Here is a 68,019-nt window from a genome sequence, read left to right on the forward strand (position 1 = left end):
GCACCCACCAAAAATTAGGAAGCACCACAACTACAAATTATATATTAACTAGGGCCGGGACTCGATTAAAAAAATTAATCTAATTAATTAGAGGCTTTCTAATTAATTAATCGAAATTAATCGCATTTTAATTGCATATAAATTAGGGCTGTCAATCAATTAAAAATAATTGTGTTGAACATGTTATTGAAATAATGTTCAAATGTTCAAAGGGTGAGCATTGAAATAATTGTGCCTAGCAAATAATCAATACAATACTATTGAACATTATTAAATTATTGAACATTATTAAATTATACATTTGATATTAAACATTAAATTATAAACATTATTTACACTTGCTTTACAGGTTTTTAACATTACTTCGAAAATGCTGAAATTTAAAGTTTGAGATGTTTTTCATCTGTTTTAGAAAGCATTTTTAGACTTTTGTTTTTCAGAATAAAACTTGTTTTACAATCTTGAGCATGTGTTATATTTTTATTAAATGTGTTTAATTAAGCCATTGCTGCAAGTAAAGTAAGTGTACAGTTAATCACAAATTCAGTCAGCATTGTCATGACTCATTATCCCATGATGAAAGGTAATACGGTGAAACAACGTCACGATATCAACGTTGATTCAATTTGCAAAACCGAAGCAAATCGTCATTGGTTCAACAACGTCGTCATACAATCTTTATTCACCCATATTGAAAGAAGAGACGGTGAAACAACGTCACGAAATCAACAATGAAACAACGTCACGATTTCAACGTTGATTCGTTTTGCACAATCGAAACATAATCCAACATTGATTCGACCTTGGTCCCTTACGTTCACCGGTGACTCAACGTTGAAATGCCGGCTGTTTTTTATAAGTAAATGTTCCAATCAATGATCCTGGCAGCGCCAGCGCGTTCTCGTCTCCCTCCTTCATTTTACAGTCGAATTGTGGCTAGAACGGCTTCAGGTTCAAAGGTCAATACGGAATGGATTAATCTGCGTTATTTTTTTTAACGCGTTAATTTCGATGAATTAATCGGAGAAAAAATAACGCGTTAAAAAAAATAACGCAGATTAATCCATTAAAGTTAATGTCACGGCCCTAATATTAACACATTTAATTTATTTAAAAACAACACCAGCAATCACTGGGGGTTTACACATCTGTGGCCAGGATTTGAAATTTGGTCTTCTGGCTCTATATCATATCACCCGATGATATTGGCACATGATTTGTCATTTGCATACGTCATGTTAATCGCAACTCCGTTCTTTTTCCATGAGCTGCAACATAGGTTTAAATTTAGTGAAGGCAAGCTCTTCTTCAGCAATGGTGTGTATGCGGTGTTAAATTTGACGTATAATTAGCTCTGCCAGTAGAGCACAACGACCAGCAGCATCCTGCTGATTAAAAGCCTTAATAATCGAACCTGATGAACCTGATTTGTTTGCCACTTGTCCCTGCATTTTTTGCTTGGCACTTGGGCCTTGGCACTCTATTGCTATTAATATGCTGTATTAATCTTAGTTAATAAAAATACAGCTGTTCATTGTTTGTTCATGTCACTTGGGACACAGCTAAGATGTGTCTTGTTTTTGTTTAAAAAAGCAGCCATATCTGTCGGTTTCATTCCTTCCCTCAGTTCCCTGTTGATGATGAAGTTCGACGGAAATGGATTCAGGCAATCCGGCGGGATGTTACTGATCTTGTGATAATCTTTTCTCCTTCTCATGTCACCATTCACTAACGCGCCATTGTGTGTGTGTGACGCTCCAAATGTTAATTTTATTTTCTTTAGCCTTTTTTGCCTTTGATTTATGTATTATGAAGTAGCTCCCCCTCTTTGTTTTTGTTTTGTTGGTGTTGTTGTTTTCTGCTTGGTTAATACTTTTTTGTATATTGACAACATGTATGTATACACATATATATATTTTCCCCTACGAGAGTTTTGTATGTTGCTTTTCTTTTTTTTCTTTTTTTATAAAAATAAATAAATTCACTAACGCGCCAGTTCAAGTTCAACTTTATTAAGATCCTTTGCGGGCAATTTGTATGCAACGTAGTAGAAATATAAAATATATACCACAATATAAAACAAAATAAATAAGAACACACAACAGTAGGCTACATATACATTTAAAATACTAATATATACCATTCTGAGTATTTTACAATCTGATTGCACAAGGGACAAAATAATATTTGTATCAATTGTTTTTCATCTTTTGTAGTCTAGCGAGAGCAGAATAGAGAACTTTGAGTGCAAAAAAAGGTCACTACCTAAGAGCATGATTAAGGACATAACTGTTGAATAAAACTGACAGACTTCTTTTTTCGTATTCACACCAAAACGCAGTTTATTGTCAATAATAGTCCTAAATATTTATAACTTTCCACACACTCCACCTTCTCACCTTTAATGAACGTATACTGGGAAGAATGGGCTTCAGTTCTGAAATCAATAGTCATATCTTTGGTCTTAGATACATTCAGCTGCAGACAAGCATCACCACACCATTTTACAAAGTCATCAACAACTGGACCATGAAAAAGTTTTTTTTTTTTTTTTAAGTTGTAAAGACTCTGATCCATTTTCTCTTGTCCGGGTATGTTTTTCTGATATGTTGATGCTTGACAGGAACTTCCACAACGATTACATATTTCCGGTTATTGTGAGAAAGGTCTATAGGTTGACAGACAAGACATAGCAGGATACTTTCGATATGAAACAAAGTCTCAGCCTTCAAATTTTGTATGTTTTATTACGAAAAAAATGCATATTGTGCATGCAATTGTGTACAAATCAATTATTAATTAACCTTTAATAATAATGTACCAGCTGACAGAGTTCACTGTGCAGTTTACCACATTAGATTTTTCTCCATGAGAGAAAAATTACATTTTTATCCAAATGAATAGATATCGAATCGAAATCGATTCGCAAACTCGATGCTCACTCCAAGCTGAACTTGAAGATGGTGATGCAAGTTTTCCTACCGGCTTAAAAAAAAAACACATAAAAAAATGGCAGAAATAGGAAGAGTAGTATGCTAGTATGATGTTCTGAAGTCAGCAACTGCTACCATCCATGTAATCCAAAGCGGCTTTACAGAGATAAAAATCCAGTCCAGTCTGTCTTCAGAAACTCCACCCTCAGTCATTATTTCTGCCTTTCAGTTTTACTGAAAGCTAAAACGAGTCAGTGTCGTGAAGAACAGAGGAGGGTACTTTATATTATAGCATTTTTGTTTATTTCTGAATGAAACCAGATGAGATTTTGATTGTAATGGTTAATTAAACCAAAGTTCAGAAAGTGAAAGTAAATTGTAGATCATTGGATCTTTTACAAGACGAGGAAATGGATTCAAAATCTGTGGAAGAGCTTTCTTGTCCTGTTTGCTGTGACATCTTCAAGACTCCTGTTATTCTGTCCTGTAGTCACAGTTTTTGTAAAGAGTGTCTACAACAGTTCTGGAAAACTAAGAAAACTCAGGAGTGTCCTCTCTGCAGGGGAAGATCCTCTAAAGGTAATCCGCCAGTTAATCTAGCGTTAAAAAACTTGTGTGATTCATTGATAAAGGAGAGAAATGAGAAACCTTCATCAGGATCTGAGGAGATCTGCAGTTTACACAGTGAGAAACTCAAACTCTTCTGTCTGGAGGACAAACAGCCTGTGTGTTTCGTGTGCAGAGACTCAGAGAAACACACCAATCACACATTCAGACCCATCAGTGAAGTGGTTTCATCTTACAAGGTAAGACAAATATCTCTAATTTCATATGCTGAATACAGTGCTAAACAGAGAGTATTGTTTGTGTTTACAATAGACCAGAATTTGTTTTTACTCAGACTAAATCTCTGTAACGACAAACTGATAGGAAACAAGTGCGAGTGCACAATAAGTTTATTTCGTAATAAACACTCAAGGTTGATGACAGATAACATATTCTTCTTGACGCGATCGTCAGAGACACAGCAAACGGGAGATCGCCAGGAACACAGCAAACAGGAGAGCGTGACACCGGGGCTGAGACAGGCGATCCTCAGTGAGAGTGCTGGTGAAGAATCCGTGGTGAGATCGGCGGTGAAGAATCCGTGGTGAGATCGGCGGTGAAGAATCCGTGGTGAGATCGGCGATGAATAATCCAGTCCGGTACAGTGCAGTGCAGTGCAGGCAAAACACGAGGGAACAAGACAGGAGCAGGCACGCAGACGGGGAATCATCAAACAACAATCTGACAAACATGAGACGAAAGACAGGGCATTAAATAGGCTGTGATAATAACAATCAGCTGTCGCTGATCAGGATGATAGGGAGATCAGTGACAACGCCCACATGAAACAATGAATGAACTAAGACACACCCACACCCTACACACACACACACACGTAAACACACAGACTAGAATGAGACAGCGGATCTACCAACCGTGACAGTACCCTCCCCCTAGGAACGCCTCCTGGCGTTCCCAGACAACCCTACCTGTCGATTGAAATCATCGATGAGGGAGTGATCCAGGATGTCTCGAGCAGCTACCCAACTCCTCTCCTCCGGACCGTAACCCTCCCAGTCCACCAAGTACTGGAACCCGCGTCCCCTCCGTCTCGAGTCCAGGATACGATGTACCGAATAAGTAGGTTCCCCATCTACGAGTCGCGGCGGGGGAGGAACCGGGGCAGGCGGATTAAGATGAGAACGAAAAACGGGTTTTATTTTGGATACATGAAAGGCGGGATGAATTCTCCTGTACGCTGGAGGAAGTTTGAGGCGGACTGTCACGGAGATTAGACACGGAGCGGAGAGGAATGTTCTTAGTAGAAAGCCACACTTTTTGACCAGCGACGTATACGGGTGGCCTAGACCGGTGGCGATCGGCTTTAGCCTTGGTGCGCGCCCCCACCTGGAGCAGAGTCTCACGGGCTCTAGTCCATGTGTGGTGACACCTCTGGACGTAGGCGTGAGCGGAGGGGACCGCGACTTCGGGTTTCAGACTCGGAAAGATAGGTGGCTGGTATCCTAAGCTACATTTAAACGGAGAGAGGCCCGTGAATGACACTGGCAACGAGTTATGTGCGTACTCAACCATAGAGAGTTGTTGACTCCAGGACGAAGGATTCTTATAGACCAAACATCGCAACATTCTCTCCAGGTCTTGGTTGGCTCGCTCAGATTGACCATTGCTCTGGGGATGATAACCCGAAGACAGACTGACTGTGGCCCCTAATAATCTACAAAACTATCGCCAGAATTTGGACACAAACTGGGAATCTCTGTCAGAAACCACGTCCATCGGGAGGCCATGTAACCGAAAGACGTGATCAATGACCGTGACCGCTGTCTCCTTGGCTGAGGGTAGTTTGGGCAAGGGAATGAAATGTGCCGCCTTCGAGAACCGGTCCACTACGGTTAAAACAACCGTCATGCCATTAGAGGGCGGGAGGGCGGTGACAAAATCTAGCGCAATGTGGGACCAGGGTCTAGAAGGGACAGACAGCGGTCGAAGTAACCCATCAGGAGGTCAGTTAGACGTCTTAGCAGTGGCACAAACTGAGCAAGCCAAAACAAAATCGTGAATGTCACGAGCCATTAATGGCCACCAGAATCGTTGCTTTATTAAGTAGCTAGTGCGACTTACTCCTGGATGACAAGCCACGTTGGAGCAATGACCCCATCGAATAACGTAGGACCGTGACTCCTCCGGCACAAACAAACGATTCGGTGGGCAACCGGGCGGAGGCGTTACCCCTTCTAAGGCCGTCTTGACCTTTGACTCGACCTCCCATACGAGTGTGGAGATAACTACTTTCTTGGGTAAAATACACTCGGGAGTAACCGGGCGTTCGGATGGATCAAAAATACAAGATAATGAATCGGGTTTGATGTTCTTGGAACCCGGGCGGTACGAGAGAGTAAAATCAAAACGTCCGAAAAAAAGTGCCCACCGAGCCTGTCTGGAGTTGAGTCTTTTGGCAGATCTAATATATTCCAGGTTCTTGTGATCGGTCCAAACGATAAAAGGTACCCCCGACCCTTCTAACCAATGACGCCACTCCTCCAACGCTAACTTGACGGCCAACAACTCCCTGTTACCAATGTCATAGTTACGTTCGGCAGGTGATAACCGATGGGAGAAAAACGCGCAAGGATGCATCTTGTCATCTGAGGACGCGCGCTGGGATAGAACTGCTCCTACCCCCACCTCTGATGCGTCGACCTCCACCACGAACTGACGTGTGGAATCAGGGGCGACAAGGATGGGAGCCGAAACGAAGCGACTCTAGAGGTTGGAGAACACAGCCTCGGCTGTGTCCGACCACCTGAACGTCGTTCTGGGGGAGGTCAAGGCAGTCAGAGGTGCGGCTAGCTGGCTGAAATTGCGAATGAAACGCTGATAGAAATTGGCAAACCCCAGAAACCGCTGTAGGGCCTTACGGGAATCTGGACTTGGCCAATCCATCACAGCCTTAACCTTGTCAGGATCCATGCGCATTCCCTCAGAAGAGACGATGTATCCTAAAAAAGAGACAGACTGTGCATGAAATTCGCATTTCTCCGCCTTGACAAAAAGCCCATTCTCTAGCAGCCTCTGAAGCACTCGTCTGACGTGCTGAACGTGTTCCTGGAGAGACGAAGAAAAAATCTATATGTCATCCAGGTAGACATATATGAACTGATCAACCATGTCTCTCAACACGTCATTGACGAGTGCCTGAAAAACCGCTGGGAAACAAGACAAGACTCGTGACAGGACACGCTCCACATGGAAATAGTGTTGGAGCCCCAATCCACATGAGGATTGTGTTTGACGAGCCAAGGGTGAGCCAACACCACCGGGGCGGCAGGGGAGTCCATAAGGAGGAAGGGAATAGTCTCAACGTGGTTGCCAGAGGTGATGAGGGTTATGGGACCAGTGGAGAGAGAGATGTTGGGGAGCTGTTGGCCATTTAGAGCACTGACCGAGATCTGATGAGGAAGAGACGAGATGGGAAGGTGAAGTTTGTCTGCTAAGTGAATGTCCATGAAATTCCCCTCGGCCCCGGAGTCCACAAGTGCCTGGCAGGTGTGCGTGCTGTTGGCCCATCTCAGCCTAACCGGAAGGAGAGTGGATGGTGAGGACTTCCCGGTGGAGATCCCACCCGATAGTAGCCTCAACTTTACTACCGGGCTTGCTCTTTTACCGGGCACGAGTGTAAGAAGTGTCCGCGGCCGCCGCAGTAAAGGCAGAGTCCTTGGGACCTCCGCCTTTCTCTCTCCTCCTGGGTAAGCCGGGCTCTCCCTACCTGCATGGGCTCGGGATCGTTGGTGGGTCCGACCGTGCTTTCCTCCAGGCTGCCCCTCGGCCCAACACTGCCATGGATGCGGATGGGATGGAGGTGTTGGTCCAGCTGGTTGATGCGGGCATCCACCCGCAGAGCCAGGTCGATGAGCCCGTTGAGCTGAACATATCCCACTGTGCCTCCTCGTTCCACTTGCACTCCGCCGCCTGGGTCCGAAACTCAATCGAGTAATCCGCCACCGAAGAGCTTCCCTGTTTCAGGTCGGCTAATTTTCTGGCCGCCTCCCGGCCGGCCACCACGCAGTCGAAGACCCTCCTCATCTCCGTGGAGAGTGTGTGGAACGAGGCGCAGCATAGGTCTTGGTTCTCCCACACCGCTGTTCCCCACAACGCTGCTCTCCCCTTCAGCAACGTAAGGACGAAAGCCACCTTGGAATTCTCAGTCTCAAACGTCTTCGGCTGTAGAGCAAAATGCATAGAACACTTTTTGAGAAACGCTCTGCAAAAGTTCGGCTCACCAGCATAACTTTCAGGAACAGGTAGTCGTGGTTCTGGACGATCTCTGACGTCTGGCACGACGAGGGGAACAGGCGGTGTGGGCGGCACAGTGGGAGGGCTCAGCAGTTGGATTTGCTGAGTGAGCCCGGACACCTGTGTCACGAGCGCTGGAACTGCGCGTGCGGTGTTAGAGATACTCTCCTGTTGCTGATCCATCCTGGCGATACTGTGGTCCACAAAATCCTTGAAGGACTCCGCGCTCGCTGCTTCCATGCTGGGTCAGATCGTTCTGTAACGACAAACTGATAGGAAACAAGTGCGAGTGCACAATAAGTTTATTTCGTAATAAACACTCAAGGTTGATGACAGATAACGTATTCTTCTTGACGCGATCGTCAGAGACACAGCAAACGGGAGATCGCCAGGAACACAGCAAACAGGAGAGCGTGACACAGGGGCTGAGACAGGCGATCCTCAGTGAGAGTGCTGGTGAAGAATCCGTGGTGAGATCGGCGGTGAAGAATCCGTGGTGAGATCGGCGATGAATAATCCAGTCCGGTACAGTGCAGTGCAGGCAAAACACGAGGGAACAAGACAGGAGCAGGCACGCAGACGGGGAATCATCAAACAACGATCTGACAAACATGAGATGAAAGACAGGGCATTAAATAGGCTGTGATAATAACAATCAGCTGTCGCTGATCAGGATGATAGGGAGATCAGTGACAACGCCCACATGAAACAATGAATGAACTAAGACACACCCACACCCTACACACACACACACGTAAACGCACAGACTAGAATGAGACAGCGGATCTACCAACCGTGACAATCTCTGACTTTCTACTGATATAAAATTCTACACAAAACTTCAACCTTCTGATGTTCAAATCTTGAATGTAATTGCATTGGCACAAAACATAGAAAATAGAAATGTCATGTTTTATTAATATTTTTTCATTAATAATATGCGATTTATTACAAGACACACCAAAAAGTGATTAATACTAGCATTATTTCACCCTCAGTATTTGTATTTGCACAACCACTAATTTATAAATGCATGGATATAATAATTAAGAATTGGCCATTGCAAAAAACATATTTGTTTAATGAAAACAATGATTTCTTGATGTTCATCCTTTCCAAATTAAATAATTAAAAAATATATCTCCTGCCATTTTCAGACACAAATGCTTCCATGAGAATGACCCATTCAACATATAATATAACAATAAAAACATCCAAACATACAATGTTTAAACCTCTTAGAGCTGCATAAGTTTCACAGATATTCATCTTAACCTGTAGGAGGAATTTAATACAGCACTGACGTCCTTACAAGACAAGCTCAAACATGGAGAAGAAATGAAGAAAAAGTGTGATAAAACAATTAAACACATCAAGGTGAGGATATAAAGAGTTCAATACTCAACATTCACACACAGAGTTTATTATTGACATTAGTGGAGTGTGTGTTCATACAGCGCTGACTGAAGTGAATGTGATTTGATTTCAGTCTCAAGCTGAGCACACAGAGCGTCAGATTAAAGAAGAGTTTGAGAAGCTTCATCAGTTTCTCAGAGACGAAGAAGAAGCTACAATCACTGCACTGAGAGAGGAAGAGGAGCAGAAGAAGCAGAGGATGAAGGAGAAGCTGGAGGAGATGAACACACACATCTCAGCTCTTTCACACACTATCAGAGACATGGAGGAGATGATGAAAGACAATGACGTCTCATTTATAAAGGTGACAAATCAATCTGGCTTCATTCTTTGTGCATAAAACAACTTGTATAGAGAGACTCATTGACACTGAGAGTGTTTGATAAGATATTAAAATGTTTTCAAACTCTATATTTTCCAGAACTATAAAGTCACGATGGAAAGGTGAGTGAGCTGCTCGTATCTCTTCTCTCAGTGGATCTGAACTCAAATTCACTGCAGTTCTGACTCCTGAATGTTCCTCAGAGTCCAGATCTCACAGCCGGATCCACGGATGAGTTCTGGAGCTTTGATTCATGTGTCGCGTTATCTGGGTAACCTGCCGTTCAGAGTCTGGAAGAAGATGCTGGAAACTGTCCAACACAGTGAGTCTCAGCAGATTTGATGTTTTATATTGATTATCTTTGAACTGATTATGTAATTGGCATGATACCCTGACATAATAAATTGTAAACATTTGATTTTATTCTAACTGACTCTGACATTATTTTCTCAAAATAGTCAAACATTCGCTCACATCTAATGATGCACAGATATCATTAAAACCTTTTCATTTATGGAGTCAGATGAAATAACGAGAAAATACATTTGAGAAAATGTATTTCATTCAATCAAAATACGTTGCCATGAGAAAAGACAGAGACCTTCAGCCGCTGATTGGATGCCTCCATCGGGCCGATTGAGTGCGGGCTTACAATAATCACTTGAATTTCTAACTGAATTTCAGAAAATCATCAGATCATACAGCGAACTCATAATGAAAAGTCTATTCCTCATGGTTTATGTTTATGTATTAGGATACAATAGTGTTGATTGAATACTGATATTAAACATAAAGCCTCAATCCATTCTGACAGTAACTGAGAGACCATTGTTATGAGTTATGATCTCTTTCAACAAAATCTTTATATGTGTTTTACATTTACATTTCTAATACATAATATTTCATCCTGTAATCTGATGTTATTCTCTTTGCAGCTCCGTTGACTCTGGATCCAAACACAGCAGGTCCTTCTCTCACACTCTCTGCTGATCTGACCAGTGTGTCGTACAGTGTTGGAGATAAAACACTTCCTGATAATCCAGAGAGGTTTGTCAGGTATCCAATTGTCCTGGGATCTGAGGGCTTTAACTCAGGAACACACTGCTGGGATGTGGAGGTTGGAGACAATACATACTGGAATCTTGGAATAACCACAGCATCAAACCAAAGGAAGGGAAAGGATTTCTTTGACTCTAATGTCTGGCGTGTGCGATACATGGACAGCGAATACATGTCAGAATCCCCAGAGAAACCCGCCACTTCCTTAACTGTTAAACAGAAGCTTCAGCGTGTGAGAGTTCAGCTGGACTATGACAGAGGAACAGTGTCATTCTCTGATCCTGTAACTAACACACGTTTACTCACATTCACATCCACCTTCAACGACACAGTCTTTCCATTCTTATGTAATTTCTGCACAACTCCTCTGAGGATCTTACCAGTTAAACTCTTTATTACAGCAGAAAATCACAGTTAAATCTGATTCTGCTTCTAGATTAATTCAGTTTTGCAAATTATGCTTCAATAAGAACACTGTAATAAAAGCATCTTATTCATCAATCACACTTAAATGTAAAATAACACAAAATATTTACACTCAGGACCTTAAGGACAAAAAATATCCCCATTGAAAACTACATTTCTTTTTTTTAATCCCAGGGCCATTTAACAAACAAACATTTTACATTTTTATTCTGTTGGTAAAGATGCAAAATTTAAATTTGGACTTTTTCACAAGATGGCGGCATTTTCTCAGGTTTGGCCTATAAAGCAAATACTCGCTTTATTCATGTTTTCTTCTTCTGCGTATTTGCGTATCAATTGTATAAATGTTGCAGTTTTAATTCATGTGGATGTCAGTGTGGTTTGTATGCATGTACTTGAAAAATGGTCTGTGTGTGTGTGTGTGTGTGTGTGTGTGTGTGTGTGTGTGTTGCAAGGAAAGATTCCTTGAGTTCTGGAGCTTATAATGCACTAACAAACACACATCCATTTCCTGACTTATATTCAAGAACACATTCCAATAGGTTCCCACGATGGATGGGCAGAAAAGGAAGGAAGAATGTTAACATGAATGCACACTTGTGGTAAAACACAATTCCCATGAGTTAATACAATGTAGTATTGAAAGTACATTGTTTTATGATTTATGCCTGTCACAATTTTTACATTGTTACATGATTTACGTATGCTTTACATTGTCAAATGATTTGTTAGTCACATGGTTTTACTTCCTCTGGGAAAAACCCTAGCACACAGGAACTGATGTAACCAACGTTCCTATATGAGTGCTTTTTGTATAAATCTATATGATTTTGATGTCATTGCAGCCCTGAACAGAATATAGTTCATCTTCAGTATACTTTTTACTAGAATCCTTTGACTGATATAGCTCTGCTGTATTTCTTAACTTGACAAACTCGGACGAGAACAAGTTAACCATATATACCGCTTGAACAGCATATAAGGTAATTAGCCATTGTAAATCCTTTTTCAGGACTGCCCTGAAAAGGATAGAGCTGAAAGTATTATAATCTGTAACCTTTTGTTTTGTTTGATACAAACCTTTTATTGTTTTATTGTATAACCAGTATTTTAATCTTTTGTATAAATACATTTTATTTTTTAAAGACAAGTAGGCCTACTGTTTCTTCATACTTCAGCTCATAGAAGGCAATTCTATAAATATATTACCAGAGCATTGTAAGTGTAGCTTATACTACAACTATTCTTCAAAGAATCCTTGGACAAGATTCTGCCGGAGGTAAGGATAAATTTTGATCCATATGCATAACTTATTGATTTGTCATTTGCATACGTCATGTTAATCGCAACTCCGTTCTTTTTCCATGAGCTGCAACATAGGTTTAAATTTAGTGAAGGCAAGCTCTTCTTCGGCAATGGTGTGTATGCGGTGTTAAATTTGACGTATAATTAGCTCTGCCAGTAGAGCACAACGACCAGCAGCATCCTGCCGATTAAAAGCCTTAATAATCGAACCTGATGAACCTGATTTGTTTGCCACACACTTGTCCCTGCATTTTTTGCTTGGCACTTGGGCCTTGGCACACTATTGCTATTAATATGCTGTATTAATTTTAGTTAATAAAAATACAGCTGTTACTGGTCTTGTGACGATCTTTTCTCTTTCTCATGTCACCATTCACTAACGCGCCATTGTGTGTGTGTGACGCTCCAAATGTTAATTTTATTTTCTTTAGCCTTTTTGCCTTTGATTTATGTATTATGAAGTAGCTCCCCCTCTTTGGTTTTGTTTTGTTTTTGTTGTTGTTTTCTGCTTGGTTAATACTTTTTTGTATATTGACAACATTTGTATCCCTACACATATATATTTCCTTTCCCCTACGAGAGTTTTGTATTTTGCTTTTTTTTATTTTTTATAAATAAATTCACTAACGCGCCAGTTCAAGTTCAACTTTATTAAGATTAAGATTAATTTGTATGCAGCGTAGTAGAAATATAAAATATATACCACAATATAAAACAAAATAAATAAGAACACACAACAGTAGGCTACATATACATTTAAAATACCATTCTGAGTATTTAACAATCTGATTGCACAAGGGACAAAATAATATTTGTATCAATTGTTTTTCATCTTTTGTAGTCTAGCGAGAGCAGAATAGAGAACTTTGAGTGCAAAAAAAGGTCACTACCTAAGAGCATGATTAAGGACATAACTGTTGAATAAAACTGACAGACTTCTTTTTTTGGTATTCACACCAAAACGCAGTTTATTGTCAATAATAGTCCTAAATATTTATAACTTTCCACACACTCCACCTTCTCACCTTTAATGAACGTATACTGGGAAGAATGGGCTTCAGTTCTGAAATCAATAGTCATATCTTTGGTCTTAGATACATTCAGCTGCAGACAAGCATCACCACACCATTTTACAAAGTCATCAACAACTGGACCATGACAAGTTTTTTTTTTTTTTTCAAGTTGTAAAGACTCTCTGATCCATTTTCTCTTGCCCGGGTATGTTTTTCTGATATGTTGATGCTTGATAGGAACTTCCACAACGATTACATATTTCCGGTTATTGTGAGAAAGGTCTATAGGTTGACAGACAAGACATAGCAGGATACTTTCAATATGAAACAAAGTCTCAGCCTTCAAATTTTGTATGTTTTATTACGAAAAAAATGCATATTGTGCATGCAATTGTGTACAAATCAATTATTAATTAACCTTTAATAATAATGTACCAGCTGACAGAGTTCACTGTGCAGTTTACCACATTAGATTTTTCTCCATGAGAAAAATGTACATATTTATCCAAATGAATAGATATTGAATCGAAATCGATTCGCAAACTCGATGCTCACTCCAAGCTGAACTTGAAGATGGTGATGCAAGTTTTCCTACCGGCCTAAAAAAAAAAAAAAAAAACATAAAAAAATGGCAGAAATAGGAAGAGAAGTATGCTAGTATGATGTTCTGAAGTCAGCAACTGCTACCATCCATGTCCCCCCCACCCACACACACACACACACACACACACACACACAATGACAGTCTATCTCTAAATATATATATAAACTTATTTTGTTTTATAGTATTAAATTCTTTTATAATGTTTTTTTTTATGCTACAGACTCTCACTTGATTCAGATACAGAATATGCTTGAAAGCACGCATAAAATAAAGATAAAACTATACATGTCAAGTCATCTTCATTTATATAGCGCTCAATGTAGATTGTTCCAAAGCGGCTTTACAGTGATAAAAATCCAGTCTATACGTCCAGTCTGTCTTTCTGAAACTCCACCCTCTTACAAAACCTAAAAGGAAGTGAGTCATTATTTCTGCCTTTCAGCTTTACTGAAAGCTAAAACGAGTCAGTGTTGTGAAGAACAGAGGAGCACACTTTATAGCATTTTTGTTTATTTCTGAATGAAACCAGATGAGATTTTGATTGTAATGGTTAATTAAACCAAAGTTCAGAAAGTGAAAGTAAATTGTAGATCATTGGATCTTTTACAAGACGAGGAAATGTATTCAAAATCTGTGGAAGAGCTTTCTTGTCCTGTTTGCTGTGACATCTTCAAGACTCCTGTTCTTCTGTCCTGTAGTCACAGTATTTGTAAAGAGTGTCTACAACAGTTCTGGAAAACTAAGAAAACTCAGGAGTGTCCTCTCTGCAGGAGAAGATCCTCTAGAAGTGAACCTCCAGTTAATCTAGCGTTAAAAAACTTGTGTGATTCATTGATAAAGGAGAGAAATGAGAAACGTTCATCAGGATCTGAGGAGATCTGCAGTTTACACAGTGAGAAACTCAAACTCTTCTGTCAGGAGGACAAACAGCCTGTGTGTTTAGTGTGTATAGACTCAGAGAAACACGACAATCACACATTCAGACCCATCAGTGAAGTGCTTTCATCTTACAAGGTAAGACACATATCTCTAATTTCATATGCTGAATACAGTGCTAAACATAGAGTATTATTTGTGTTTACAATAGACCAGTATTTATTTTTACTCACACTAAATCTCTGACTTTCTACTGATATAAAATCGACCTTTTATATTTATTTAGGGCCTAAACTTATTCACCATAAATTTGTTTCCTCGCCACAGCCAAACCGTTCGAGATATCAAAAATCCGTCCGCAATTTAGCATCCTCAATGTCTTGACTTCATGCTGACCAAGTTTGGTGGGGATTGGATGAATTCCCTAGGGCATCAAATTCCACAGCATGCGTTTCCAAACAACCCATAATAGCAGACTTCCTGTTGGGCTGGCATAAAACTTAGAGCACAAAAGTTATTACTTGAATCCCTCACTATAGCAAAACCGTTTGAGATGTTTAATATCCGTTCTCAATTTAGCATCTTTAACACACACACACACACACACACACACACACAAATGTTTCCAACAATATATAATATAATGAACACCAGGTTTGTTGTGCCTTGTAAGCAGTAGGCTATGCACAGTGCATTTCAAACGCGATCGCTCTCCAAATATGATACATTCAAACGCGATCGCGCTCCAAATATGATATATTCAAACGCGATCGCGCTCCAAAATATGAAACATTATGGTTACCATATTATACATATCTACGTTTGAGCAGATATCCACAAACACAGTAACAGTAAACACGGGTCTAAATATTATAATATTCACCATATATCTAGCAACAGTTTAACTGCAATGTGAAATTTATGCAACAATAACAAACTATGTAATAATTGCTTACCTTACATCTTTCTTGTCTTCAAATCGCGTTCTTCTTCTTCTGAGGTAAATCCAATGTAAGCTCACGGCGCGACTTTCAAACTCGACGAAAAGCAGAAACTTGTGAAGTTTGTTGGTGCTTTGTTTTTGAGGTAATGAGCGCGTTCGCGTTCCATGTGGAGATTTGCATGTGAATGTCTTTTGCGCTCGTAGGCGTGGTCAAATTAAAAAATAATTAGGAAGCGTTTGAGAAGCTGGACATCTTGTTGGTTTTATACAAATTACTTAAACATAGAATATTTGTTTTCAGTTTGAATCCGATCATTTAAAAGTACACACTTAAATGTTTATAAAGGTATATGGCTCATAAATGTGTGACAAGTATTTGCTGAGTTTGGTTTCAGTTTATAGACATGCTCAAGAAAAAAAAACAAAATGTTTTGATTTGATTGTAAGTGGACACATACAAAAGTAGAAATATCACAGATTATTTTTTTATATTTCTTTTTTTCTGTATGTTTACCATAAATGACGAAGTAATTTAAGTTTATAGTGCTACAATGTGAAGAAAATCCAGCAAAACGCGCGGGCGCGTTTGTCGACCTCAGAGGGTTAAAGGGCACCTATTATGCAAAATTCACTTTTACATGGTGTTTGAACATAAATGTGTGTTGGCAGTGTGTGAGCAAAACCACCCTAGAATGATAAAAATCCACCCAGTGTTTTTTTTACAATCTCAATAAATCATAAGCACTGTCTCAGAATGAGCTGTTCTCAAATTCGGTGCAATGTGAGGTAGAATTGCGCAAGCCCCTCCCACGACTCCTTAGCCCCTTTCACACAGAGATTCCGGAAAATACACGGATAAAGTGACCCGGGATTTGACCCGGGTTCATTTGATTTTGGTTCATTCACACTGCCAGTGATTTTCCGGAATCAGAGAGCGCGTTCACACACAACCCGTGTATGTCCCGGAAAGACACGTGACATCGATGTGACTTGTAATGTCTCAGCAGCGTCTTCAGTTTGCTTATGAGCTGCGATTTCTCTCTCGAGAAACCACGCTTATGCATTTATTTCTCTGATTCGATCATAAAATTGCGCATTTCGTACCGTTTCACAGCTGGCAATCGATCCCGGCTTCAGCGTCATCACTACGACACGGCATTATTACGGCTTTTGTTCACACAGCGCGCGTCCCGGGACTGAACACGGCAATGTTACTAGGTCTCCAACCCGGCATCGATCCCGGCATTAAACCCGGGTCGTGTTTGCGTTCACACAGAAGGCGTTCCGGCAATTTCCCGGGTTCAATGCGCTGTGTGAAAGGGGCTTTTGATTGACACTGCTGTTTGAGCCTAGACCCACCCTGAGTGAGCTGGACACAGAGTCCACCATTGTTCGAAGCTGGAGCAGCTGTAGACAAGAATGTCTCCTAAGCGATTGAGGTGTGCTGTTGTTGGATGTAAGAATGAACATAGCAGTCTTCATTTACTCTTGTTGTTACTCGAGGATGGATCTGTACTGTTTGTGATCCAGCTTACGGTCTCCGGAGCGACAGGACTAACGTTACTGATCACGGCAGAAATGAAAGTGAGAGCGCGCACTTTATGACAGCTCATCGAGTCATTTTACGGATATAAGGTTTACCAGTTTATTTAGCACCCACTGAAAAGGTGTGTATATACTGTATTTGTTTACTGTTAGTTGTAACAAGTGTTTTGTGTACTTCGCTGTGTATGTTGTTGATAATGAAAGGGAGAGAGAGCGAGAGTTTATGGATAAGACTTTAATACGCACTTCTTATACTGTGTTTATTCAGGTCTTACAGTGATTCTCTGGAGTAAAACTAACGCTCATCTTTTGTGTGATGTACAATAAACTTCACTGAACTCATCAGTATAACGTTATTTTGGTCATCATTCGGACGGGGTTTGCTACAGCAGGCTTGTATTAATAGTGGATAAAAGCAGATGACAAATAAGTTATAACCATAATTAAACTACACTATACCTGTTCTATCTCATACAGCATATATTCTCTGGGCATTATTGTCAGACTCTGAGTCTAAATGAACACCGCAACTGAGAGTTTCTGTTCTGATATTATCAGATGAGATTGTCCTGACTGAAGCGCGAGCTCGTGAGGCTCCGCCCCCTGGGCCTTGCAGCAGCAGTTAATTTGCATTTAAAGGGCACACACTAAAACAGCGCGTTTTTCTGAGCCCCCAAAAAATGACAATTTAAACTGTAAAAACAATTTATGCTGTAAAAAATGATCTGTTGGGTATTTTGAGCTAAAACTTCACATACATACTCTGGGGACATCAGAGACTTATTTTACATCTTGTGAAAAGAGTCATAATAGGTGCCCTTTAATGTATTTTCATCATGTTGAAAAAGTTTGGTGTGAATAAAATAAACCAGTTAGGAGGAGTAGCTAAAAACGCTCTCGGTTACTAATGTAACCTCGGTTCTCTCTAGATGAGGGAACGAGTGTTGTTCCCTCATCTGTGATAGTGATTTTCTACGGGAAAATCCCTTTTCTCGAGAATACTGAAGCCAAAAAATTATCCTTAATTTTTGCATTAGTTTAAAACGCATTGCTGCATAAGCAGACCTAGGCGAGGCAGCTTGCGCGCCTATTGGTTGCTCTGCAGCAACTGCTGCAACCTATCGAGGGACTGCCCGTGACGTAAGCACCAATGAGGGCGCGGGCGCCCGTGCACGTCACGTCCCGCCAGAAGGGCCGTGGCTTAAGACTATATAAGCAGAGTCCAGATAGGTTGTTCTTTGGTTTTTCATACTAAAGCGAAACCAGAAAGTAGCACAAGCACGGCAGGGTTACGCAACACTCGTTCCCTCATCTAGAGAGAACCGAGATTACGTTAGTAACCGAGAGCGTTCTCTTACGAGAGTACTCTTCGTGTTGCGTAAGCTAGCTTACGCTACGGGAACCCAATGTAAAACGCTGTGCACGCTAGTGATGTCCACATATATATTCCCAAGGGCATGTGCCCGGGATACACATAATAGTGGTTATATCTGGGCCGACCGGGGTGGGCCTATGAATATAATTAACCATTCCTGAGTAGGGGGAATGGGTGCTTAGTATGGTAGAACAGCCGGGATAGACATCCGTGGGCTGAATCTCTTAAGAATGATTAATAACTGCTTGTCAGTCAGAAGACATCTGAGCCCGAGGGACAGATGTGAGTGTATAACTACAGTCAGGGGGAACAATCAGCCTGATTTGTCGATTTAGTTTCCGTGCCGGCAGCACGTACATAATACACAGTCTGCGCAGATCTGAGTCGAGCAGAACAGTACGTGTTATGTTAGACTGGCAACAGTTTAGCCTGTAAGGCGGGAACTTCCAGGTTATAAAACCTCATAAATGTAGACGGAGAGGCCCAGCCTGCCGCCATACAAATATCCTGGAGTGAAACTCCGCTGGACCATGCCCACTAAGAGGCCATGCCTCTGGTGGAATGAGCTCTGATGCCCAGAGGACATCGAAGGCCCTTAGACCTATAAGCTAGAGCGATAGCGTCAACTATCCACCTGGATTGGCTCTGTTTCGACGTGGCTAGCCCTTAAGTACGGCCACCAAAAGAAACAAAGAGCTGTTCTGACTGCCAGAAAGCAGCAGACCGTTCAACGTATATTTTTAATGCCCTGACAGGGCAGAGAAAATTCACATCGCCCTCACCATCAGGTCTTGGGAGAGCTGACAGTGAAATGACTTGTGATCTGAACAAGTGTAAAGCACTTTGGGGACATAACCGTGTCTTGGTTTGAGGATGACTTTGGAGTCATTAGGCCCAAACTCAATGCACGTAGCACTCACAGAGAGCGCGTGGAGGTCACCCACTCACTCGCTTAACTGAGGCGAGAGCCACGAGGAAAGCGGTCTTAAACGAAAGATACCGCAGATCCACGGACTGAAGTGGTTCGAAGGGTTCGCCCTTCATGGCATCCAGGACCATGGAGAGGTCCCAGACCAGAACCAGAGGGGGCCGGGGAGGGTTTAATCTCCTAGCTCCTCTCAAGAAGCGGATGATGAGATCATTCCTTCCCAGTGACTGGCCATGCATAGGTTTTGTAAACGCTGCTATGGCCGCCACGTATACTTTGAGCGTGGAGGGGGACCTGCCCTCGTCCAAAAGCTCCTGAAGAAAGAAGAGAATCTCCGTAACGCTACAGCGTGCCAAATCGCACCTCTGGCCTGGGAGAGGAGATCCTTCCTCACCGGAATCGGCCATGGGGTCGTACTCGCTAGCTGCATCAGCTCTGGGAACCAAACTTGGTTCCTCCAGAGCGGCGCCAAAAGGAGCACAGAGCATTCGTTCTCCCTGATTCGCTTGATCACCTGTGGTAATAGCGCAATCGGAGGAAACGCATAGAGCGAGCGGCTGGGTCAGTCGCGGGCCAGCGCGTCCCTGTGTTTCATGAAAAATATTGGGCAGTGCGCGTTCTCTGATGATGCAAAGAGATCGATTTCCGCTCTGCCGAAGGTGTCCCATAGTAACTGGACTACCTGAGAGTGCAGGGACCATTCCCCGGGGAGAACATTGTCTCTGGACAGCATGTCCGGGCCCACATTTTGGCAGCCTGGTACATGCGCTGCTCTTAGCAAGCGCAGATTGTGCTGGGCCCACACGAGGAGGCGTTCTGCCAGCATGTGGAGGCTCCGTGACCTGAGACCACCCTGACGGTTTATGTAGGACACCACCGCCATGTTGTCCGTACGGACTAAGACATTGTGGCCCTTTAGGAAGGGGAGAAAATGTCCCAAGGCGTTCTCGACCGCTTTCATCTCCAGACAGTTTATGTGTAGGCGCCCTTCCTGGGCTGCCCACAGGCCAAACACCGGGTTGGAGGCGTCTGTCGAGATTACTTTTTGTTTCAAGACCATTCCCAGATCCACGCCTGACTGATACCAGTCTGTCACCTTCCAGGGATCCAGTGCTGTAACACAGTTCTGAGTCACCCTGAGGCGAACGCGGCCGGAGGTCCATGCTCAAAGCGGGACCCGCGTTTTCAGCCAGTGCTGGAGAGGCCTCATGAAAAGCAAGCCCAGTCGAAGCACTGCCGAGGCCGAAGCCATAAGACCCAGCATCCTCTGGAAGCACTTGAGAGGAAAGATGCTGCGACCTTGAAAGACGCTACCAAGCGCTGAATTTGCAGGGCGCGCTGTGACGTCAGCCGCACTGTCATTGACACAGAGTCTAAGTCTGTCCCCAGAAAGGACATTTTCTGGCTGGGAGACAGCGAGCTCTTGGTCCAGTTGATTTGGAGACCCAAATCCTGTAAATGGTCGAGTAATAAGGCTTTGTGGGCTATCAGCTCTGCCTCTGACTGCGCTAGAATTAGCCAGTCATCCAAATAGTTCAAAATTCGCATCCCTTGATGTCTCAGGGGAGCGAGCGCTGCGTCCATGCACTTCGTGAATGTACGAGGTGCCAAAGACAGACCGAACAGCAGGACGGTGTACTGATAGCTCTGACCCTCGAAGGCGAATCGCAAGAAAGGCCTGTGATGGGGCGCTATTTGAATCTGAAAATAGGCATCCTTCAGATCCACAGAGATAAACCAGTCTCTCGGGCGAATTTGCGCGAGAATTTGTCTGGTCGTGAGCATTTTTAACGATCTCTGCATAAGGGCTTTGTTTAACCGTCTGAGATCTAGAATGGGTCTGAGACCACCATCCTTCTTTGGGACGAGGAAAATACCTGCTGTAGAAACCTGACTCGCTCTATATCAGAGGGACAGTTTCTATAGTCCCTTTTTCCAGCAGTTTCGCAATCTCGGTGCGGAGTAGGTGTGCTACTTCATCTTTCACCGTGGTTTCGACCCTGGCTCGAAAGCGTGGGGGTCTGCGAGCGAACTGCAGTGAATAGCCCCATTCTATAGTGTTCAGTACCCAATCTGACACGCCCGGGATCATTTCCCATGCCTTTATGCGTAAAGCCAGAGGGAGAATGATGTTCGGGCTTTGGTCGCTGTGTGTGTGTGGCACATAGCATACAGCGTTTGCTAGTGAGCGCGCGCTCATGGAGGCGCGCGCGCTCTGCACAAACATAACACAATTTGTGTTTATTGATGGGTTCTCTGCACACAGAACGCATTTTGTGTTTATTGACGGGGGCTCTGAGTGAGTGTGTGTCACAGAGCGACCCGTGTTTGTGTGTAGGGGTGAGCACTGTAAAGCGGGCACCTTTTCTAAATCTAAAACACACACGGCGTGAGCCGGTTTTATTGATGTGGGCCGTGAATGAGTGTGCAACACTGAATGGGCCGTGCTTATGTGTAGGAGTGAGCACTGGTAAGTGGGCACAGAACCTACATTTATAACACCATCGGCGTGAGCCGGACAAACAGACATAATGCTGTTTTTGAGATTTATTTGGGCGGCCGTGAAAACGGCCTTTGGGTACAGGCGAGCATGTTGTGTACATTTACATTTATTCATTTTAGCTGACGCTTTTATCCAAAGCGACTTACAATTGCTAGATATGTCAGAGGTCGCACGCCTCTGGAGCAACTAGGGGTTAAGTGTCTTGCTCAAGGACACATTGGTGTCTCACAGTGGATTCGAACCCGGGTCTCTCACACCAAAGGCATGTGTCTTATCCACTGCGCCACCACCACCTAGGGCTGGGACGGTATGGATTTTTTCTTACCGCGGTTGAAAAGCAAGAAATTCCCGCGGTATTGCGGTAAACCGCTTTAAACCTCATATAATTCACCTCAGATCTTGAAATGAAACAAATGGAAACAAGAACGTTCAAACTGTGAACATACAAGTGTATTCTTTGGCAAATATTGTTTTAGTAACTCAGTAGCCTATGTATTTTTAATAATGTTTAAATGGTGTAATATTTGTGAATTTAATTATGTAGCCTACTTATCCATTTTCTTGCAAGTGCCGTCAAGATTCCTCTCTGGTGCTGTGAGTGTGCACTTGCCGCGACTCCGCGAGGGTTAACAAATGCGGTCTTCACGTGAGAGAACTGTGTTAAATAAGCACGAGGTCCTGCTTTTACTTTTTTTTATTTACGGTGCGGCTTGGACGCGGCGTCCGTCGAAAATAGACTAGGCGCCTATCTTTAGCGAAGCGGCGCGGAGAGAGCTTCTGAAACGCGCCGCGTCGTGGCTGTTGTAAACACAAGCATTGACTAGAGTGGGCGCGATCAGCTCCGCGAGCCGCGTCGCAGCCGTAACGCGCCACAGGGGTTATAGTCAATAGCCTACAAATGGAATGAGACTCGACCATCTCCGTCTTCCTAGTGTGGTCAGGAAGACTTTGAGGGCTCAGGTTTCAGCGCTATCTTGGGCCTGGGTCCCCGGGAGGGAGGCGGCCTGTGGCGGCTTGAAGAGCGCGAGCGCTGCTGAAACTCTCTCGGCTGACGGCGCTGTGAAGCTGGCTGCGGAGGCGCTGATTTCCGGCTGGGCAGCTGCTTTGAGCGACCCGTAGCGGAACTAGAGTGCTTCGGTAAGAAGTGCCGCATGGCTTGTGTGGCTACCGGTTCCTCGACTGGAGGAATGCAGAGGTAGCCCTTGTCTTTCGCACCGTCAACATGAGAGAGCGTCGAAGAGACAGTAGACCGCAGCCTGGCAGAAAATGGCGCCCTCCAGCTTTTAGTCAGCTCCTCGTGGAGTTTCGGCAGGAAGGGAGCGGGCCTCGTGTGAGGCGTCGAGCGACGACCGGGCAGGAAACAGCCGACCAGCCTGCTGGGCGCGGGTTCCTCGGGCAGCGACCAATCGAGGCCGAGGTCCTCCACGGCCTTGGTGAGCAGGAGGAGAAGCTCTGAGTCGAAGCTAGCCCGCACATCGCCCGACCAGCCTTCGCACTCTGAAGTCAGAAGAGAGCAGCTGTCCTCTTCTGCGTCGTCCCCCTCAGACTCGATATGCACGGCGGGGGCGGAAGGGCGCTGGCCGGCCGTGATAGAGGTGGGGGATCCAGAGAGCGATGCACACGGGGAGATATCCGGCATGCAAGCGCTCGCAGCGGTGGCCTCCGGTGTTCTCTGTGAACGGCGCTTTTTACGGGCTTTTTGGCGGGGTCCACGTTGAAAGATGCTAGACGAGCCCGCAGGGTCGACATAGACATCTCCTCGCATTCCGGGCAGACGCCCTGGGAAAGCGCGTGGTCCGCATGACTTCGTCCCAGGCAGGAAACGCACAGGATGTGGTGGTCCCTGTCGCTGAGGGTGGCTTGGCAAGAGCCGCACTTGGTGAAGAGAGGCATTTGCAACAACGCCTCGCTCTTTTAGAAAAGCGTGTGTAACGTAACACGCCAGCAATGTAAGGATATCGGCACCGGATAGCGCAGCAGGAACGGCGGCTGAAGCGGCGAGAGATGGCGCGGCTTCTGAGAAGGCTCGTCCCACTGAAGGCTCTTCGATGGCGCAGGCTTCTCCGGAGAACAGCGAGGTGTGACCACTTCGCTGAAGAGATGAAAAATCAAAGAACAACCTATCTGGACTCTGCTTATATAGACTTAAGCCACGCCCCTTCTGGCGGGACGTGACGTGCACGGGCGCCCGCGCCCTCATTGGTGCTTACGTCACGGGCAGTCCCTCGATAGGTTGCAGCAGTTGCTGCAGAGCAACCAATAGGCGCGCGAGCTGCCTCGCCTAGGTCTGCTTATGCAGCAATGCGTTTTAAACTAATGCAAAAATTAAGAATAATTTTTTTGGCTTCAGTATTCTCGAGAAAAGGGATTTTCCCGTAGCGTAAGCTAGCTTACGCAACACGAGAGTACTCTCGTAAGAGAACTCTGAGTCTGAAATATCCAAAAAATCCACATTCAAACCAAAATATCTGACTTTCCTGTTGCTCGGAGCTAATGACTGTAAATTAGAATTGAAGGCCCAAACTTTGACCTTCTGATGTTCAAATCTTCTTGAATGTAACAGCATTGGCACGAAACATTGAAAATAGAAATGTCATGGGTTATTAATATTTTTTCATTAATAATATGTGATTAATTACAAGACACACCAAAAAGTGATTGATACTAACATACTTTCTCTTTCTGTATTTGTATTTGCACAACCACAAAATTACAACTACATGGATACAATAATTAAGAATTGGCCATTGCAAAAAAAAAAAAAAAAAAAATGTTTAAACCTCTTAGAGCTGCATAAGTTTCACATATTTTCATCTTAACCTGTAGGAGGAATTTAATACAGCACTGACGTCCTTACAAAACAAGCTCAAACATGGAGAAGAAATGAAGAAAAAGTGTGATAAAACTATTAAACACATCAAGGTGAGGATATAAAGAGTTAAATACTCAACATTCACACACAGAGTTTATTATTGACATTAGTGGAGTGTGTGTTCATACAGCGCTGACTGAAGTGAATGTGATTTGATTTCAGTCTCAAGCTGAGCACACAGAGCGTCAGATTAAAGAAGAGTTTGAGAAGCTTCATCAGTTTCTCAGAGACGAAGAAGAAGCTACAATCACTGCACTGAGAGAGGAAGAGGAGCAGAAGAAGCAGAGGATGAAGGAGAAGCTGGAGGAGATGAACACACACATCTCAGCTCTTTCACACACAATCAGAAACATGGAGGAGATGATGAAAGACAATGACGTCTCGTTTCTAAAGGTGACAAATCTTTGTGCATAAAACAACTTGTATAGAGAGACTCATTGATAATAAGAGTGTTTGATAAGATATTAAAATGTTTTCAAACTCTATTTTTTCCAGAACTTTAAAGTCACGATGGAAAGGTAAGTGAGCTGCTCGTATCTCTTCTCTCAGTGGATCTGAACTCAAATTCACTGCAGTTCTGACTCCTGAATGTTCCTCAGAGTCCAGATCTCACAGCCGGATCCACGGATGAGTTCTGGAGCTTTGATTCATGTGTCGCGTTATCTGGGTAACCTGCCGTTCAGAGTCTGGAAGAAGATGCTGGAAACTGTCCAACACAGTGAGTCTCAGCAGATTTGACACCAGTGCAGAAGATAGTTCAGTTATAAACACACACAACATCAACATTTGATAGAAATATATTTAACAATTACTTGAATTTCTAAGTGAATCTGAACTGTATTTCAGAAAATCATCAGATCATACAGCGAACTCATAATTAAAAGTCTATTCCTCATAATCTATATTTATGTATTACGATACAATAGTTAGGGTGACCATACGTCCTGTTTAACCAGGACATGTCTGGCCAGGATTTCGAGATCGCCCAAAATGCCCGGGATTCAGCTTTTGCTTTCTACAGTCACCATTCATTATGTTTACATTATTACATTATTTGACACTGACACATACGTGCCAGCTTTGCAGGTCACCCTAACAATAGTGTTTATTGATGATATTAAAAATGAAGCCTCAATCAATTCTGACAGTAACTGAGAGACCATTGTTAAGATAACGTCATTTATGATTTCTTTCAAAAAAGTCTTTATTTGTGTTTTACATTTATATTTCTAATACATCATATTTCATCCTGTAATCTGATGTTATTCTCTTTGCAGCTCCGTTGACTCTGGATCCAAACACAGCAAATCCTCGTCTCACACTCTCTACTGATCTGACCAGTGTGTTGTACAGTCGTGTAGGTAAAACACTTCCTGATAATCCAGAGAGGATTGATGAGTATGCATGTGTCCTGGGATCTGAGGGCTTTAACTCAGGAACACACTGCTGGGATGTGGAGGTTGGAGACAATACACTCTGGATTCTTGGAATAACCACAGCATCAAACCAAAGGAAGGGAGATTTCTTTGACTCTAATGTCTGGCGTGTGCGATACATGAACAGCAAATACACCTCACAATCCCCAGAGCAACCCGTCACTGTCTTAACTGTTAAACAGAAGCTTCAGCGTGTGAGAGTTCAGCTGGACTATGACAGAGGAACAGTGTCATTCTCTGATCCTGTAACTAACACACATTTACTCACATTCACATCCACCTTCAACGACACAGTCTTTCCATTCTTATATAATCGCTGCACAACTTCTCCTCTGAGGATCTTACCAGTTAAACTGTTAATAACAGCAGAAAATCACAGTTAAATCTGATTCTGCTTCTAGATTAATTCAGTTTTGCAAATTATGCTTCAATAGCAACACTGTAATCAAAGGGTCTCACTGATCAATCACACTTATATGTAAAATTTAGAGCCAACTTAACCCTTGTGTGTCCTTAAGGACATTTTTGCCCTGTGGTAATTCCAACTTCATCCATTTTGGCACAAGTGTTTATTTTTATTGGAATTTTCTTATTTTACTCTCATCTTTTTCTTTCATGAATCAATTGTACACTAGTAACACAACATATTTACACTCAGGACCTTATGGACAAAAATATCCCCACAGAAACCTACATTTTTTAATTTATTTTAAATTTTTATCACAGGGCCATTTAACAAACAAACATTTAACATTTTTATTCTTTTGGGAAAGGTACAAAATTTTAATTTGGACTTTTTCACAAGATGGCGCCATTTTCTCAGGTTTGGCCTATAAAGCAAATACTCGCTTTATTCATGTTCTCTTACGAGAGGTTCTCTCGTACTGCGTAATAGCTTACGCTCGTTTTCCACGAGATATTGAAGCCAAAAATTATCCTTAATTTTGTAATATTGTAAAACGCGTTGCAGCAGCATGCAGACATGGGCGAGACGGCTCGCGCACCAATTGGCTGCTCTGCGGCAACTGCCGGCAACTCTTAGGAGCAGGCCGTTGCGAGCCTCGGCCTTGAGTGGTCGATGCCCCAGGAGCCTGCACACAACCGACTGGACGGCTGTTTTCTGCAAGGGGACCATGCTTCGCCGCCTTCGAGACCAGCGCCTTTTCTTCCTGAGCTTCATGAAGAAGTCCTGGAGCGCCCCCTTTTCAGCCAGAATGCGTACTTCCATGTCAGCAGCATTCTCCGTAGTCGACGGTGCTAAAGACAAGGGGTACCATTCTCTCCCCCCGTGGAGGAAGCTGTAGCTGCCCATCTTTGCCCGCCCTCTGCTGGACGGCGTGCTAAGACGGCGCTACCATCCAAAGCTTGCCGCACGACGTCAGCCTTGCACGGTCGCGCTTACACCGCCGCCGGGCACGCTGTCTCTGCGCTACACTCCATGGCCATACTACAGATCTTCCAGGCCAACCTTCTCCGTAAGATGGACGAGGAAGGACCGGAAGCTGTTAGCCTGCCGGATTTGAGGAGCGTGAAGGATCTCGCCCTTCGCGCCACTATAAATCGCACAAATAAAATCGACTCACGTCGATTGTGCACTAGATGTAGTGAATGTGCCCACGACCCAGTGCCCACAAACACTACACACTGCATGTCTCACGGTTTCTGTAAAAACGAAACCAACGCACATACAGTCTGCCCAAGCAGACGGTGTTTTCAGCGTTATGAATGGGCCCGCTGTCCCGCGCCCTCATTCGCTCACAGACATGATAAACCCAACGGGGTTCGCCCCGCTCGCTCTCTCTCAGCGTACCGCTATATGAGAGCAGAGCACGGGCAAGCTGCCCGCTGTTAGAGCCCAGATATCATTCTACCCCTAGCTACTCACGAGAACGCATGGGCAAAGCTTCCCGGGATATCAGAGTGGGTGCTGAACATTATAAAAAGAGGCTATTCGCTACAGTTCGTTCGACACCTGCGACGTCACGCGACGCGAACCTAAACTACGGTGGAAAAGGAAGTAGCACACCTACTTCGAGCCGAAATAGCGAAACTATTGAGCAAAGGGGCTATAGAACCCTTATCACAAGCTCAAAGCGAAGGGGGCATGTACAGCAGATATTTTCTGGTACCCAAAAAAGACGGGGGTCTCAGACCCATTTTAGATCTAAGACAGCTGAACAAAGCACTTCTGAAAGACGGTTCAGAATGCTCACAACCAAGAAAATCCTCTCGCAAATTCGCCAAGGGGACTGGTTTATGTCAATAGATCTGAAAGACGCTTATTTCCAAATACAAATAGCGTCACGTCAGAGGCGATTTTTGAGATTCGCCTTCGAGGGCCAGGTATATCAATACACAGTCCTGCCGTTTGGCCTGTCCCTAGCACCTCGTACATTCACAATGTGCATGGATGCAGCACTCACACCCCTGAAACTCCGGGGCATATGAGTTCTGAATTATTTGGACGATTGGCTGGTTCTAGCTCGAGCTCATAGAACACAGGACCATATTACTCGATCACCTCGAGAATCTAGGTCTCAAAGTCAATTGGGCGAAGAGTTCGCTGTCTCCCAGTCAGACAATATCTTTTCTGGGTACAGAACTGGACTCGCTGTCTATGACAGCACAACTGTCGCCACAGTGCAGACTGAGTATTCAGCGCATGACGAAAACTTTTCGCCACGGCACTTTAGTCCCGCTCAAAAAGTTTCAGAAGATGCTGGGTCTCATGGCTTCAGCATCTCCAGTGCTTCAGCTGGGTCTGCTTTGCATGCGCCCGCTGCAGCGCGACGTGTATGGAGTTTGGGCCTAATGACTCAAGAGTCATACTCAAACCAAGGCACGGGTATGTTCCTAAATCCCTCAACACACCGTTTAGGGCACAGGTGATTTCCCTGTCGGCCCTGCCGGTCTCTGAAGAGGAAGGGGACGCGGGCTTACTTTGCCCGGTCAGGGCGTTAAGAGCCTATGTGTCTCGCTCATCTGTTTTTAGACAGACGGAGCAGCTCTTTGTTTTGTTCAGCGGACGTTCTAAGGGACTAGCTGCGTCAAAACAGAGTCTATCCAGGTGGATAGTTGATGCTATAGCGCTAGCTTATACATCTAAGGGCCTGCAATGCCCGTTAGGTGTCAAAGCGCACTCCACGAGAGGCATGGCCTCGTCGTGGGCTTGGTCTAGTGGGATTGCCTTACAAGATATCTGTATGGCGGCAGGCTGGGCCTGTCTACATTTATAAGGTTTTACAACCTAGAGGTTCCCGCTTTGCAGGCTAAGCTGCTCTCGGTTTAATAATTCAGTATTGTCTGCCCGATGCTATCGGCTCAGGATGCTGAAACTGCTAGAGCATCGATCGCTGATCGACTATATACCTCTGTGGGCAGTGTGTAAGTCCCCTAATACTTATCAGTCCAGGCCGAGTTCGCCCTGGCTGTGTGGAACACTTGATATAATCTGCTCTTAATAGAGCACTATATTCTACAGGAATGATGCTATTCTAGCCCATCTTCCCGGATTCTCTGTGAGTCCCTTATGATTATGCACTGTATGAGCCCCGGGCACCTGCCCTTGGGACCTTAGTATTGAATCTCAGTACGCACAGCGTTTTACACTGTGTTCCCCTAGCGTAAGCTATTACGCAGTACGAGAGAACCTCTCGTAAGAGAACGTACTCGGTTACTAACGTAACCTCAGTTCTCTCTAGAGAGGGAACGAGTACTGCGTATCTTGCCGTGCATGCATCACGCTCTGGTTCGCTTCGGCGATGAAAAAACAGCTAGACCAGCCTCCCGAGGCTATATTTATAGCCCAAGGCCCCGCCCGTTTCGGCGGGACGTGACGCAGTGGGCGTGAAGCGCCCTCATTGGATCTGACGTCATGAGGGGTCTCTCTCGATAGGCTGGTGCAGTTGCCGCAGACCAGCCAATGGGCGCGCGAGCCGTCTTGCCCATGTCTGCATACTGATGCAACGCGTTTTACAATATTACAAAATTAAGGATAATTTTTGGCTTCAATATCTCGTGGAAAAGAATATTTCCCCTAGCATAAGCTATTACGCAGTACTCGTTCCCTCACTAGAGAGAACCGAGGTTACGTAAGTAACCGAGTACGTTTTCTTCTTCTGCGTATTTGCGTATCAATTGGATAAATGATGCCGTTATAATTGTAATTATAAGACTGGGGGTAAAACCAGTACTGATTACCAGGGCCCCAAGGGGAGAGAAGGGCCCTTGAAAAGTCTGGAATATATTTTATTTTACCTGGATATTTTCATTTCCTAATTAAATTTCCTAATGAATGTCAGATGAAATGTAAAGTTGGTGTATTGGCTGAATAACTTGGTTGATTGACTGACTGGTCCCACCCCTTGCTAATGCGCCAAATGGTTTAGTCCATCTGCACGCATTTTGTTTATGTTTGTTAGTTGAGCATCTGGTGGAGCGCAAACTTATACTGTAGAAATGTCTTTCTCAAAGAAAGCCAAATCAGACCACCAAAAAAGAAAGGAAAGACAGGAGAAGGAAAGAAAACAAATGAGTGGAAACAATTGGTAACTGACTTCTTTTCAAAGAAAGGTGAGCACAAACTAGAACACGAAATCTATAGGCCTAATGCTAAACTGCTTGAATATCTCTGCAGAACATACACTTTCAGATGATAATTTGGTGTACATGTAATCTGAGATAAAGGCTAAATAAATAAACTGTACACTAACAATGTTGTTTGCATACACCACACCATTATAATAGCCTAAATTGAAACATGTTTAAATGAATAGGCTATAATATCTAAAATTAGCAATAATTAGCAATTTTATAGCCTACATTGGGAGTTATACAAATTGAGGAACATGGGGGCCCATCAGGACTGCCTATGCTTAGGGCCCGGGATCTTGTGCTACGCCCCTGTGTGTGTGTGTGTGTGTGTGTGTGTGTGTGTGTGCGCGTGTGTAATATTTGATAGAGAAAGTTTCTACTGCAAATCACAAATCACAGCGGAAAGTTTATACTGAACCCAAACTAAATCTCATTGAATCTCACTTTTTTTTTTTTTTTTTTTTTAACACAACTTGTTTAGATTCATGGCTTTTATTTGGTAGCAGTTTTAAGTTTAACATGTTTTATTAAATATACATTTTATAAATATATATATATATCTTAATAAATTTAAACCTGTAACTTTTTATTTTTTCACTTTTGTAACTTTTTTCAACAATAACCTTTCAAGAGTCTTCTTCTTCTTCTTGAGCGTCTTCAGAATTAAATTTGTGCTCCGAAGCTTCAAATGTTTATGACAGTTTATTTTTTGACAGACATTTTTGTCCTCTAAAGACCTCAGAGTAACTTTATACATTGTTAAAAATGTATCTGATTTCTTTGAGAAAGACGCATAAAAGTTAAAAATCTGATTTCTGTATTATTTTTTTTTTATTATTTATTATTATTATTATTAGGCTATAATAAATTTGATAATTAAGTAACCATTAAATAAGTCATAAAATAATGAAAGTATGTTTAAATCCACGTTTACAATGTAAGACAATATAAAGTGTTGACAGATTTTAGTCATAGACCCTTTTCAGATTTCCGGGTTTCTCAGAAGCAGAAGTCGTCATATTTGGGGAAACTTCTATAGCGGTGAATGAGAGACTACATTAAATATATTTTTCGTGTTTCCATTTGCTCAAATGGCAAAAGAAAAACTCCACAATAGAGTTTTCACAAGTTTCAAAAAGAGAGAAAAAATAGAGAGGGATTTATAACAGCAGTCAGAAGAGAAAGATGTCAGTTTATCCGTCACTCCCACAGTCACTGTATTAGAAAATCCTCACAGCGGTAACTCGTTTTTTTTTTGGTAATTTGATGCAAATGTAATATAATACAATGTATAGTGTTATAAATGTAAATACATTAAAAAAAAAAAGGAAATATAAAAAAAACTTTTGATTTATGATGCTGATGACCGTTAAAACAGTTTAGAGTCAATTGGATAAATTATTTATTTTACAGAAATCACTGTGAAAAGGGTTCTTCTTCTTGCCAGTGAAATCCTCACGTTCATATGTATATTATCCTATTACTTGAGCTCTGGAAATTATGAAATCACTGTGAGGCAAGCAGCTGTTTATATATTCATGCAAAATGATTGACAGAATAACAAGACTAGATGCTTTCAGACCGTTATTTAGAACATAAAAAAAAAAAAATCAAATTTGTAATATTATTAATGAAAGGTTTAATTTGGTTACAGTGTGACAGATTTTCATCATTCAAAAATGGGATGCACAAAACTGTCTAGCAGGCGTTGAAAAAATATAAAGTTATGATTAAAAACATTATAATACTAACATTATAATTTAAAAAAAGCACCATACCAGATGCAAAATGATGCACTTCAATGGATAATAAAGGGGTCCTTGATCACGTATTATCATGATGTTTTTGTGTCCATATTGCTTGGCATGATCTGTCTGGAAAGCACTGAGAATATACATTATAGATGAGGTGGTGTGGTCACAGGTCACATACGTAGCTGCTGGAAAAGGAGAGGATCCCTTATTTGGGTTTCTGACCACCAGCTCGTAGACGTAACAAGGACCTGTGCTGTGTTTACTTTTCTTCACAATGCTTCCTGTTGCATCAAGATATACTATGTCGTCTTTACATCTTTGGTGGAATATGTCAATGCTTTTCTTTGACCAAAGCATCACACCCTTAAGATGAAGGATCACTTTCTGGATAACCTCATCCGGCTCATCTCATCTGGAGACTGAGTGTTTCATTTTTATGTTTCCTGTCCTTCATTCATTGTCTCCAGGAAATGGATTTCAGAACACCTAGCGATGGAGCCTCATCTCGACAGCCAGACTCTACCACAGATTCTTTAAGGTTTTAAGATAGAGAGCCCTTGGTAGTGTTGTTTGCAATTGCTGATTTATTTCCTTTTGGTCATCGGCTCATACCGGTCGCCTTTGCAGCTCTGTTTTACTGTGAACTACCATGTCACCTCTGAACGACACCTGTGCTTTAAGTGTGTCATAGCCGGAGAGCCGACGCGTCCAGGCGACGCAGAGGATCTGGCGGGATGGCCGGCTCTGGCGACTGAGGTGGAGGCGGGGACACAGATGGGCACGGTAGAGAGGGGGGGGGGGGGGGGGGGGTGCAGTCCAGAGGTGAGGGAAGGTCGACGAGCGACCAAGGTAGACCCGAGGGGACGAGGGAGCCTGCCGGAACTGGTGACCAGATGGGCCACGGTGGAGCTGAGGGAGGTAGGAGCCAAGGGGACTTTAATGGACTGTCTGGCTGAGGTGGAGTCCTGGTTATGGAGGTTGGAGTTGGAGACCGGGGATCCACTGACCAGGCTGGAGCTGTAGGCCGGCAGACCCACGGCGACTCCACCTCCCTAAAGGTGGAAGGAGGAGCTGAGGGGCTGGCAGGCAGTGGTGGAAGAAGGGTTGAGAGGTGGTAGATGGGAGAAGGTGGGAGAGGAAGGCTGGCTGGGAATTCAGAGACAGACTCAGGGACAGAAGATTCGGGTTCGGCAGGACTGACGTGAAGCTCTGGCTCATGGCGTGAACAGTCTCTGGCTCGGCGGGCGGGACGAGCCTCTGGAAGAGCGGTCTCGGTAGGACGAGACCCTGGACGGGCGGTCTTGGGGGAATGAGACCCTGGACGGGCGGTACCGACGGGACGAGCCTCTGGAAGGGCGGTCTCGGTAGGACGAGACCCTGGACGAGCGGTCTTGGGGGAATGAGACCCTGGACGGGCAGTCTCGGCATGACGTGAAGATTCTCAGGCTCGGTAGACATGATGATAGGAAGCTCAGGCTCGGTATCAACGTCAATTAAGTCCATTTCTTCGGGACTTTGGATGAAGACAGGAACAGGGGACTCTGGACTCGGACGAAGACAGGAGGTGTGGTGATGGAGGCTGGTGACAGTGGTTGAGCGGCGATGTTCGAATCAGCCTCACCCACAGTGAAGACGATACGTGATGTGATGACAGGTAGACAAGTCCAATGAAAACAAACTAAACAGAACACAACTGTGACACTAATAGGGCAACCATTAAAACATAACATGCCTTATGCAATTGTGTATCAGTTATTAATTAACCTTTAATAATAATGTACCAGCTGACAGAATTCACTGTGCAGTTTACAACATTAGTTTTTTTTTCTTGAGATAAAATAACATAATATATCTATGTATATTGAAATTAACAGATATTGAATCGAAATCGATTCGCAAGCTCGATTCTCACTCCAAGCTGAACTCAAAAGATGGCAGCCCTGGAAGATGGTGATGTAAGTTTTCCTACCGGCATTAAAAAAAAACAACATCTGAATTCAGAAGACCATACTAGTATACTACTCATACTTCATTTACCATATTTCTACGGCAGAAATAGGAAGAGTGGATTGTTAGAATGTTGTTTTGAATTCACCAAGTGATACCATACGTGTGATTACCATTACAAGATCTACTAGGATGTGCTAGTCATTATTTCTGCCTTTCATTTTTACTGAAAGCTGAAACGAGTCAGTGTTGTGAAGAACAGAAGAGGACAGATTATATTATAGCATTTTTGTTTCTGAATTTCTGAATTAACCCAGATTAGATTTTAATTGTAATAGTTGTTTACTCTTTAAAGCTGCATTATGCAGCTTTCCGATTTCTTCGCTGTTTTGAAGCCCAAAGTTGCAAGGGTGTTTTTTCGTCTCACAGGCGCTCGAGGGGTGCGAGAAGACCACCATTCAACCCGAAAACAGTCATATAACCATTCCAATGACTCCGAAGCTGTTCGGTTAAGATAAAAACGTTTCTTAGTTCACCTTTAAACCAAATTTCAGAAAGTGAAAGTAAATTGTAGATCATTTGATCTTTTACAAGACGAGGAAATGGATTCAAAATCTGTGGAAGAGCTTTCTTGTCCTGTTTGCTGTGAAATCTTTTAAAACTACAAAACTAAAACTTAAACTAATTAAAACTAAAAACCTTCAAATTTCAAGCTTTTAATACTTCTTCAAACTTTGGTACTAACAAACCATCTTTCTTTCTTTCTTTCTTTCTTTATCTATCCATCTTTCTTTCTTTCTATTTATCTATCTATCTTTCTTTCTATCTATTTATCTATCTATCTATCTTTTGTAACTTTATCTATCTATCTATCTATCTATCTATATCTTTCTTTATCTATCTATCTATCTATCTATCTATCTATCTATCTATCTATCTATATATCTATCTATCTATCTTTCTCTTTCTTTATCTATCTATCTATCTATCTATCTATCTATCTATCTTTCTCTTTCTTTATCTATCTATCTATCTATCTATCTATCTATCTATCTATCTATCTATCTTTCTATCTATTTATCTTTCTTTCTTTCTAACTTTATCTATCTATCTATCTATATATCTTTATCTTTCTCTATCTATCTATCTATCTATCTATCTATCTATCTATCTATCTATCTATCTATCTATACACTAAACTTTAAGCTTTTAAAACTTCTTCACACTTTGGTACAAACTATCTTTCTTTCTTTCTAACTAATTAATCTTTCTTTATTTCTCTTTTTCTCTTTTCTTTCTTTTGTCTTTCTAACTCCAAACTAAATTCAAATGTTAACAGTTGGAGAGGCTCATTAGACTCCATCAGCTGCCGCTCTATGTACTATTTCTAATTCATCGAGACTCATTTTCCATTCTATCTAATATTTCTAAACTGAAAACCTTCAAAGTTCTACAAACTTTTAAAACTACTAAACTAAAACTTAAACTAATTAAAACTGAAAACATTCACACTTTTAAAACTACTAAACTAAAACTTAAACTAATTAAAACTGAAAACATTCAAACTTTTAAAACTACTAAACTAAAACTTAAACTTAAACTTAAACTAATTAAAACAAAAACCTTCAAACTTAAAGCTTTTAAAAATTATTCAAACTTTCTGGCAAGGCTTTTTCATGCCAACTTGTTTGTCTACAAACTTTTTCATCTAGTTTTTTGTTGTTGTGTCTTTTTGTTTTTGTAAAATCTTTGCACTTTTTGGTGATTTTAGGCAATTTGGTGTTGGTATTTGGGTTTAGGGTGGGATTAGGGGAGAGGGGATAGGGTGTTGGTGTTTGGGTTTAGGGTGGGATTAGGGGAGAGGGGATAGGGTGTTGGTGTTTGGGTTTAGGGTGGGATTAGGGGTGAGGGGATAGGGTGTTGGTGTTTGGGTGGGATTAGGAGAGAAGGGATAGGGTGTTGGTGTTTGGGTTTAGGGTGGGATTAGGAGAGAGGGGATAGGGTGTTGGTGTTTGGGTTTAGGGTGGGATTAGGGGAGAGGGGGTAGGGTGTTGGTGTTTGGGTTTAGGGTGGGATTAGGGGAGAGGGGATAGGGTGTTGGTGTTTGGGTTTAGGGTGGGATTAGGAGAGAGGGGATAGGGTGTTGGTGTTTGGGTTTAGGGTGGGATTAGGGGAGAGGGGATAGGGTGTTGGTGTTTGGGTTTAGGGTGGGATTAGGGGAGAGGGGATAGGGTGTTGGTGTTTGGGTTTAGGGTGGGATTAGGGGTGAGGGGATAGGGTGTTGGTGTTTGGGTTTAGGGTGGGATTAGGAGAGTGGGGATAGGGTGTTGGTGTTTAGGGTGGGATTAGGGGAGAGGGGATAGGGTGTTGGTGTTTGGGTTTAGGGTGGGATTAGGGGAGAGGGGATAGGGTGTTGGTGTTTGGGTTTAGGGTGGGATTAGTAGAGAGGGGATAGGGTGTTGGTGTTTGGGTTTAGGGTGGGATTAGGGGTGAGGGGATAGGGTGTTGGTGTTTGGGTTTAGGGTGGGATTAGGGGTGAGGGGATAGGGTGTTGGTGTTTGGGTTTAGGGTGGGATTAGGAGAGAGGGGATAGGGTGTTGGTGTTTGGGTTTAGGGTGGGATTAGGAGAGAGGGGATAGGGTGTTGGTGTTTGGGTTTAGGGTGGGATTAGGGGAGAGGGGATAGGGTGTTGGTGTTTGGGTTTAGGGTGGGATTAGGGGAGAGGGGATAGGGTGTTGGTGTTTGGGTTTAGGGTGGGATTAGGGGAGAGGGGATAGGGTGTTGGTGTTTGGGTTTAGGGTGGGATTAGGGGAGAGGGGATAGGGTGTTGGTGTTTGGGTTTAGGGTGGGATTAGGAGAGAGGGGATAGGGTGTTGGTGTTTGGGTTTAGGGTGGGATTAGGGGTGAGGGGATAGGGTGTTGGTGTTTGGGTTTAGGGTGGGATTAGGAGAGAGGGGATAGGGTGTTGGTGTTTGGGTTTAGGGTGGGATTAGGAGAGAGGGGATAGGGTGTTGGTGTTTGGGTTTAGGGTGGGATTAGGAGAGAGGGGATAGGGTGTTGGTGTTTGGGTTTAGGGTGGGATTAGGAGAGAGGGGATAGGGTGTTGGTGTTTGGGTTTAGGGTGGGATTAGGGGTGAGGGGATAGGGTGTTGGTGTTTGGGTTTAGGGTGGGATTAGGGGAGAGGGGATAGGGTGTTGGTGTTTGGGTTTAGGGTGGGATTAGGAGAGAGGGGATAGAGTGTTGGTGTTTGGGTTTAGGGTGGGATTAGGGGAGAGGGGATATGGTGTTGGTGTTTGGGTTTAGGGTGGGATTAGGGGAGAGGGGATAGGGTGTTGGTGTTTGGGTTTAGGGTGGGATTAGGGGAGAGGGGATAGGGGATAGGGTGTTGGTGTTTGGGTTTAGGGTGGGATTAGGGGAGAGGGGATAGGGTGTTGGTGTTTGGGTTTAGGGTGGGATTAGGGGAGAGGGGATAGGGTGTTCTCGACACTCTCAAAAGCTTTGAATCTTTTCCCGGAACAGTCCCTACTTCCGGTGGAGAGAACGCTGGCATGTTTGGTTGCCGCTTCTCCATTCAGAAATTTTAATTCAGAAATTTTAATTTTAATTTTTTTTTTTTTTTATTGTTTATTTATTTATTACTATACGTTATTGCTATGCTACCACATTCCTGATTGGGATCGGACACACTCACGCTGTGCCTGGATTTTTCACTCCTGTTTCACTCCTGTGTGCTCACCGTGTTCCTGTGTAACCGTGCTTCAGAAGATCTGTTTCACTCCAACGCTTTGGATTTACTCGGACATTTTAGACTCGATCAAACCGTGTCCTGTGTAGCAGTGTCTGCTTTAAGGTTCATCATAACATCTTTGACCTTATTTTGACATTACTATGTGGATTCGTCTGCTATCTGCTGTCATCGGTATTCTGTCAGTGACTGGGCTCTGTGGAGAACGGATCCTCGAACACCCGGACCACGCTATGATAAGGTACTCTCTGCCTGAACTGCTTTCACAGAAACACCAGTTAGTACTTAACCTACGTGTTCGTGAAACTTTACGATCACTCCACCTTCTACGTCGGCCTAAATATGTTCACAGGGGGTCACAGCGGAATTTTAACATCACAGGGACTGACATTAAGGTCTTGTGTTCCCGTCCCGCATGTACTGTTATTAAACAAAACATCTCTCGCGGTGTTTGCCCTACGAACTTATGCTATCCTCAACAAGTGTCTACAACATATTCTGATAAAGTACACCCTGATTCCATCAGGTTTGCCCATCTCAATGTACGTTCCTTAAACAAAAAGACTGATTTGCTCTACGACATCATCTTGGACAAAAAACTTGATGTCTTCTGTATTTCGGAAACTTGGCACCAACAGAATTACTTTTTAAATCTCAATTTATGTACTCCACCGGGATATAGATATCTTGACAAATCCAGAGCAACTGGAAAAGGCGGTGGCCTTGCTGTTGTGTACAGTTCTGATGTCTGTTACTGAAATTGTTGTTCCTTCTGTTTCATCGTTTGAGAGTATTGTTTTCAAAATTAGCGGTGCTTCTCCTGTTCTGATCTTGTTTATTTATCGGCCACCGAAGCCTAACCCTCTGTTTTTTGATGAACTTACAGAGCTAATTGCATTCGTGAATCCCTTTTGTCCATCTATGATTCTTATTGGAGATATTAACATTCATGTTGATAATCCTAGCTGTAATCATACTGCTAATTTGATGGAGATTCTTGACTGTTTTAACCTGATACAACAGGTCACATTTCCTACTCATAGAAAAGGTCATACACTGGATTTAGTGTGTACAGCTGGTGCTGATATAAATCAGCTTGAAGGTAAAGATTTGTGTATTAGTGACCATAAGCTCTTGAGTTTTAACTTAAATGTTTCTCTGCAAAAACTACAAAAGAGGGTTATTAGTTTTAGAAATCTTAAAAATATTTATCTTAATCAATTTTCTTGTATGATAAATGACAGTTCTGCAGGAAATACTGTTGATCATTATAATTCAATTTTATCATCAACTCTAGATGTGCTGGCCCCCAAGAAGGAACGTGTTGTTTCATTTTTTAAATCATCACCCTGGTTCACTTCTGAAATTTCAGAAAGTTCACCCTGGTTCACTTGTTCCTCAAAATATCAAGAACAGAATACTACTCTAAAATCATTAATGATGGTACTGCTAATCCAAATAAGATGTTTAAGGTAATTAACAAACTTCTTAAACCTTCCAACTCACTTATTTGTTCCACTGTGCAGCAGTGCAATACGTTTTTGAATTTTTTTGCTGAAAAAATTGATAATATTTATCAGTCTATTACTTGTGCCTCTCTGAGTGCACCTTCTGAGATTCAGCCTTTAAATTGTCCGTCTACTTGGTTTTCTAGTTTTACAACGGTTACCATTGACTACATTTCCAAATTAATCATGACTATGAGTTCCACTACCTGCACCTTGGATCCTATTCCAACTCATGTTCTCAAAGAGTGTCTGCCATCTATCAGTCCTCTCATTTTGAACATTGTTAATACTTCCATTACTACTGGACTTGTTCCCCAAGCCCTTAAGGTTGCTTCCATCACACCAGTTCTTAAAAAGCCTGGGTGTGATGTGTCTGATCTGTCTAATTACAGACCAATATCTAATCTTCCTTTTTTGGCGAAGGTTTTGGAACGTGTTGTTGTGTCACAACTGCATTCTCACTTGTCCACGAACAAGCTTTTAGAACCTTTTCAATCTGGGTTTCGTTCTGGACATAGTACTGAGACTGCCTTGGTCCGAGTTATGAACGATCTCCTCGTCTCTGCTGACTCTGGTGCCCTTACTATCTTGGTGCTCTTAGATTTGAGTGCAGCTTTTGACACGGTGTGTCATTCTATACTGCTTGAAAGACTTGAGACCTGGCTTGGTATTTCCGGTACGGTGCTGGAGTGGTTTAAATCTTATCTGACTGATCGTACCCAGTTTGTTATTTTAGAAAATAATAAATCTAACGTTGGACAGGTGTGTCATGGTGTCCCTCAGGGGTCTGTCCTTGGCCCGATACTTTTTAATATCTACATGCTTCCTTTAGGGCAGATTATCAGAAAGCATGGTCTCGGGTTCCACTTCTATGCTGATGATACACAGATTTATATTAGCACAAAAACTAATATCACAGGTGTATCAGCAACCCTTTCTGACTGTCTCCAGGAAATTAAATTATGGATGTACCAAAATTTTCTTAAATTGAATGGTACAAAGTCTGAGGTTCTCTTAGTTGGTAGGCCTACCCCTGCAGCTACCTGTAATGCTAAAAATTTTAATTTGGAAATTGAAAATAATGTACTGTCTGCATCACCACAAGTACGCAACCTTGGAGTAATATTGGATTCTCACTTGACACTTGAAGCACATATCAAGAGCATTTCAAAATCTGCATTTTTCCATCTGAGGAATATTGCTAGGATCAGGTCCTTTCTTTCATTACCTGACGCAGAAAGGCTTGTCCATGCACTTGTGACCTCCAGGCTTGATTATTGTAATGCCCTTCAGTGTTTCCCCTACAATGTATTAAGCAGCGGCGCAGCGCCGCCGCTGGATTTTCAGCGCCGCTGCAAAATCTTCACATGATCAATAATATCACGACATTCACTTACACACGTTGCCATAAAAGGAGCCGTTCACATGCACATATCTCAAATGTGGGCGCGTGGCAAGCGCGCTCATAATAGAAGCGACGCGGCGCGCACGTTTTCAGCATGGACAGATCAAAAGGTTTTCAGGCGCGCCTCAGTTCATGGTTGGCATAGCAACGACAGACGCCACGGGAGAGCGAGCAAGCGCTTGTGCAAAGGAGAAAGCGGTACGAACTTTTCTCCGTTGAAGTCTATGGGGTCGCTGTGTCCATTTTTTTACTGTCTATGGAAAATATGCCGTCCCGCCCCTCCGTGTTCGGCGATACGGTTTCATTCTCGCGCAGCTTGTTTTAGTAACTTTACGTGCGAGTCTTTTCCGCTCCGTGTTTGCGCCGCGCTCTCGGTTCCGAGTGTGTGTCGGCGCACTGCGCTCTCTGCTCAATGTTCAATGTTCCGCTCCGTGTTTGCGATGCGCGTTCTGCTCTGTGGTTAACGGCCCAAACGCTCCAATCATGTACCGATCACGCACTGGAAAAGCAAAGTCCCGCTCAAATAAAGTGAAATTTCTCAGTAGTATGCATGGTAAAATTACCTGCTCTGATCACATACTCTGGTAATAATAGCTTTGTATACTTTATTTTGACAATTAGTCAAAAAATAAATCTGTTAAATCTGAGTATGTTGCATAGAACTGAATGAAGAATAATATATTGATGTTTTATATTTTAATATAGGGCTATTTTCTGTCCAATTTGTGTGGACATTTTTCTTTTTTCCCCATTTTTTGTGTGTTTAATTTAATTAGTGATTCTACATTTAAATATTGATGATTACAAGTTTGGAGGAAATGCAATTAATTGCGATTAATCACAGCAAATTGTGCGATTAATTAGTTAGTTTATTTTTTTTTATCGATTCCCAGCCGTAATATATATATATATATCTATATATCTATATATATATATCCACAAAACTTGCCAGAAGTCATGGTTTAAGGGGTTATAAAAAAAAAATTAAAAAAAGACCCCCGCGAGCGGCTTGGTAACAACCTCCGGCACGTAACAGCACCGCTGCTGGAAAAATGTATAGGGGAAACACTGCCCTTTATCTTGGCCTACCAGCAAAATCTATTAAGCGTCTGCAACATATACAAAATTCAGCTGCTCGTGTACTTACACATACTCCTTTTCGTCAGCATATCTCGGGGGTGCTTAGGAACCTGCATTGGCTTCCGGTTCATGACCGTATTGATTTTAAAACTCTTATACTAACATATAAAGCTGTACATGGAATTGCACCAACATATATATGTGATTTAATTACGTTATATATGCCTTCTCGATCTCTCCGTTCTGCTAACTCTTTTCTACTTAAACAGCCTTCTTGCAGACTGAAAACTATGGGTGAAAGAGCGTTCTCTGTGTCCGCCCCCAGGTTGTGGAATGCTCTTCCTCTAACTGTTAGGAATGCACCAACACTAACAAGTTTTAAGAAACAGTTAAAAACCCATCTTTTTAAGATGTCTGTGACTTAATTGGTGACACTTGATGTATATTCTACTATACTTCTTGTTGTTTTCTTTTTTAATGTATTTTTTATGTATTTATTCTGTATTTTTGTAGCGCTTTGGGTATAAGAAAAGCGCATTATAAATAAAATGTATTATTATTATTAACAGTCAGGAGAAAGCCTCAGTGATTCATGAGGCTTCCTTTCCCCATCCCTACAGTCCAACCCACTGTTACACCTTTGCCACCAGTACAGTCCTACACGCAACACATGCCACTTCAGGGTTCTCCACCTCAAAGCTTTTTGCAAACATTGCCACCCTATGATGTCAGTGAAACTCTTTTACTTTGTTTTATTCAGATTGTTGTACTTTTCCTTAATAGTAAATGGGTTTCTCTGCTGCTGCTGCTTTGTGTTAACACAAATTTATTTTACTGTTATAAAAGTAATGTTAAATTTGCAGTGTCAAAAAAAAAGTCTGAATTTGTTCAGTTATGCTCAGGGCTTCATTGAAAAGCACTTTTATGGTTTGCACTTTATCAATAAATGTTTGACAACAATGAAATGAGTTTGTACATGCTATTTGAAACTTTGTTGTAAAACTATACACAGGTTTTATGATCTGAAGACAGTATATACAAAGCATTCATGCCTCATGCCTAAGATCAATAATAGAAGCATCAAGCACCATGTTTTTTTTTTTTTTAAGAAAGGCACTTTTCTTCTAAATAAAGAACATTACAAGGTGCATTACAGACATCTGACAGAATAAAGCAGTGTTTTCTCCACTACAAAAATAATACTCTGACATCCTTAATACTAAATGTGTTTCTCCTGCCAAGGAACACAACCTGAAGGTGAGACAAAATAGTCACACAGAAGGTTTCGTTGCATTTTTGCCACAACAGATGCATTGCATTCCCTCCCAGTCTGCAAAGGCTGGAGGTGTGTACGCCTCAGACCTGCGCTCACAGAGGAAGTGATGGATGCATAGGGAGGCTATAGTTATTTTAACCACCTTGTCTGGCTCCAAGCAAATGGTACTCCTAAAAACTCGTAACCTGTTGGCAAGAATGCCGAATGCATTCTCCACCACTCTCCGTGCTCTGGACAGACGGTAGTTCAGAACCCGTTGACTGTGGTCCATTTGCCTGAAAGGATATGGCTTCATAAGATCAGACCTTAAAGGATATGCCTCATCCCCCACAAACATGTATGGCATCATTATGTCACTGCTGGGCAATGGTTCGGGTGGAGGAAAGTTAATCGCTTGGCGCAAATCTGACTGAGCGAATAGTCCAGCATCAGAAACTCCACACTGGCATATATGAACTTGTAATTGGCATCCACAGCAGCCATCATTATCACAGAGAAGCTGGACTTGTAATTATGGTAGAGACTGCCGCTTTTTGCTGGAGGCTGTATACGGATGCGTTTACCATCAAGCGCATGTGGGAATTGCCATTTAGATTGAAACTCATGAGCTATTGCCCTCCATTCTGCCTCTGTGGATGCTGTCTGGCAAAATAAAAGAAGAACAGTTAAATTTGAACATTTATTACACTCACACAGTATGCAAATCAAACAGTTCTGAAGCACTGTAAATATGAATTCATTATTTAAGGCATCACTGACTACTACCAAATAAATATATTAAAATACAAAAAGCAGTGAGCTTTCAAAATGCAAATACTGTGGAAATTATAACAATATTGCTTAGCATACTCTCGTTTTGTGTACATTACTGGTAATCAGTGGTGGAAGATGCATTAAGATCATTTACAAAGTAAAATTATGCTTCAGTTAAGAGTAATATGTGAAAACAGGCAAAGTCGTGTTATTGGTGATTTACTGTTTTCTACATAAACATAATTTAAAGAACATTCTGTGAATTCATGGTCTTATTGAGTCAAAGATTAAAATCATAGTGAAATTAATGATTGAAATCAAACTTTGATGTTCCCAACGTCATATTTACATTATGAGACTAGCCTGGATTTCAGAGTCACATATAACTGATGCATTTATTTGTATGATGCATTTTAATGACATAGATCTTTACTTTTAAGCTAATTTTACTAAAAGTTATTAATTACTAACGTACTAAATGTGTCCTTTAAGCACAGCATTTTAGTAAATGTTGGTAATCAGAGAGTACCTTGAGGAAGTCTTTTTTCATGACCTTGTACAGAGTGGCACAGGTTTCCATAACCATCTCAGAAGTAGTGCTGACCCCAACCCTGTACTGAAAACTGAGGGAACTGAACGTTTCACCTGCAAAAGAAATAAAGTAACTACAGAATATAGAGCAATATATACACACACACACACACACACACAAAAAAAAAAAACACTTGCTGAATTAATTATTGCTCTGGCAGACCCACCTGTTGCCAAAAACCGCATGGTCACAGCTAGGCGCTCTCTTGGGGATATTGCCCGTCTCATTTGTGTGTGCCGCTTGGTTACGAAAGGCCCAACCATCCGTCATCTGTCATCCGCAGCAGCTTCCTGAACCCATTCTGATCGTCCATCTATTTGTACGCTGAGCACAATAATATAGTTTAATAGAGTTTCTAGCTTTTTAATCAGAAAAAAATCAGACAGAATGAATTAGCGTACACTACAAATAAACATTACAATTCTATCAAACAGAAACAAAGCACATTGAGAAGTTATTTATTAACCTCCGACTCTGGTTGCAGAACACACAATCCTTGTTCCTCGCGTCTCCCCAACCATTTCCTCCTCCATATTCTTCTTTTCTTTCTCTTGTTTTCGCTGCAAATCAGCGCACGTGCAATTCGTGTCGCAAGCTTCTTGCGGGCTCCCATTTTTAATAATCCCAGTCTCACGTGAGAACTCCGGTCTTGCACGCGTGATCTCGCATTGTTTCCTTGTCACATCTCGCGTGTCTTTGGTTGTGAAACGTAGTTTGCGTGCCGCCAGACAGAGTTGTCGGCGATTCTTCCTATTGTAAAGTCATGCCGTGTGAAACTTTCTGTCGCCGATCCATCGTGCAGCGTGAACACAGCGGCGACTGAATCCTGGCCAAGATCGTCATGCAGTGTGAAAAGAACAGTGACCCGACTACTTTGAAAATCGTGCAGTCTGAACTCGGCTTTTAGGTATTTGATCTGTTGAATCGGAAGGCTAAGCTGCGTGTGCTAGAAGATGGAAAGCAGCAGGTGCAAGTGGTTGGGCTTCAGGAACATGAGGTCGAATGCACTGAGGACTTCCTCAAACTCATTAAAATGGGAAACAGCTGCAGGTAAGCCAATGCCCACTCGTCCCGTAGCCACGACGTCTTTCAAATAATTCTACGAAGGAAGGGCAAGACGCATGGCAAATTGTCACTCATTGATCTGGCGGGTAACGAGCGTCGAGCGGACACGTCCAGCGCTGATCGGCAGACTCAGAGGGAGGGAGCCGAAATCAACATGAGTCTGTTGGCTCTAAAGGTCAGCGCCTTAAAAATACCACACCAGAGCAAACTCTAGAGCATGAGCAACCTTTTGGTCAAGAGGTGCCATTTTGAATTTAAGTTAATCATTGTGATCTTGCATGTCCCAAAATATTAGGAATGTATCAGAGCTCTGAGCCGTAATAAGCCTCACAGCCCATTCAGAGCGAGCACGCTAACACGGGTCCTCAGAGACTCATTTATCGGTGAGAACTCCAGGACATGCATGGTAAGTTTGATTAAGCCCTCTTTCTCAAACATTGGGATTGGGAATTGCACAGCTGTAATTGTGACTGTTGCCTGCTCAGATCGTCACCATCTCTCCTGGTATGACCTCCCGTGAGAGCACGCTGAACACTCTGAGATTTGCCAACATTTGCTGATGTCAACAGCCTCCACTGTCGGCAAATCTTCAAGTTCGACCCGAAAACTCACTCATCTTCATGAGGAACAGGTCATGTCCAACATATCTGTTTACTAACTCCTTGTATCTATTTCTTGAAACTGGTTCTAAATTCGTACAATACGGACTCTCCGCAATGGTTTCCTCCATAGACGTATTCTCCATGTTTACTTCCTGCCCTCCATCTGAAATCGCCCCGCCTTCGCGCGTCATCATAATCACATGACTGAAACCCAGCTGGCGTTAGCCCATAAGATTTCAGCGAAAGTGGAGAAGGGAGGAGTTCTCATATACGTCATAGCTGACGTAATGTTTCGTTCCCGCCTCTCAGGGAACCGAGGTTATTACGACTGTAATAACCGGAGACGTTTTAACCAACAACAAATGTGAAAAATTCAAACACAAACACTGTTTTTAGTTCCCACACGCCCGTCTATTTGACTATTCCCATCGTCCCATAAATGAGGCATGGCGGCGACCTTCGGCAAAGATCGTCGTGGGGACTTTTGTGAAGATAAAGAGCAGCGATGGTGAGTTCATATTTGGGTCGCTTGTAACCGTCCGTCAGAAATGGCATCTGGCATCTACATAGCCTGCAACATATCAGTGGGGAGCATAATTAGTTAATTCATGAATATGAATTATGTGAATTGTGGTGAAGTTATCTTTTTTACAACGTTTTTACAAACATGCAAGTTCTCTGGTCAACATTTGTAACAATTAATAATTATTAATAACAATGAATAATAATGCTGGTTACACATCTTAGTACAATAATTTACCTTGATCATGTAATGTCCCATTCCCACTGATCCCCTCTGATAGGACTTGGCATCCGATGATCCGACGTCACTGCGCAGTGCATAATATATATTACACACACACACACATACATACATACATGCATACATACACACATATACATACTTTACACTTCAGTTCCAATTGAACTCATGTGGCAAACATACTTACAAGTGTTGTAAAGAGAATTTCTCGTGCTTCAGTCACAGTGATAAAAAAACCTCTAGATCAGGCTGGGTTACACCTCGGAATATCTGAGTGGCTCAGCTGAGTGCTTTGTTTTGATCACATTCATTCAGCGCACTTTATTAGCCTAAATTAGCTCGCTCACTTTGCTGCAAAGTCGACAGAATAGTGCTAAGTTAGAAAATGCAGTATAAATTACTGTGTTGGGCGATATGCTCAATTTTCATATCGTCCTATCGTCAGCCTGTTCGATCGGCGATACACGATATTATTGTGTGACTCAGAGTTTTCCATTTATTATGTCAGTTGTGATGTAAATAATAAAGTATTCCAACATGCAAGCGGGAAACTTACGGACACATATTATCCTCTCATGCCGTTACATAGGATTTTGACAGTACTTCTGCACCAGATGAAAACACATTTCAAGAAAGATTCAGAGTTTGCGCCCGCGAAAAGCTCGCTCTGTCTGGACTTTAAATGGATTAACACGTTTACGTGACCACATGCATGGTCGGCTTATTAAGCATAATCGCATTAAGAACATGGATGTAAACGTGCTCTTATTCCCTAAAAGTGAAAGCAAAATGGTCCTAACTTTTGGCATCTGTCTCTTCATTAAAGTCCGCGTGAATCGGAAGTTGCAACCGACTTTATTTCAGTGTTGTGACGTATTTCCAAGTGAAACAGAATATTGAACAGAGGGCAGGGTTTTTGCTTTAGCGCTCCTCCTCTCCATCTCTGCTCATAGCAGACTAACGGTTGGAAGGGAGTAGGGATGGCGAAAACTACACATTTTCTTGATCGACCACCGAGCCTCATTAGCCGGTTGAAACCGGTTAACCGATTAGTTTAAAATATGCTACGCTATTTGAAATAACAGCCATTTCGAGCCGCGCCTGCAATTTCGCAACTCTATCGCATCTCTCTGCCGGTCTGCCTCCCTCTCGCTCACACAAACACTGCCACCCTTCCACTCATGTCACTTTTTTTTAAATCCCCTACAGCGCGAAACATGAGTCCCACAAACGCGGCGCCGAGGAGCTTGTATGTAATCGGAGGACAAATGGCTCCTTAGTTTCGAAATGGTTTGGGTACAAGGTGATCGTGTTGAAAATAAAGGCGTTTGTCTAGCGTTAGCTCATTTGAAACATTGCTGCGGCTCATTAAAGAAAATGACAGCTCCGAAGAGACGCCGCTTTAGTTTGAGGTAGTGCTAACAATAATAAAGAAAGATGATGATCATCATCACCTTACATCATAGATGATGTGCTACTACTGTATTTAAGCACTGTATCACACAAGTTGCGACTTACATCTGTGTCATTCTTTTTGGTGAAATGGTCCCACACACTACTTTTCTTTGCACGCTTTATCCTGTCGTCTGCCCTGGCTCTAACCTCGCGTGTTTTAGCCTGTAGCCTTTACTTTTCGCAAACCTTGTGAGCGCGTGAACCCAAACGCTATGACCTCGCGCCAGATGTTTTTATTGGTTTATTAAGTACAAACAGGAGAGTTATGAAAAATTGAGTGTGAGGGATTTGTTCACTTCACACAAAAAGATCTTGGAATGAGGTGGCTAACTGTAGTAGCGTTTAGTCCACTGTCTATAATAGCCTGATTTAGAGATCAATTTTTTTTTTTCGAACTTTGATCGGTTAACGCTGATACGGTCAACCATCGGTCAAACGGTCATCGGTTAACATCCCTAGAAGGGAGGGTTAAGGATGTTCATACAGACGTCATCAGAGAAGGGACGCCATTCCAGGGCGGAAGCAAATTTTCAGATTTTGATTAATGATTACCACGACAAACAATTTGTTTTCTGTGTATTAACTTAAACGGATTAATTGTTCACCTCAAGACAAAGTAATGTGCGCTAACAAAGTAAATAGGGTGTATTTTGATTTCATGATATACGTTTTCTTTTAAGGCGGTGTTTGAAGCTGCTTTTGATTTTCACAGATGACTTTATTTGCTTTGTTTGGATCTAAAGACTGTTAGCTATTAAGCCTATATATTTTTAGTGCTATTATTATTAATTTGTAATTGTATTGTAATTAGTCAGTCATTAAATGTTTTGTGAATATGCTATGGAAACAAAAAATGCTGGCGAACAGCAATGTCGTTTTCATCTTGGCTTAAACAACTGTGTAAGAGTGATGCGTCTCTTTTATAAAAAGCACTATTGACAATTTGTGAATAGATCACAAAATAGACTGAGGAATAGACTGATGTTGCATCATCTGAAGATTACCTTTCTGCTCGTCTCCTCAGATCTTTTAACTTTTGTGCCATGCAGACCTTGATCTCAGTGCCTCCGATGTGTCTTTTTGACATGGTCTGTAAGAAATGAGATTGATAACATTACAATTTGAAAACAAGTTTGGAATTAGCTGCCAAAATGGGCCTAAATAAACCAGTAATCCATACTGTGTAAAACAGATGTCAATGATTCATCAAAAAGTGCAAAAGCATTATTTTCATTAGAGTATGACCTCTTTAACCCTCTGAGGTCGGCGAACGCGCCCGCGCGTTTTGCTGGATTTTCTTCACATTGTAGAACTATAAACTTAAATTACTCCGTCATTTATGGTCATACAGAAAAAAGAAATATAAAAAAAGAATCTGTGATATTTCTACTTTTGTATGTGTCCACTTACAATCAAATCAAAACATTGTGCTTTTGTAAAATAAAGAAAATAAACAGGGTGTGCGTTCTGCCTCTTATGGATGCATAGGGAGGGCCATAGTTATTTTAACTACCTTGTCTGGCTCCAAGCAAATGGTACTCCTAAAACCCCGTAACCTGATGGCAAGAATGCCGAATGCGTTCTCCACCACTCTCCGTGCTCTGGACAGACGGTAGTTCAGAACCCGTTGACTGTGGTCCATTTGCCTGAAAGGATATGGCTTCATAAGATCAGACGTTAAAGGATATGCCTCATATATGGCATCATTATGTTAGTGCTGGGCAATGGTTCGGGTGGAGGAAAGTTCATCGCTTGGCACAAATCTGACTGAGCGAATAGTCCAGCATCAGAAACTCCACACTGGCATATATGAACTTGTAATTGGCATCCACAGCAGCCATCATTATCACAGAGAAGCTGGACTTGTAATTATGGTGGAGACTGCCGCTTTTTGCTGGAGGCTGTATACAGATGTGTTTACCATCAAGCGCATGTGGGAATTGCAACATTTATTACACTTATATTTGTCACACAGTATACAAATCAAACAGTTCTGAAGCACTGTAAATATGAATTCATTATTTAAGGCGTCACTGACTACTACCAAATAAATATATTAAAATACAAAAAGCAGTGAGCTTTCAAAATGCAAATACTGTGGAAATTATAACAATATTGCTTAGCATACTCTCGTTTTGTGTACATTACTGGTAATCAGTGGTGGAAGATGCATTAAGATCATTTACAAAGTAAAATTATGCTTCAGTTAAGAGTAATATGTGAAAACAGGCAAAGTCGTGTTATTGGTGATTTACTGTTTTCTACATAAACATAATGTAAAGAACATTGTGTGAATTCATGGTCTTATTGAGTCAAAGATTAAAATCATAGTGAAATTAATGATTGAAATCAAACTTTGATGTTCCCAACGTCATATTTACATTATGAGACTAGCCTGGATTTCACAGAGTCACATATGACTGATGCATTTATTTGTATGTTGCATTTTAATGACATAGATCTTTACTTTTAAGCTAATTTTACTAAAAGTTATTAATTACTAACGTACTAAATGTGTCCTTTAAGCACAGCATTTTAGTAAATGTTGGTAATCGGAGAGTACCTTGAGGAAGTCTTTTTTCATGACCTTGTACAGAGTGGCACAGGTTTCCATAACCATCTCAGAAGTAGTGCTGACCCCAACCCTGTACTGAAAACTGAGGGAACTGAACGTTTCACCTGCAAAAGAAATAAAGTAACTACAGAATATAGAGCAATATACACACACACACACACACACACAAAAAAAAAAACACTTGCTGAATTAATTATTTCTCTGGCAGACCCACCTGTTGCCAAAAACCGCATGGTCACAGCTAGGCGCTCTCTTGGGGATATTGCCCGTCTCATTTGTGTGTGCCGCTCGGTTACGAAAGGCCCAACCATCCGCAGCAGGATACTGAACTCCTCTGCTGTCATCCGCTCTATCCAACTCTGGTTGCAGAACACACAATCCTTGTTCCTCGCGTCTCCCCAACCATTTCCTCCTCCATATTCTTCTTTTCTTTCTCTTGTTTTCGCTGCAAATCAGCGCACGTGCAATTCGTGTCGCAAGCTTCTTGCGGGCTCCCATTTTTAATAATCCCAGTCTCACGTGAGAACTCCGGTCTTGCACACGTGATCTCGCATTGTTTCTTTGTCACATCTCGCGTGTCTTTGGTTGTGAAACGTAGTTTGCATGCCACCAGACAGAGTTGTCGGCGATTCTTCCTATTGTAAAGTCATGCAGTGTGAAACCTTCTGTCGCCGATCCATCGTGCAGCGTGAACACAGCGGCGACTGAATCCTGGCCAAGATCGTCATGCAGTGTGAAAAGAACAGTGACCCGACTACTTTGAAAATCGTGCAGTCTGAACTCGGCTTTTAGGTATTTGATCTGTTGAATCGGCTAAGCTGCGTGTGCTAGAAGATGGAAAGCAGCAGGTGCAAGTGGTTGGGCTTCAGGAACATGAGGTCAAATGCACTGAGGACTTCCTCAAACTCATTAAAATGGGAAACAGCTGCAGGTAAGCCAATGCCCACTCATCCCGTAGCCACGACGTCTTTCAAATAATTATACGAAGGAAGGGCAAGACGCATGGCAAATTGTCACTCATTGATCTGGCGGGTAACGAGCGTGGAGCGGACACGTCCAGTGCTGATCGGCAGACTCAGAGGGAGGGAGCCGAAATCAACATGAGTCTGTTGGCTCTAAAGGTCAGCGCCTTAAAAATACCACACCAGAGCAAACTCTAGAGCATGAGCAACCTTTTGGTCAAGAGGTGCCATTTTGAATTTAAGTTAATCATTGTGATCTTGCATGTCCCAAAATATTAGGAATGTATCAGAGCTCTGAGCCGTAATAAGCCTCACACCCCATTCAGAGCGAGCACGCTAACACGGGTCCTCAGAGACTCATTTATCGGTGAGAACTCCAGGACATGCATGGTAAGTTTGATTAAGCCCTCTTTCTCAAACATTGGGATTGGGAATTGCACAGCTGTAATTGTGACTGTTGCCTGCTCATCTCTCCTGGTATGACCTCCCGTGAGAGCACGCTGAACACTCTTGAGATTTGCCAACATTTGCTGATGTCAACAGCCTCCACTGTCGGCAAATCTTCAAGTTCGACCCGAAAACTCACTCATCTTCATGAGGAACGGGTCACGTCCAACATATCTGTTTACTAACTCCTTGTATCTATTTCTTGAAACTGGTTCTAAATTCGTACAATACGGACTCTCCGCAACGGTTTCCTCCATAGACGTATTCTCCATGTTTACTTCCTGCCCTCCATCTGAAATCGCCCCGCCTTCGCGCGTCATCATAATCACGTGACTGAAACCCAACCGGCGTTAGCCCATAAGATTTCAGCGAAAGTGGAGAAGGGAGGAGTTCCCATATACGTCATAGCTGACGTAATGTTTCGTTCCCGCCTCTCAGGGAACCGAGGTTATTATGATTGTAGTAACCGGAGACGTTTTAACCAACAACAAATGTGAAAAATTCAAACACAAACACTGTTTTTAGTTCCCACACGCCCGTCTATTTGACTATTCCCATCGTCCCATAAATGAGGCATGGCGGCGACCTTCGGCAAAGATCGTCGTGGGGACTTTTGTGAAGATAAAGAGCAGCGATGGTGAGTTCATATTTGGGTCGCTTGTAACCGTCCGTCAGAAATGGCATCTGGCATCTACATAGCCTGCAACATATCAGTGGGGAGCATAATTAGTTAATTCATGAATATGAATTATGTGAATTGTGGTGAAGTTATCTTTTTTACAAAGTTTTTACAAACATGCAAGTTCTCTGGTCAACATTTGTAACAATTAATAATTATTAATAACAATGAATAATAATGCTGGTTACACATCTTAGTACAATAATTTACCTTGATCATGTAATGTCCTATTCCCACTGATCCCCTCTGATAGGGCTTGGCATCCGACCAGGGCTCCAGACTAACTTTTTTCACCTCCGTCCTGGAACCGTCCTGAAAAACGATTTGAACCATCCTGAAGTGAATGTCAACCGTCCCAAAATAAACATGTTGTTTCTGTACTTTGTTATTATCATCTATAGCTGTTAGTCACATAATAAAAACACCATTAAAATGTTTATGATATATATTATTATATTTATTTAGCTCCATTCAAAGTAGTTATCTGTAAACAGGTAAAAAACAGATTTAATAAAAAATAACAGGAGTTAAATGCTTTTTTGTATTCATGCAGAACAAATCTTTTTTCTTTTTTTTTTCTTCTTTTTTTACATATACGAAAATTAAGATAAAAATACATACAGCTCAAAACGTTTTTGAGTTGGTTGGATTAAAAAAAATTACAAATAAATACTGGTGACTAGCCTACATATCTCAAAAATATCATCATTCTTTATTCTTTCAAGCAGCAGACATACTTATTTGTATGAACTAAATATAATGAATCATTATTAAAGCTATTAACGAGCAGTGAATGCTTTTCTCTTTTTCTTTTGTTGCTTGATCAATATTAAGAACACAGACCGCATTAGGTTTATTACCCACTGTCACTTTAAGACATCGGATCATGTCCAATGACATGCGGATCCAATTGCACTGATGCACATCCGATACACTCAAAACTGTTTAAGACATAACCAACATAGTTTACGTGAATACTCTCCAAAACGGAGATTTCGACATAGTGTTGTGTGCATTTGCCCATTCAGACACGAAAGAGAGCTCAATAGGTGTCTATGTGCATGGCGGGACGCTTCGGGTCGGGTGTGCGCGCACAGAAAACCGTACCGAATAGAGCTCTTTTTTTGCGTCGTCACTCTTATTCAGATCTATATGTCTGCTCTACTCATTCTCCCAGACGTTTACATTTTTTAACGTTATATGAGACATGCAGCGCATGTCAACCCGTGTGGCGCTGGGTAGATCAGCACGTTACAGTACAAATGTGCGCATCTACCACAAACGCAGGACATCAGTTCTGACTGGATCGCTTCCCAATTCGTCACTATCTAACATTTTTGTCTAGTTTTTATTCGTTGACGAAAATGTCAATAGATTTTTGTCATGGTTTTTGTCATTCAAAACTAGTTTTTATTTAGTTATCGTCTCGTTTTCGTCTGTGAAAATAAGCCATGTGATAGATGTACCGCGAAACAAGTCTCCGGGTGAGTAGCCGGCCAGTGATAGTAACTATAGTAACAGCGTGAGAAGACGCGCTCCGTTGTAGTCAGCGCTTGGTCAGTTAGTATTTAAATTTTCTAAATAAAATTACCCTAATAGTAATAAATGAACACACATACAAAAATGTCTTTCGTCCTGTAGGCGTCCTGGAGAATATTTCTGTTCGTCCTAAACACATTTTCTGTCGTCCCCAGGACGATAGGACGCCGTTTGTCTCGAGCCGTGCATCCGACGTCACTGCGCAGTGCATAATATATATTACACACACACACATACATACATACATGCATACATACACACACATATACATACTTTACACTTCAGTTCCAATTGAACTCATGTGGCAAACATACTTACAAGTGTTATAAAGAGAATTTCTCGTGCTTCAGTCACAGTGATAAAAAAAACCTCTAGTTCAGGCTGGGTTACACCTCGGAGTATCTGAGTGGATCAGCTGAGTGCTTTGTTTTGATCACATTCATTCAGCGCACTTTATTAGCCTTAATTAGCTTGCTCACTTTGCTGCAAAGTCGACAGAATAGTGCTAAGTTAGAAAATGCAGTATAAATCACTGTGTTGGGCGATATGCTCAATTTTCATCTCGTCCTATCGTCAGCCTGTTCGATCGGCGATACACGATATTATTGTGTGACTCAGAGTTTTCCATTTATTATGTCAGTTGTGATGTAAATAATAAAGTATTCCAACATGTAAGCGGGAAACTTACGGACACATATTATCCTCTCATGCCGTTACATAGGATTTTGACAGTACTTCTGCACCAGATGAAAACACATTTCAAGAAAGATTCAGAGTTTGCGCCCGCGAAAAGCTCGCTCTGTCTGGACTTTAAATGGATTAACACGTTTACCTGACCACATGCATGGTCGGCTTATTAAGCATAATCGCATTAAGAACATGGATGTAAACGTGCTCTTATTCCCTAAAAGTGAAAGCAAAATGGTCCTAACTTTTGGCATCTGTCTCTTCATTAAAGTCCGCGTGAATCGGAAGTTGCAACCGACTTTATTTCAGTGTTGTGACGTATTTCCAAGTGAAAGGGAATATTGAACAGAGGGCAGGGTTTTTGCTTTAGCGCTCCTCCTCTCCATCTCTGCTCATAGCAGACTAACGGTTGGAAGGGAGTAGGGATGGCGAAAACTACACATTTTCTTGATTGACCACCGAGCCTCATTAGCCGGTTGAAACCGGTTAACCGATTAGTTTAAAATATGCTACGCTATTTGAAATAACAGCCATTTCGAGCCGCGCCTGCAATTTCGCAACTCTATCGCATTTCTCTGCCGGTCTGCCTCGCTCACACACACTGCCGCCCTTCCACTCACGTCACTTTTTTTTAAATCCCCTACAGCGCGAAACAAGAGTCCCGCAAACGCGGCGCCGAGGAGCTTGTATGTAATCGGAGGACAAATGGCTCCTTAGTTTCGAAATGGTTTGGGTACAAGGTGATCGTGTTGAAAATAAAGGCGTTTGTCTAGCGTTAGAAGCTCATTTGAAACATTGCTGCGGCTCATTAAAGAAAATGACAGCTCCGAAGAGACGCCGCTTTAGTTTGAGGTAGTGCTAACAATAATAAAGAAAGATGAGGATCATCATCACTTTACATCATAGATGATGTGCTACTACTGTATTTAAGCACGGTATCACACAAGTTGCAACTTACATCTGTGTCATTCTTTTTGGTGAAATGGTCCCACACACACTACTTTTCTTTGCACGCTTCATCCTGTCGTCTGCCCTGGCTCTAACCTCGCGTGTTTTAGCCTGTAGCCTTTACTTTTCGCAAACCTTGTGAGCGCGTGAACCCAAACGCTGTGACCTCGCGCCAAATGTTTTTATTGGTTTATTAAGTACAAACAGGCGAATTATGAAAAATTGAGTGTGAGGGATTTGTTCACTTCACACAAAAAGATGTTGGAATGAGATGGCTAACTGTAGTAGCGTTTAGTCCACTGTCTATAATAGCCTGATTTAGAGATCACTTTTTTTTTTTTTTTTACCGACTACCGACAACGTTGATACGGTCAACCATCGGTCAAACGGTCATCGGTTAACATCCCTAGAAGGGAGGGTTAAGGATGTTCATACAGACGTCATCAGAGAAGGGACGCCATTCCAGGGCGGAAGCAAATTTTCAGATTTTGATTAATGATTACCACGACAAACTATTTGTTTTCTGTGTATTAACTTAAACGGATTAATTGTTCACCTCAAGACAAAGTAATGTGCGCTAACAAAGTAAATAGGGTGAATTTTGATTTCATGATATACGTTTCATATAAGGCGGTGTTTGAAGCTGCTTTTGATTTTCACAGATGACTTTATTTGCTGTGTTCGGATCTAAAGACTGTTAGCTATTAAGCCTATATATTTTTAGTGATATTATTATTAATTTGTAATTGTATTGTTATTAGTGTTATTAGTTAGTCATTAAATGTTTTGTGAATATGCTATGGAAACAAAAAATGCTGGCGAACAGCAATGTCGTTTCCATCTTGGCTTAAACAACTGTGTAAGAGTGATGCGTCTCTTTTATAAAAAGCACTATTGACAATTTGTGAATAGATCACAAAATAGACTGAGGAATAGACTGATGTTGGATCATCTGAAGATTACCTTTCTGCTCGTGTCCTCAGATCTTTTAACCTTTGTGCCATGCAGACCTTGATCTCAGTGCCTCCGATGTGTCTTTTTGACATGGTCTGTAAGAAATGAGATTGATAACATTACAATTTGAAAACAAGTTTGGAATTAGCTGCCAAAGTGGGCCTAAATAAACCAATAATCCATACTGTGTAAAACAGATGTCAATGATTCATCAAAAAGTGCAAAAGCATTATTTTCATTAGAGTATGACCTCTTTAAATTGGAGACGTGAAAAATAACATTTTTGTGTGCTAAAGGAGTCATGAAATTGATAATAAAAATATTCTTGATATTTACACAGTTAAGGTGAGATTAGAAAATGATCACATTTACAAACATTGGACATTTTTAGCGCAAAACACTTTGCAAACTTTATGAACTCCAGGAACAAAATATAAAATACTGAAACTGCATTTAAAGCGTCAATGATTTAAAGTGCCAACGATTTCGATTCTGGCACACTGCAGCAGCTGACCACTAAGGAGCGAATGTACAGTGAAGTGACAACGTGACATTAGGGGTGTCGAAATTAATCGTTTCAACGATGCATCGCGATGCAAACGAGGATGATTCGGTATTGGTATAGTAATAAACCATAACCGATTATAATGTACTGACACTTTTCTGACGTCATTTGTCGGGTACGTGCTTTGTCGTGGTAGCACTGAGGGAGGCGAGACGGGAGTGTAAACGCAGCCATAGTGTACCTTTAATTAAAGTTGTATATTATTTCCATGAGGATAAAGATGTTTATGTCAGTGAGTGGTCAGTGTGAAACAAAGCAAAGGCGATACATGTATGTAGGGCTGTAATCAACCAAAGAAAATCTTGGTGGACTGAAGTCCTGAAATTTTCGACTAAAAATCTACAAAAAATTACATTGGGGAAAAAAACGTTAAATTAATTAGCTGCACACTGTGCGCAGTACTTGGGAGACTTGTTTGTCCGCCTAAATGAATTATAAATAAACATAAAAAACTAGTAGGCTATTTGCAGTATATTAAATCATTTTTGACCTAATTATTTTGCACTGAAATCAGTCTGACACACGAGTCTGTCGGCTTTGACAGCGTTGCATCACGTGCACCTGCGCAATATCATAGCCTATGATTTCCGAAAATAGTACTATGTTGTCAACTAGTGATATCATGACAAGAACTTTTGAGGAATATGCAACATAATTTAGACAATTGTTTTTGTCATATGTATTATAATAACTGACAGACACTATCATTTCAGCCGCTCTGTGGAGCTCAGCTTCGCGGCTGAGACACGTATAGACTATTAACTTTTAAAAAAATGCTGCCACACTGCCGATGTCTTTGTTGACATGGTAGAAGAGGACTGACTGACTGACTATGAATTAAACGCTCTCACAATTAAATAAATAATATTCAGCAAACCTTCTAGTAGCCTACTTTCTTCAATCTGTCGCTCTTCTCCGGTGAGTTGGGCTAATCCAAAAGAAGTGAAAACAAGGGGGGTGTTCTGAAGACAGACTGTTACCTGTGAAACAGGGGTGCTCTGAAAACACCCCCATTAGCAATTAGTGCTTTCCACCTGATGAAATGAACGCGGCAAAACTGATGAAATGAACGCGGCAAAAAATCGACCAATCAGAATTTTGGTCGAGCCAGAACGTATCGACCAAATAATCGACTAATCGACTGGGAGATTACAGCCCTACATGTATGAATGATCAAATTAAAATTGTTCACCCAAAAATCTCAATTTTGTCATCACTTACTCACCCTCAAGCTTTTCCAAACCTCTTTTTTGTTTAACAGAAGAAAGAAACTCATACAGGTTTGAAACAACTTGAGGGTGAAATTTTGGGTGCACATTTCTTGAAATTACCACCACAAAACCAGTAGTTTTGATCACAAAACTCACTAGGAGAAAAAAATTATAATTGCAAAATGCAGTACAGGTGGAACCGTAAAATTGAAATGCTTACCCTCTTGCATTTGAAAGTTTAATTTTCGCAAACGCCTTATCTCCTTTTCCTTGGTTTTTCAGCCTCTCCCTTAAGCTCCTTTACATAATTTTTGTAGTCTCTCTATCAGTGTAGAAAGAGGAGAAGCATACAAGAGAAAGAAAATAGAGAAAGCCACTTGAAGTGCTGAAGAACTTTCTAGAATCTTGTAATTATGAAAAGATATCTGTTATCTGTTGCTCAGGTAGAGACAACTAATGAATTGTGTTTTGTTTTCTCTCACCATGTACTGCCTATTTGGTGACATATGTATGAAAAACACAATTTTGCCACATACTCCCCTCTTCAGTAACAAATTGATCGCAATGCGATTTTTGTGCGTTTTAAAAGTTGATAATATATTTGTTTCAAATGTACAGTTTGCAAAAGGGCATGTTACAGTCTCATGTTGCTTTAGATGGCTTGCAAGATGGCTAGTCTTTTCCTCACAGATGTCACTGAACTCACAAACTGAACAACTGAATGTAGAAAACTCTCTTGCTTTTTTTTTCAGAGTGAAATCTTGCCAGATGAGTCTTTAACGCACCTTTGGTTTTGAATGTACGTACACACAATGTATGTAAATGCAGTGAAGTGTTCTGGTCACGTGCCAGCGTTTCAGTAGATCTTGCTGTAGGAGAATTGACTGGCTTTTGTCAGCAAACTTGCAATGACGACAGAGCATCACTTTGGCTACACCCTGATGGAGAAATAAAAGTACAATTGATCACAAAAAATAAAAGTACAATTGATCACAAAGTAATAATAATAATAATTTTACGCTTATAAAATAAAATAAATTAACATAACTATATTAGTTAGGCCTGTTTAAATTTGTGATGAAACCGGAGTTGCAACCAATTTTACTCCATATTGTAATGTATTTATAATTGAAATATACTTAGGCTATACAATACAAAGTGTTGAAGAACTCTAATCCAAGATTATGTGATCACTAATATGAATCACTTGCCACCAGTGCACAAATTTGAGTACACAAAATAATAGTATCAGCTGATTCACGACCTAGGAAGCTTATTGAGGCACCCACTGATAACGGCCATGTGAAATGCCGTCCTCAAGAGGCCAAAATGCGGTTTCAAATTGAGCGCCATTTTATCGTACCTGGACCGTTAGATATTCAGGTTTGTCGGTCTCTTCACGGGACAATTGCAAAAGTTTACACAATCTTAACCGCATTCATCACGCTCACGTTACTCTAAAATAGCGTATCAATGTGTTTAACATTAACAGTTAACTTAGGCTACACGTTTCATAGATTTCAGTATTAACTTTACTCGCATCCATAAAAGTATTGTAGGCCCAACGTTACCTTTATATCATTCATTACGTCATATCAACTCTTCAGTCTTCACATTACGGAAATATCATATAACACACCGAAATTAAACATTACACATTATAGTAACACATTTTACAATGTTTTTTGAATTAAAAGAGGTAATATACCACGTTCCCTAAGCTAAAAGTACGTTATAAGGGGGGCTTTCCCCTCGTACGTTACGCTTGTAAATATCCACACAAAAACAACGAATATGTTTACGTTGTACGGATATGTTGTACATAACGTTAATACGTTTTTATCGATAAACTTGAACATATTCTAAAATTTAACATATTCCGTGCCGAGTGAACTTGACGTAACGTTACACTTAACTTTCTCTCGGACATAACTTATAAAACATTTCTAAATACCAATCACAAATACGTCTCAGGACGTAACAACACACAAAAACATCGATTATGTTTTACATTTTTGTCGTTATTAGGTCTAAAATTGATCATTTATTCAGTGGCACTTACCTGCAGTAAGTTAAAGTATGACTTTGACAAAATGTCTCCCGCAGTACCGCAGCCGAGCCGCTGCCTTGTAAAACCCGCGAAGTCAAATGAGCTGTATATCCTTCCCAGTGTTGCCAGATTGGACTAAACTTATGATGATAAATGCAGTTTTGATAACGAATAGAACGATTAGCCTACAACAACCCGCCAATCAAGCTTGAAGTCCGATTGGACAGGATTCCCCTGAACCTTATTGGCTAACCTGAAACATACCTAATTAAAACGTCATCCTACATTATATAATTTATTTTATAGTTCGTTTTCATGAAAATTATAAAAAAAAATACTGTTTATACTAGTTAAAAATAAAACCCCGCCCGTTGCATCAAAAAAACAAGCCCGAATTTTAAAGACCCGCCCAATGCATTTTTTTCCGGTCGGACGTGACCAAAAGGAGCCCAATCTGGCAACACTGATCCTTCCGCGAAGTCAAATGAGCCATAATCCAGATCCTTCCATGTAGCGATGCGCTTTTATTTTGTATTTATTACCAAAAATAGACGGCTTAAATTAAATATTTAAAAAATAAAGGTTTTATATATTAAAGTTGTGTGGCCATCCGCTCTCATAATGCAGAAACGAAACCTCGACAATATGATAAATGTTGTTTTGATATTATAACATTTTATTTATTAGGCTATATATTCATTTTAACAACAAAACAACAAATATGTTCTATTTTATTAAAATATTTTAATACTTAATAATTTTAGCAAATATTGGCTAGATTTGTGTTTATCAGTCCAGTCAACATTAGCCATTCTAAAGTTAACTGGATTTATTTTTTCAAATATATTTTTGCAGACTTAATATAATATGTCTTCTTAACTAATCCCAAGCATGAATATTGGTTCACCTTAAACATTTTTGCTCTTCCAACATTTTATTAATTGGCTTTTTTACATTTGTAGTGTATGTATTGCCTTTTCATTTATCTACATTGGCTTTTTATTTACATTAATCAATTTTGCGAAAAATTTGTGCTTGTCAGTAGCCTACTTAATTATCACTTTTGTATCCGGCACTAGACTGCATAGCTCAGCTTATGGGGATGAATGAAACATCAACATCGTGTAAATTGTGTTTGGGGATTTGTCCATTAACATATAACATTTTAATTATGAACGAGATTCAAAAGATCCGAGTCAGTAAAATATCTGAACTTCCCATTACAAAGAAGCTGAAAATGGACAGTATTTGTGACGTGGTAACATGATTCACAAGTTAAAAATTATTTTACAACATGTGCAAATATATTTCACATGAGCTCCACATTATAACCTATAGTAACATGTTTTCCACATGTGCCACATGCTCCATTATGTTCACATGTGGTGAAACGTTGTTCACATGTGGTGACATGTTGTTCACATGAGAACACGTGATCACATGAGGTCACATGTAATCAAATGTGGAAAACATGACATTTTTCTGTAAGGGTAAGCACTATCAGTAACAAGTGTCATAAGCACATTTAATAACAGATGATCCTATCAGACCATGTCCTTATTCATTGTGTGTGTGTGTGTGTGTGTGTGTGTGTAGAGAGAGAGAGAGAGAGAGAGAGAGAGAGAGAGAGAGAGAGAGAGAGAGAGAGAGTAGGCCTACATTAAATCTTATTGAATCATATAAGCTTATATTATATTTTGTAACACTTTAATGGGAAAATGAATTTATTTAATGAACAAATCAAACACAAACATGTAAGGCTTTTATTTGTACACATAACATTGAAACTATGGAGTTTGTTGTGGTTGCTTCATCTGCCAGAGCTTCTTCTAACACAGGCTTCTGGCTCCTTTATGTTAAATAAGCACCAGATGGCGCTGTTCTCGACACTCTCGAAGCTTTGAATCTTTTCCCGGAACAGTCAGGAGAAAGCCTCAGTGATTCATGAGGCTTCGTTTCCCCATCCCTACCTAATGCTATATAAACACAGACACAAAAAACACATTGGCTAGCTAACATTCCTCCGACGAAGTGGTCGCTGTAGACACAGGCATTAACAGACTCAGAAGGGAAACAGATTATTACCTATTTTGACTGTAAAAATATCAAATTATGTAATATTGTAAATCTCTTTATTTTACTAGGTAAGTTCCATATTCATAAAGCAAAATTTTAGGCCTCCTACACTATTAAAATGTTGTTGGGGATAAAGTACCATACGGACTCTGATGCTCTCAAACATTCCTTCAACCATTTCACCTTAAATGTGTAATTCAAGTCCCCAAAGTCCAAAAGTTCAAATCCACCTTCATTCTTAAACCAGAGAGCACCGCTTTTTTTACATGATGGTGTCTGTTTTTCCGCACAAAGTTCATAAATATGGTATTTATATCTTTACATGTTGAATCATGGACATTAAGAGAGAGAGCAGGATAGACAAATCTTGAAATCCCTTCTGCTTTAATCAGCAAATGTCTCTTTGAAGCCATACATTTAGTATTGTTTTAGATTTCTTCAATTTAGGCGAAAAATGTAGTTGTTGCCGTTCCTTGGGATCCTTGCAGATATGAATACCTAAATATTTTACACATTTCTTAACAGGTATTCATTCTGATACAGTAAGATTTCACATTTAGATTTATTAAGTGTTAAACCCGAAGCAGCTGAAAATTGGTCAATTAGGGTTATAGCATTACCAGTCTGATATTTGCCACTCAAAAAGAGAGCTGTATCATCCGCTAATTGAGTTACTCTAATTTCCTTACCAATAATAGACAATCCTTTAATAATAGGACTATGTTTAATATGTAATGATAATAATTCAACCACCAGCAGGAACAGAAATGGTGAAATAGGGCAGCCCTGGCGAACTGATCTCAGTACAGGAAATCTTTTTGTGGTGTTTGGATATAATATCACAGAACTATCAATATTTTTTCTAAAGCATTTCAACTGTAGATATAAAATGTTGTCCGAAATCAAAAATCTTAAGTACTTTAAGTAAAAAAATATTGTTCTACCGTATCAAATGCTTTATAAAAATCAAGAAATACTACCAGTGCCTCAGTATTGATGTTATCAGAATAGTCCAGCAGGTCGAAAACAAGTCTTATATTGGAGCTAATGTGACGGTTAGACATAAAACCTGTTTGTGTTTCACTTATTATCTCACGAAGACCTCTTTTTAGCCGTTTAGCAAAAATGAATGATAAAATTTTGTAGTCAATATTTAAGAGTGTAATAGGTCTCCAATTTTCTATCATTAAATGATCTTTATCATCCTTAGGGAGAAGACATATTAAACCTTGCTTCATACTCGTGGACATTTCCTTTAAGTGCATTCTTTAAATAAATCAAATAGAGGATTTTCAATAATTTCCCCAAAATGCAGATAAAATTCGACTGAAAGCCCATCATTACCCGGCGATTTGCCTTTTTTTATTGAGCTAACAGCCTCTGAGATTTCTACTTTAGTAATGGGACGTTCGCAATCCAATTTAAATTGTTCAGATATAGTTGGTGTAAATGCTTTTACTGATTCAACAAATCTATCACAATCATTGAAATGAATATTAGATTTATATATTGTCAGGTTTGTGCAGGTTTCTGAAGACGAGGGAACAGAATTTCAGTGCAGCTGGTTTATTTACAAACTCAGGTTACAGAAAAATCCAGGAACTCAGGAAAATCCAGGAACTCAGGAACACACAACCATACATAGACGAGAACCGACAAACACTGAGGGAAAACACAGGGCTTAAATACACTGGGGCTAACAGGATAATTAACGAGGTGATTGACAGGACACAGGTGAAAGACATGACTAATTAGAACATATGAGAAACTAAGAAACAGGACTAAACCAAAAGCACAAGACAGGAAAACTAGATCACAAAACTAAACCACAACACAGAAACGTGACAGTACCCTCCCCTCCCCGAAGGCGCGTCCTCGCGCCGTATAACATCCAAAGGGGTGGGAGGGTGGGCATCCTGGACTCCAGGACGGTCCAGGCGGAGCAGGCTGGTCAGGGGACCAGGGCCAAAGAGTATAGAAGTAACAAGAGGCGAAACTCCGTTGCAGTTTTGACAACAGCCACTAGGTGGCGCTTCGGTAGCACGGCCGCCATTTTGGACTGAACCAACGGCTTTACCGTTGGCAGAACTACCGTATACACTGCAGCATTAACATTGTAACATTATGTCTGTAAATTGGAAACAAAGAAAACAGTGTTCTGCCATCAACTGTAACAACTATCAGTGTACAACCAAGCAACTAGCATTTCATAGATTCCCCAAAGATTCAGAGAGGTAAAGTAGAAAAGTGTTTTATTAACGTTAAAGTGAGCAAACGTCAACGATAACAGGTGCTGTAACGTTAATGTAAGCTATCCCATAAGCGCAGTAACAGTTTGCTAATGTTATGTATTTGGTCAAAATTGGGTCAAGACTCGAAATGGGCTTTTTAAATCGCATATTTTCAGAGATATATGAACACTTAACCTGGCAAATGATCGCTTTATTAATTCATTGTTATCACTAAATTAACCCTTTAGCTGCTAACTGTCACTCTTTTTTCGCATAAACATGAAAATCACTATCCAAACTTAAATGGTTGTAATTCAAGAATGCTTTGGAATATAGACCTATGGTTGGTCTTGTTTTAAAGAAGACATTTGCCAGGTTATTGTTAAAATGAAATAAATTATGTAAGTGAAACAGAAAACAAGTTATATAAGTTTGAGTTTATTAAAATGTATAAATTTAAAAAATATAATTATTTATATTTTAAATAAAATATATATATTACAACATATATTTTACTCTATAACTGCAAGAAAATGAAAGCAAAAAATCTGATTTGACACATTTTAGGTTGATATCTCAAAAAATGAGCTTTCAGTAAGATTTATTTGGGCATAGTACCAAAACTTTTTCACTAGATGGACAGCCAAGCTTTCTTACTGACCATATAAGGGCTCCTCTATTTTCATATATGTTTTGAGTGATCTGAACCATGTATTTCCATAATTTTCATACAATTTATGAAGTAGACATCCTATTCAGAGGTAGTATTGGAGGTTTGGCAGTATTTGATTTGAATTCAACCTCTAATAAACACATAAAAAGAGCACATATGTGCAATATCCACACTGACAACTTTATGATAATCCGATTTATGATCCAGTAAAGTTAAAGTTAACGTTAACGTTACTGACAGTTAGTTAGGTGCACCTCCAAAAAGTGAAATAAATGAAATTATGTACAATATTTTGAAGGTGTGCCAGATGGGTGCAGAACCTGAGGAATGCTACATTGACAGGGATAAGCTCCCAGCAGCTCCATCAGAGCTACAGGGTGTGCAGTGCACATTTCCACCCCAGCCAGTTTAAAAGGCCATCAGATGTGTATGTATAATTGAAAATATAGTAATAGTATAATCATAGAATACTGATATTGAAATGTATTTTATAAACAATAAAGATTTTATTATAAAAACAGCCATGCAGGACTGAACTGGAATGCAGTGCCCACTATGGTTAATGCCCCTAACCCACCGCCACCACTGGACATAGTGCACAAGAGAAAACCACCAAAGACACGCCAGGAGTTGCCACCAAAGAAACGTAAGAGTCTATATTATGTTACAGGTTGACTTATTCTCAGTCTTAATGTCTATCAAATAGTATCAACATCTTGTTCTGCTGTTGAATAATTTAATGTTTTTTTTTTTTTTGCTGTAAAATTATTCAATTATGACCTAAGTTACAAATATTGAGCTATTTATTTTTTACAGGGAAACAGAGTCACACCACTGGTCCATTTTTTGAGGAACATAGCTTGCCTGATGATGATGCTGTCGCAGGTCCTTCGTCGCCACCATCATCACCAGATAATAATGCTGTCGCAGGACCTTTATTACCACCACCAATGCAACCAGACCTGGCAGGCGCTACTAAAAAACATTCTATGAATATCAGGTCTCTGAAGTCACAGATATGCAAGCTGAAGGCAAAAGTAAGGCACCTCACTCGCCAGAAGACCAGCAAGATGGATGTGATGAATGAACTGAAGAGACTGTTACCTTGTCTTATGCTTTTTTCAGCACTCAGTTACGGATGTGCCAGCGCAAGGCTAATGGTTTCCGTTGGACCGTTCAAGACAAAGCCTTTTTCTTGTCTCTACTGCATGCCAGTCCTAAGTGTTATCGGCTACTCTGCAAAGTCTTTTCGATGCCATCTGTCCGCACACTCCAGAAGGTCATTAAGTCTCTTGATTTCAAACCTGGTTTTAATCAAAGCATTCTGTCCACCATAAAGAAGGCAATGGAGACCATGACGCCCAGGGACAAGGTATGTGCCATCATCACCGACGAGATGTCCCTCAAACAGGCAGTCCATTATGATGAGCCTGCAGATAGAGTTGAAGGCTTTGAGGATCTTGGAAA

General features: G+C 41.3%; 3 protein-coding genes and 1 long non-coding RNA gene across 7 annotated transcripts; 2 read left to right on the forward strand and 2 right to left on the reverse strand.

Moving 5' to 3' along the window:
* The first annotated feature begins 3,305 nt into the window (after window positions 1-3,305).
* Window positions 3,306-11,331, forward strand: LOC311303461 (zinc-binding protein A33-like). Its single transcript, XM_084429963.1, has 6 exons — window positions 3,306-3,739; window positions 9,075-9,170; window positions 9,283-9,513; window positions 9,631-9,653; window positions 9,735-9,853; window positions 10,467-11,331. Exons 1-6 carry the CDS (start codon window positions 3,344-3,346, stop codon window positions 11,006-11,008), a joined length of 1,407 nt encoding a protein of 468 aa, XP_084286089.1. The 5' UTR covers window positions 3,306-3,343; the 3' UTR covers window positions 11,009-11,331.
* Window positions 11,332-14,163: 2,832 nt separating this feature from the next.
* Window positions 14,164-27,337, forward strand: LOC311303472 (E3 ubiquitin-protein ligase TRIM39-like). The gene is made up of 6 exons (XM_084429983.1): window positions 14,164-14,952; window positions 24,935-25,030; window positions 25,143-25,373; window positions 25,476-25,498; window positions 25,580-25,698; window positions 26,258-27,337. The coding sequence occupies exons 1-6, from the start codon at window positions 14,557-14,559 to the stop codon at window positions 26,797-26,799; spliced, it is 1,407 nt and encodes a 468-aa protein (XP_084286109.1). The 5' UTR covers window positions 14,164-14,556; the 3' UTR covers window positions 26,800-27,337.
* Window positions 27,338-43,417: 16,080 nt separating this feature from the next.
* LOC311303469 (uncharacterized protein) lies at window positions 43,418-52,323 on the reverse strand. Of its 4 annotated transcripts, none has more exons than XM_084429976.1 (8): window positions 51,745-52,323; window positions 51,519-51,634; window positions 50,469-50,601; window positions 49,960-50,045; window positions 45,537-47,308; window positions 45,237-45,394; window positions 45,008-45,123; window positions 43,418-44,367 (listed from the first exon to the last, which is right to left on the reverse strand). In XM_084429976.1, exons 6-8 carry the CDS (start codon window positions 45,331-45,333, stop codon window positions 44,074-44,076), a joined length of 507 nt encoding a protein of 168 aa, XP_084286102.1. In that variant the 5' UTR covers window positions 45,334-45,394; window positions 45,537-47,308; window positions 49,960-50,045; window positions 50,469-50,601; window positions 51,519-51,634; window positions 51,745-52,323; the 3' UTR covers window positions 43,418-44,073. The 4 variants fall into 3 exon arrangements, with proteins under 4 accessions (XP_084286102.1, XP_084286104.1, XP_084286105.1 ...); XM_084429979.1 differs by lacking the exons at window positions 51,519-51,634; window positions 51,745-52,323 and adding an exon at window positions 47,498-47,567 and having other exon boundaries at window positions 50,469-50,865; XM_084429977.1 differs by lacking the exons at window positions 51,519-51,634; window positions 51,745-52,323 and having other exon boundaries at window positions 43,418-44,363; window positions 50,469-50,865.
* Window positions 52,324-53,419: 1,096 nt separating this feature from the next.
* LOC311303477 lies at window positions 53,420-55,327 on the reverse strand. The gene is made up of 3 exons (XR_014629761.1): window positions 55,238-55,327; window positions 53,829-53,930; window positions 53,420-53,639 (listed from the first exon to the last, which is right to left on the reverse strand). It is a non-coding gene; the product is annotated as an uncharacterized lncRNA (long non-coding RNA).
* Between the last annotated feature and the right edge of the window lie 12,692 nt (window positions 55,328-68,019).

Source organism: Rutilus rutilus (assembly GCF_951802725.1).
Source record: "Rutilus rutilus genome assembly, chromosome: 14".
In the NCBI taxonomy this organism is placed as follows: Eukaryota; Metazoa; Chordata; class Actinopteri; order Cypriniformes; family Leuciscidae; genus Rutilus; species Rutilus rutilus.

Coding starts and splice junctions, on each gene's coding strand:
- LOC311303461 (XM_084429963.1), top strand. CDS start 3,344: ATGGATTCAAAATCTGTGGAAGAGCTTTCTTGTCCTGTTTGCTGTGAC. Junction 9,514..9,630: donor ATGACGTCTCATTTATAAAG/GTGACAAATCAA, acceptor TATATTTTCCAG/AACTATAAAGTCACGATGGA. Junction 9,654..9,734: donor TATAAAGTCACGATGGAAAG/GTGAGTGAGCTG, acceptor AATGTTCCTCAG/AGTCCAGATCTCACAGCCGG.
- LOC311303472 (XM_084429983.1), top strand. CDS start 14,557: ATGTATTCAAAATCTGTGGAAGAGCTTTCTTGTCCTGTTTGCTGTGAC. Junction 25,374..25,475: donor ATGACGTCTCGTTTCTAAAG/GTGACAAATCTT, acceptor TATTTTTTCCAG/AACTTTAAAGTCACGATGGA. Junction 25,499..25,579: donor TTTAAAGTCACGATGGAAAG/GTAAGTGAGCTG, acceptor AATGTTCCTCAG/AGTCCAGATCTCACAGCCGG.
- LOC311303469 (XM_084429976.1), bottom strand. CDS start 45,333: ATGGTTGGGCCTTTCGTAACCAAGCGGCACACACAAATGAGACGGGCA. Junction 45,124..45,236: donor CATGCGGTTTTTGGCAACAG/GTGGGTCTGCCA, acceptor TTTCTTTTGCAG/GTGAAACGTTCAGTTCCCTC. Junction 44,368..45,007: donor TGAAAAAAGACTTCCTCAAG/GTACTCTCTGAT, acceptor TTATTTTGCCAG/ACAGCATCCACAGAGGCAGA.